Source organism: Juglans microcarpa x Juglans regia, chromosome 1D (assembly GCF_004785595.1).
Source record: "Juglans microcarpa x Juglans regia isolate MS1-56 chromosome 1D, Jm3101_v1.0, whole genome shotgun sequence".
NCBI lineage: Eukaryota > Viridiplantae > Streptophyta > Magnoliopsida > Fagales > Juglandaceae > Juglans > Juglans microcarpa x Juglans regia.
This window is the reverse complement of record NC_054594.1, coordinates 47,969,101-48,038,666: the sequence shown is the minus strand read 5'-3', so window position 1 is coordinate 48,038,666 and position 69,566 is coordinate 47,969,101. Positions and strand designations below refer to the sequence as shown.

At 36.2% G+C, this 69,566-nt stretch overlaps 8 protein-coding genes and 1 pseudogene across 14 annotated transcripts in view; 6 read left to right on the top strand and 3 right to left on the bottom strand.

Moving 5' to 3' along the window:
- The window catches only part of LOC121241353 (L-type lectin-domain containing receptor kinase S.4-like), a 2,582-nt gene extending 20 nt beyond the window's left edge, over positions 1 to 2,562 (top strand). The window contains exon 1 of the mRNA XM_041139089.1: positions 1 to 2,562. This exon is cut by the window's left edge and continues 20 nt beyond it. Coding sequence (XP_040995023.1) covers positions 178 to 2,271 — 2,094 coding nt within the window. The 5' untranslated portion in view covers positions 1 to 177 and the 3' untranslated portion in view covers positions 2,272 to 2,562.
- A 7,665-nt stretch (positions 2,563 to 10,227) lies between these two features.
- Positions 10,228 to 12,764, top strand: LOC121265721 (L-type lectin-domain containing receptor kinase S.4-like). Its single transcript, XM_041169408.1, has one exon. It carries the CDS (start codon positions 10,536 to 10,538, stop codon positions 12,594 to 12,596), a length of 2,061 nt encoding a protein of 686 aa, XP_041025342.1. The 5' UTR covers positions 10,228 to 10,535; the 3' UTR covers positions 12,597 to 12,764.
- Positions 12,765 to 17,484: 4,720 nt separating this feature from the next.
- Positions 17,485 to 18,722, top strand: LOC121265731 (thaumatin-like protein). Its single transcript, XM_041169412.1, has 2 exons — positions 17,485 to 17,720; positions 17,910 to 18,722. Exons 1-2 carry the CDS (start codon positions 17,663 to 17,665, stop codon positions 18,584 to 18,586), a joined length of 735 nt encoding a protein of 244 aa, XP_041025346.1. The 5' UTR covers positions 17,485 to 17,662; the 3' UTR covers positions 18,587 to 18,722.
- A 607-nt stretch (positions 18,723 to 19,329) lies between these two features.
- LOC121248376 lies at positions 19,330 to 22,072 on the bottom strand (annotated as a pseudogene).
- Positions 22,073 to 30,124: 8,052 nt separating this feature from the next.
- On the top strand, positions 30,125 to 32,111 carry LOC121235780 (glycerol-3-phosphate acyltransferase 5-like). Its single transcript, XM_041132226.1, has 2 exons — positions 30,125 to 30,924; positions 31,164 to 32,111. Exons 1-2 carry the CDS (start codon positions 30,352 to 30,354, stop codon positions 32,079 to 32,081), a joined length of 1,491 nt encoding a protein of 496 aa, XP_040988160.1. The 5' UTR covers positions 30,125 to 30,351; the 3' UTR covers positions 32,082 to 32,111.
- Positions 32,112 to 44,834: 12,723 nt separating this feature from the next.
- Positions 44,835 to 46,904, top strand: LOC121240812 (aspartic proteinase PCS1-like). The gene has a single exon (XM_041138343.1). It carries the CDS (start codon positions 45,152 to 45,154, stop codon positions 46,478 to 46,480), a length of 1,329 nt encoding a protein of 442 aa, XP_040994277.1. The 5' UTR covers positions 44,835 to 45,151; the 3' UTR covers positions 46,481 to 46,904.
- Positions 46,905 to 47,229: 325 nt separating this feature from the next.
- Positions 47,230 to 51,110, bottom strand: LOC121250855. Its single transcript, XM_041150088.1, has 4 exons — positions 50,929 to 51,110; positions 49,871 to 50,187; positions 47,502 to 47,807; positions 47,230 to 47,420 (listed from the first exon to the last, which is right to left on the bottom strand). The coding sequence occupies exons 2-4, from the start codon at positions 50,166 to 50,168 to the stop codon at positions 47,407 to 47,409; spliced, it is 618 nt and encodes a 205-aa protein (XP_041006022.1). The 5' UTR covers positions 50,169 to 50,187; positions 50,929 to 51,110; the 3' UTR covers positions 47,230 to 47,406.
- An 877-nt stretch (positions 51,111 to 51,987) lies between these two features.
- On the top strand, positions 51,988 to 57,104 carry LOC121265624 (E3 ubiquitin-protein ligase SDIR1). 7 transcript variants are annotated; one of them, XM_041169318.1, is made up of 9 exons: positions 51,988 to 52,663; positions 53,710 to 53,884; positions 54,022 to 54,076; positions 54,180 to 54,232; positions 54,341 to 54,569; positions 54,781 to 54,895; positions 55,094 to 55,142; positions 55,968 to 56,093; positions 56,773 to 57,104. In XM_041169318.1, the coding sequence occupies exons 2-9, from the start codon at positions 53,807 to 53,809 to the stop codon at positions 56,896 to 56,898; spliced, it is 831 nt and encodes a 276-aa protein (XP_041025252.1). In that variant the 5' UTR covers positions 51,988 to 52,663; positions 53,710 to 53,806; the 3' UTR covers positions 56,899 to 57,104. The 7 variants fall into 7 exon arrangements, with proteins under 7 accessions (XP_041025252.1, XP_041025269.1, XP_041025259.1 ...); XM_041169335.1 differs by having other exon boundaries at positions 53,707 to 53,884; positions 55,097 to 55,142; XM_041169325.1 differs by having other exon boundaries at positions 53,707 to 53,884; positions 55,971 to 56,093.
- A 633-nt stretch (positions 57,105 to 57,737) lies between these two features.
- On the bottom strand, positions 57,738 to 60,917 carry LOC121265661 (peptidyl-prolyl cis-trans isomerase FKBP20-1). The gene is made up of 6 exons (XM_041169351.1): positions 60,749 to 60,917; positions 59,208 to 59,336; positions 58,934 to 59,067; positions 58,776 to 58,855; positions 58,170 to 58,262; positions 57,738 to 58,021 (listed from the first exon to the last, which is right to left on the bottom strand). Exons 2-6 carry the CDS (start codon positions 59,314 to 59,316, stop codon positions 57,871 to 57,873), a joined length of 567 nt encoding a protein of 188 aa, XP_041025285.1. The 5' UTR covers positions 59,317 to 59,336; positions 60,749 to 60,917; the 3' UTR covers positions 57,738 to 57,870.
- Positions 60,918 to 69,566: the final 8,649 nt, after the last annotated feature.

The window sequence follows — 69,566 nt, the reverse complement described above, 5'->3', positions numbered from 1 at the left end:
TACAGAAAATCCTCTACTTTCTTCCACCCTTTCATGTTCGCCCAACAACGACAAAAACAAAAACAAAACTCAGTTCCTCTTCTTCCAAGGATCCCACACCTACCCACCGTTTTAGTATCAATTTAATACCCTCTACTTCCTCTGCTTCTCAACACTCATTTCTCTTTTCCCTCACACATGGCAGAAAAACTAATCTCTCTCTTGGTTTTCCATCTACTTCTTTACCCAGTAATGCCTGATTTAGACAATGGTGCACCCTTGTTGAGAGGATTTAGCGATGGGTTCAAAGCGGCAAGCAACAACGTGAGCTTACACGGCGTTGCTGCAATTGAGAGAAACGGCTTGCTTCGGCTGACAAACGACTCTCTCCATGCTGTCGGCCATGCGTTTTATTCTTATCCAATCCAATTCAAGAACTCCAGCGGCCAAGTAATTTCCTTCTCCACCTCGTTCGCTTTTGCTATAATCGACCAGAGTGGGAAACAAGGCGGCAGTGGCCTCGCTTTCACAATCTCTCCAACAAAAGATCTTCCCGGGACTCTTCCAGGGCCTTATCTTGGCCTATTCAACGCCACCAATGATGGGAACTTCGCAAACCACGTGGTTGCGGTAGAATTTGACACTGTCAAGGACTTGGAGTCCAGAGACGTCGACAACAATCATGTTGGGATCGACATCAACAGCGTAGCATCGATCACGTCTGTTCCCGTCGTGCAATTTAAGGGTAGTGATACCAACAATGTTTCCATCAACTTGAAGAGAGGTCAGGTAATTCAAGCATGGATAGAATACAATTCGCAAATAAATCAACTAGATGTAAAGGTTTCGCTGGAGTCTGCTAAACCCAAGTCAATACTTCTGTCCATTAAAAAGAACCTCTCAGAAATTCTTCAAGAATCTATGTATGTCGGTTTTTCTGCTTCAACTGGTTCATCCGCTAGCCAGCATTATATTTTGGGTTGGAGCTTCAACGTGAATGACGAGGCTAAAAGTCTCTATTTGGATAAACTCCCTAAGCTTCCCACGTTTCCTGGGACCAAAAATAATCACACAAAAATAATAATTGCTGTCTCAGTTTCATGTGCCTTGGCTGTGATTATGGGGACGGCTTTGGCCTTTTACATATTCAAGAAAATCAAGAAGTCTGACGCGGTAGAAGCCTGGGAGCATGATGTTGGTCCGCATAGATTTTCTTACAAGGAGCTGAAGAAAGCAACGAGGAGTTTCAGCGACACAGAGCTACTTGGGTTCGGTGGGTTCGGTCGAGTTTATAAAGGAACTCTGCCAAACTCAGACACCCAAGTTGCTGTTAAGCGTATTTCCCACGATTCAAGACAGGGCTTGCAAGAATTCGTGTCCGAAGTTGGTAGTATTGGCCGTCTACGCCATAGAAACCTGGTTCAGTTATTGGGTTGGTGTCGTCGGGAAGGCGATCTACTGCTTGTTTATGATTTTATGCCTAACGGAAGCTTGGATAAGCATCTCTTTGATGTGCCTAAAACAATCCTCAGTTGGGATCAAAGGTTCCAGATCATCAAAGGAGTGGCTTCAGGGCTTCAATACTTACATGATGAGTGGGAACAGGCTGTGGTTCACAGAGACATCAAGGCAGGAAATGTTTTACTGGATTCTGACTTTAACGGAAAGCTGAGTGATTTCGGTCTTGCAAAACTATACGAGCACGGTTCCAACCCAATCACTACAAGGGTGGTGGGCACGCTGGGTTATTTGGCACCTGAGCTGACGCGCACAGGCAAGCCTACAACCAGCTCGGATGTGTTTGCCTTCGGTGCTTTGTTGCTAGAAGTGGTATGTGGTAGAAGGCCCATGGATTCCAAAGCATCCCCAGAGGAGCTCGTGTTGGTGGAATGGGTGTGGGAGAAGTGGAGGGAAGGAGCAATACTTGATGTTGTAGATTCAAGGTTGGAGGGTAAGTTCGATGAGGTTGAGGCAGTTTTGGTGCTCAAACTGGGATTAATGTGTTCGAATGATAAGCCCGAGGCACGCCCCACGATGCGGTTGTTGGTAAGGTACCTGGAGGGGGAGTTGGCGCTCCAGGAGGAGGTGGCGGTTCCTTATGGGAGAAATGATAGTACTTCTGGTCGTGGCGTTGAGTTTGAGGATTATGTGCGATCTTTACCGACCACGTCTTTTTCGAATTCTCAAAAAGGCAGCACGTGGACTTCGGTCGGTAGTGATGGTGATGCTGATATTGAATCTGGTTTAACCCCACAAATTTCAGTTCACAGTAGAGATCATGATGGTATGTAGAAACGAGGGGGTTGGAAGCAGTGACAATACTTCCCTTCTTCCTTTCTTTGGTTTTGTATTTCTTTGTTCGAATGTAAATATACTGTTAAGAATTGAGAGAACGATATTTCTATTACACTTCATTTACATTCCACAAATGATGAAATAAATAGATATAAAGAATTAGTGGATGCTTGAATTGTGGAAGGATTTGTGGAAGTGATATGTTATTGTGGAAGTTAAAGTGGCTTAATTTGTACAAGGATTTGTGGAAGTGATGTGGAAGACAAAGTTGCTTAATTTGTGGAAGGATTTGTGAAAGACAAAGTGGTTTAATTTGTGGAAGGATTTGTGGAAATGATGTGGAAGACAAAGTGGCTTGATTTGTGGAAGGATTTATGGAAGTGATATGTCAATACTCTCCCTCAAGTTAGCGCATGTAGATTCGTAATGCATGCCCAACTTGCAGAGAAAATGGTGGAAGAGATCCCGACATAATGCTTTAGTGAAAATGTCGACAACTTGCTCATGAGAGGAAGTGTGAATGTCAGTAAGAAGTCCAGACCGAATTTTATCACAAACGATACGACAATCAATCTCAATATGTTTAGTTTTCTCATAAAACACAGGATTGTGAGCGATATGTAAAGCAGATTGATTGTCATAATATAGACTAATAGGTTCAGAGTGAGAGACACCAAGATTAGTGATAAGCTGTTTCAACCAAGTGAGTTCGTAAGTAATAACAACCATGGCGCAGTATTCAACTTCAACGGATGAATGAGCTATTGTGGTCTTTTTTTTATGCGCCAAGAAATAGGACAGATGTCAATCTGAATAAAGTAGCCGAATGTGGATCGACGAGTAGTGGGGCAACTTGCCCAATCGGAATCAGTTTAGGCAATAACATGGAGAGTGTTGGAGGAAAGGAAAAAAATGCCTTGCCCCGGGACTGCCTTTAATGTAGCGAAGAACTCGAGTGGCACAGCCTGTATGGGAAGGGCATGAGGAGTGTGCATAAATTGATTGAGAATGTTCACAGCAAAGACAATATCAGGACGGGTGATAGTAAGATATATGAGATGACCAATAAGTCTTTGATAAGTACAAGGATCGGGAAGGAGAGTGTCGTCATGATTGGTGAGCCTCAGGTTTTGTTCTATGGGAAAGGAAGCAGTTTGAGCATGGAGTTGGCCACTATTAGATAAGATGTCAAGAAAATATTTGCGTTAGTTGAGAAAGATGCCCTGGGGTGAGCGAGCAACTTCTTGACCAAGAAAATATTTGAGAAGAACGAAATTTTTTGTTTTAAAGTGTGTGGAGAGAACAGTTTTGAAGACCTCAATTTGTGAGCAATCATTTCCGGTGACCAAAATATCGTCGACATAAACAAGAACAAGAGTGATACAGAAAGAAGTATCCAAGGTGAATAAAGAATGATCTGCCTGGAATTGAGAAAAACCTGCATCAAGAAGCATAATAGTTAGTTTAAAAAACCAGTTGCGAGAAACTTGTTTGAGACTGTAGAGGGATTTGCGGAGGTGACAGACACGAGTGTCCTCTTTCGAACAATAACTAGAAGGGGGTCATGTAGACTTCCTCATCAAGGTCGCTATATAAGAAGGCGTTATTGACATCAAGTTGGTGGATGAACCGTTGTCGAGAAGCAACGACAGCTAATAAACACCGAGCAATAGTCATTTTAGCAAGAGGAGCAAAAGTTTCATGATAGTCAAGGCCTTCAACTTGAGTATAGCCTTTTAGCGACGAGCCGAGCTTTGTATCTTTCGATAGAGCCATTCGCATTGAGTTTAGTTTTGAACACCTATTTTCAGCCAATGGGTTTCTTGCTAAGAGGGAGAGGCTCAAGTGTCCAAATGGAATTATTTTCAAGAGCACGAAGTTCAATAGACATGGCGTCTCGCCAATGGGCCTGACGAATAACAGTGAAATAACAGGAAGGGTCAACAGAAACAGTGAGAGCATTTAAAAAAATAAGATGAGAGGATGAGAAACGAGAATAAGAAAGAAAAGTAGATCAAAGGTGAGTAGTACCTGAGGTTGATGTAGTGGGCTCGATGTGTATAGTTGAGCATATATAGTCCTGAAGATATGCGGGTTGAGTAGTGGTGCGACAAGGAGGAGAATGAGGAGGCGAGGGGAAAGATTCAGAAATAGTAATAGAAGAAGGAGGTGATGGTAAGATGGGTTTGGGAACAGGGAGAGAAATGATAGGTAGAGATGTGGGTGAAGGATGAGGATTGTCCTAGAAAGGAAACTGATGTTCGTGAAAGGTGACATCACGAAAATAAAAAATGACCTAAGTGTCTAGATTGTAGACTTTGTATGCTTTATGAGTATTAGGATAACCGAGAAAAAAACACTTAGATGCACAGGGAGAAAATTTGTCGCGGGAAGCATGGAGAGTTTGGGCATAACAAAGACAATCAAACACTTGTAGGTGGTCATAGTTTGGTGGGATATCAAAGAGAAGTTCAAAAGGAGATTTATTATGAGATAAGTAGCGGTAAGAACACACTTACCCCAAACTTTTAAAGGTAAGTGAGCCTGAAAACGCAGACTACAAGCGACATTCAGGAGATGCTAATGTTTACGTTCTACAACACCATTTTATTATAGAGTTTCAACACAGGTACGTTCATGAATGATGCCGTTATTGTGGAGATAATGTTGAAATTTGTGAGAAAGAAATTCTTGGCTATTGTCAGTTCGAATAGTTTTAACCGTGGTGTTGAACTAATTTGGGATAAGAGCAAAAAAATACATGAGGTGAGTGTATGCTTCGGATTTATTGTGCATGAGATAGATCCATGTGGTGCAAGAGAAATCATAAAAAAATGGTAAGAAAATAATGTGCACCACAAATAGAAGAAATATGATAACCACCCCATATATCGCAAAAAAAAATTCTATTAAAAGTCATACTTCTTTTATTAGCATGAAGGGAAAAAAGGTAGTCTAATGTGTTTAGAACAAGCACAAATATCACAATCAGAGATAACACAGGAATTATTGAAAATGCTAGGAATAACTAAGCGGAAAGGATGACCTAGGCATTGGTGCCATAAAATCTTATTGGCAGTGGTCTGTGTAGAAAGAGCCATGGTGGGTGGTGACTGGTACATATCAAGTCCATTGCAAAGTTCACCTGCCCCTATCAGCCTCATCGAGTACAGGTCCTAAAAGAAAACAGTAGAATAGGAAAAATAACAATACAAGAAGTAGTATTGGTGAGCTTAGGGACAAAAAGGAGATTAAAAAGAAATTGAGGGACGAAAAGAACATTGTGCAAAGTGAGGTGTTCGGCTATTGTACATGTGCCGACACCCTCGATTTTAATCATGTGGCCATTAGGTAAAGTGACCATTTGGTCATGAGAAGAAGAAACCAAAGAGGAGAAGAGACTTCGGTCATGGCATAGGTGATTAGTGGCACCACTACCCACCACCCAGTCACGGCGATTGTCAAAGAGAGAGGAAGAAGAGACATTACCTACGAAGTTGGCAGTGGTTGGTTTGAGCAAATCAAGAAGCTTTTGATAGAGGTCTGGCATCAAACCAGGGATTGGGGCGGAGGTGGAGGCTTGGTGAGCCATCGGCAGCAAACCAGTGGGAGGGTTTGTCGGAAGGGATGATCACTGTCTGCCGCGAGGTTTGCATCTTGATGGGTATCCGATAATGCGCCAGCAACGGTCACAAGGGTGACCATTTTTGCCACATTCGGTGCAGTACAGGGGGCCTTTCATGTGTCCACCAGAGTGAGCGGCAAACATTTGACAGTGATGGTCTGACATGGAGGAGGCGCTGCTGCTCTTCCTGAAAAAGAATGGAAAACATTTTGGTGATAGGTGGAAGGGACTCCATAGCTAGAATTTGTGTTATGAGTTAGGAAAAATAGTCATTAAGGCCAAGTAAAAACTGGTAAACTCTCTCAGCTTTAGCTTGTTATTGCAATTTTTTAAAGTCATTGGTTCTTTGTAAGTGGCTGAGTTCATCCCAAAATTGCTTGATTTGATTGTAATATTCATGGACAGAGTGATTGTGTTACTGCAGGGAGGATAACTCACGCTTGAGATGGTAAATTCTGGCATTGTTGCCATGACAAAAATGCTATTGAAGATCAAGCCACACTTCTCGGGGATCAGTATAGAATTCAAGGGAGTTGGTTATGGAGGGGCTGATGAAATTAAGGAGCCAAGTAAGAACCATATCTTTTGTTTGGTTCCATTGGGTATAATCGATAAAGGTGGGTTCGGGTGGAGTAAGAGTGCCATAAAAAATAAGTTTGTTTTTGGCATTAAGTGCACGAGTCATGGCTTTTTGCCATTTGGAGAAATTGTCACTAGTGAGAAGATCAGAAACAAGGATGAGGCTAGGAGAGTCGGAGGTATGGGGAGGAAGAAGGGTTTGAGAAAAAGATCATGGGAACCTGAGTTAGAGGATCAGTTTGCTCTGATACCATGTTAAGAATTGAGAGAATGATGTTTCTATTACACTTCATTTACATTCCACAAATGATGAAATAAATAGATACAAAGAATTGGTAGATGCTTAAATTGTGGAAGGATTTGTGGAAGTGATATATTATTGTGGAAGACAAAGTGGCTTAATTTGTGGAAGTGATATGTCGATATATATCAATCAGCATCTATGAACGAACTTGTAGAATTCATAAGGCCGAGTTTGATTATGATGCTGAGTTCAACTTGAGATCGACAAGAAATTAATTCTAGTTGTTGATTGGGTTTGGGCCTGCAAAGCTATGGTTTTGAAGCCGTCCCATTACTATTTTTTTATTATAATTTGGCCCATCACATCATTAAAGAAACAGTAAAAAAAAAAGAAAAAAAAAAGAGCAAAATGGTGAACATGGAGATTAATTATAAAGCAACTACAAACAGTGGCAATTAATGCAACGCTAGAAAGGAGAAAAATTCAATGCATACGGCCTACCACTACCGACCATTTGATCCTCATCTAAGCGGTTTGAGTTCGGGGACATCAAGATTTGCCTCCAGTCGGAATCTGGATATCCATTTGCTCCAAATCAAATACTCGGATTAAAGGAGAGGACAGATACATCGCTTTTAATTCGAGATCATCAATTTTTTTTTTTTTTTTTTAATTATAACCATTTCATCGTTTATTTTTTATTCTACAAAAACCACATTGAACCGTATGTATCTCTCAGCTTATTATATTTGCATATTTTTGTTGTATGTATCATCAGTACTCCATTTGCCCCTGTTTCAGTTCATGAATCAGGTGACAAAGAATCCAAAATGCATGATCATAAGTCATTAACCGTAATAGATGGAGATTAGATTATAGGTATTCCTGAAGTATCAGATTTTAACATTTCCTGCTTATAAAAATAGAGAAAATATATTTACAACCGTAAATTGTACAACTACCGCGTAATCGTTTTTAAAAAAATGAATAAAACATAAGACTCGCATGAAAAAAACTAATTTTTTAATAGTGGATCATATTCTTTTTCAAAGAGATTACGCGACGTTTAAGCACTTTATGATTGTATATAGAATTACTCATAAAAATAAGAGCAATTATAGTTGCAGTTATGAGTACACAAGCGCGCAATGATAATTGCAATCATGAGTGCACAAGCGCCATGTAATCACTTTGAAAAAAGTAAATAAATATATGATTCACATGAAAAAAAAAATTTAATAGTAGACCATATTCTTTTTTAAAACAAATATATAATACTTACATACTTCACGACTGCATATAACATTACTCTAAAGATAATTAACCATTTTCCCCATCCCCTCCCCTCTTGTGGTCAAGAGTTGTGCCAATATATATATATATAATGAGATTAGTATTATATATGCCATCTATGAAAAAAAATTAAAAAAAGGAAGGGGGGGGGCCCACTTTGGCCAGTAAAAATCAATTCGGAAGAACAGAAAACGTGTATTCTTCATTCTACGCAAGTAAATACTATAAAAATTACTAACACGTGATCTTTTTCTATTTAAGGTCGGACGGTGAAGGGGGAGCATATGACATGTTGTAATCGTGGGTAAACTTGTGCCGCTTAAGATTTTTTTTTTTGTCTTTTTTTGTTTAAGAACAGGGTGTATATATCAACTTACCAATTACTAATATTATATTTAGAAGAAGTGTTGTAATTATAAAAAAATTTATAAATTTATATAATTTTATATGATATATTATATTTATTTTATAATAAAAATAATTTTAAGATACTATCAAATTATTAAGCAGCTTTTTTCTGAAGCAACAGTAGTTAAAATGCCAAGAAAGATAAAAATAAGAATAGAAATTAATATCCAATAATAGAAAATAAAGTATCGGAGAATCATTATAAATTTATAAAGAGTTGTGAAATCATACACTTTACATATCATTCAAAAAAATATAATTTTATTTTTTTAAAATATATTATTTTTTATCATTATTTTAAAAATATAATTATATTTTTTTAAATGATATATAAGAATGTGTAACTTATCTGAATTTTTCATTTATAAATGCTTCTAAAATCCAAGGTTCAAACCCGGTGAGTGAGTTTCAAGGAAAATGCTACACCACCGTTATTAGACACAGTCCCGCTTCACGTGTACGCATTTCTTCACTTTTTTAATTGAGTCCTAAAAAAAATACTTCTTTGAAAAACACAAGTCATTAAAAAAAAATACTTCTTTTAATCACTAAAAAAGAAAAATTCGGGATACAGTTTCGGAACCGAACTTAGGTTTAGCATCTCTGTTTTTAATTTTTCACTTCCTTCCCGCGTTTGACTTTCTCCCTCACCTTCTCACTTTCACTTTTTTTTTTTTTTTTTCCCTCTAATCCTTTGCACTTTCATCACTTTTGTATGAATATCCAAATAAATTATAGAATAGTCGAGAAACTTGGTGAACAATCACAGAAAAGGTAACTACTAGACGTTCCTTCTTTTGCGTTGAAAAAATTAGCTGCAAGCAGAGATCAGCATGCAAGGTCGTTGGGAACAATATTACAACTATAAATCAAGAAATCTACCGTGATAAACCTAGACTAGTGATAAACAAGAGTGGTCCACCGAAATAATAGATTCAAAAAAAATTCAAATCAAGAAATCTAGACCAGTAAAGAAATGTTATGATCCTCCATGGAAGAGTGGTTGGAAAAACAAGAGTGCTTGGAAGAACACGGAAAAGGAAAATTATGAACAAATAAAAATAACAAAATGAGATAAATGGTAGAAAATAGACTTCAGATAAATAGGCTACACCTTGGGAAGTTCGAGGCTCCCAATTCCTCCATATAATTCCAGCTTTCAAGCAAAATGTTTAGATGCCCACAATGGATTCTCCTATTTCTCTTATATTCTCAAAGGGATAACAAACTAGACAAATATCCGAGCAACACATGTAAAGTAAAATAACAGACTCTGAAATTAAATTACTACAAGGACTCAAACGATAAGTAAATGAAACACTCAAATGGCAAGTAGATAAGGATTCAAAATGCTGTTGCTTTAGTTGAGCTCCAACAACGTCGTGAAAATTAGGTTCATAACAAGAAATCAATAAATCTAGATGAAATGTGAAAATGGAGAAATCTATCGTGAAGGAGACAAAATGCAGAGGTTTTGTTTTTTGGATTTGAGGTCGAATGAAGAGCGCACGGTGCCGGAAATGGGTCTCTTGTGCTGGTCCGAGGTGGCTCTCTTGTGCGTCAGGGTTTGGGTGAAGTCAATCGGGGGCACTGGTTTGGTCTCTTGTTTGTCGTGATTTGAGTGCAATCGGCATTGGTTTGGGGAAAATGAAATGGGTGAAAGTGAAAGCGTAAAGGATAAGGTAAAAAAAAAAAAAGTGAAAGTGTGAAGGATGTGAGGGAGAAAGTCAAACGCGGGTGACAAGTGAAAAATAAAAAAAGTGAAGAAATGCCATAGTGGCGTACAAGTGAAGCGGGACTCAAAATTGGTGTCTAATAACGGTTGCTATAGCATTTTCCGAGTTTCAATTACTCAAGTGGCCGGTGGACTGAAGTGGTGGTGGGGTGGGCTGCCTTCGATCACAATCTCAAACCCTTTTGTGAAATCAGATTTTCTTCTCACGCCCCCCCTACATACCGCTATCTTTCCCTCTTCCCTTTCCTTACTCTCAAACCAATCGAAGGAAAATGTGAACAAAACAGTTCAAATATTTTTCACAAGAACTCGCCCACCATATAACATAACACGCCTGCACATCCTCAAGTTCACGCAGCTCATTTCTGATTGCAGCCATGGCAGAAAGACTCCTACTTTTCTGGATTTTCTTTGTTCTCTCAACCCCCGCAAGGTCTCAGCTTGACGAATTCTTCTTTAACGGGTTCAAAGGTGCAGACAGCAACATGAGCTTGAATGGCGCCTCAGAGATCCAAGACAATGGCATACTACGGCTAACAAACGAATCGCAGCGAGTGCTTGGCCACGCGTTTTACCCACGTCGAATCCAATTCAAGAACTCCACGAATGGTAAAGCTTTCTCCTTCTCCACCGCCTTTGCTTTCGCCATAGTCCCCCAGTATGCGACTCTTGGCGGCCATGGCCTCGCCTTCACAATCTCTCCCACGAAAGAGTTTCCGGGGGCCCTTCCAAGCAATTATCTTGGCCTACTCAACGCCAGCGACGTTGGCAACTTCTCTAACCACATACTCGCGGTGGAGTTTGACACTGTACAGGACTTTGAGTTCGGGGACATCAAGGATAACCATGTTGGCATCGACATCGACAGCTTAGTATCAAACAAGTCTGTACAGGCGGCTTATTTTGATGGATTAAATATGCAAGATCTTAATTTGCAGAGCGGTCAGGTAATTCAGGCATGGATTAAATATGATGCGCAAAATAATCGATTAGATGTAAAGCTTTCACCTTCATCTGTGAAACCAAGGTATACACTTCTGTCCTTTGAAGTGGACCTCTCATCAATTCTTCAAGAGTCCATGTATGTAGGATTTTCTTCTTCAACTGGTTTGCTCGCCAGCTCGCATTATATCATGGGCTGGAGCTTTCAAATGAATGGAGAGGCTAAAAGCCTCTATTTAGATAAGCTCCCTGCACTCCCAGGGCCTAAAGAGAATCATTTGGGCACGATCATTGGTGTTTCTGTTTCAGGTTCTTTGTTGATGATTTTGGGTATTGGTTTGGTTTTTTACCTCGTTAGAAAAATCAAGAACGCCGATGGAGTTGAAGTCTGGGAGCTTGATGTTGGTCCACACAGATTTTCGTACCAGGAGCTCAAGAAAGCAACAAGGGGTTTCAGAGACAAAGAGCTACTTGGGTTTGGTGGGTTCGGTCGAGTTTATAAAGGAACTCTGTCAAATTCGAACACCCAAGTCGCCGTTAAGAGAATTTCGCATGAATCAAAGCAGGGTTTGCGAGAATTCATGTCTGAGATTGCCAGTATTGGTCGTCTTCGTCATAGGAATTTAGTTCAGTTGTTAGGATGGTGTCGGCGGCGAGGCGATCTGTTGCTTGTCTATGATTTTATGCCCAACGGAAGCTTGGACAAGTGCCTCTTTGATGATCCTGAAACAATTCTGAGCTGGGAGCAAAGGTTCAAAATCATCAAAGGTGCGGCTGCAGGGCTTTTATATTTACATGAAGAGTGGGAACAAACTGTAATTCACAGAGACATCAAGGCAGGGAATGTTTTGGTAGATTCTGAGTTAAATGGACGACTTGGAGACTTTGGTCTTGCTAAACTATATGAGCACGGCTCCAATCCAAGCACTACCACGGTGGTGGGCACGTTGGGTTATCTAGCCCCGGAGCTGACACGCACAGGCAAACCGACAACCAGCTCAGACGTGTATGCGTTTGGCGCTTTGTTGCTTGAAGTGGCATGTGGAAGAAGACCCGTTGAGCCTAAAGCGTTGCCTGAAGAGCTGTTCCTGGTGGACTGGGTATGGGAGAAGTGGAGAGCAGGAGCAATTCTCGAGGTTGTAGATCCAAGGTTTGGGGGTGAGTTCAATGAGCACGAGGCTGTTGTTGTGCTCAAACTAGGCTTGATGTGTTCCTACAATTCACCAAAAGCACGCCCCACCATGAGGCAGGTTGTGAGGTACTTGGAAGGGGAAGTGCCCCTGCCTGAGGCTGTGGAAGCACCAGATGCGTATGATGAAAAAAAAGTTGGTGCTGGTGGCAGTGAGTTAGAGGATTATTTGCATTCTTATCCAACATCGTCCAATTACGGGAAAGTGAGCATGCAGTCATCGGTCGGCGATGATATAGACGCTGATCTTGAAGCTGGTCGTTCAACCTCACCTCTTTCATTACCCAGTAGAGGTGATGCTAGATAGCCATGCATAGCTTCAAGTCTTCTTTTTTGTTTTATCTTTTTTCTATTTTTCTGGGTGGGGGACTTTCAATTATACGGTTAGTAAATTTTTGTTCGTATGTAAATAGTAGTCACCTTTTTTTTTTTTTTCCCTCTGGTTGAAAATAGATTAGTAGAATTTGTTTTGTAATTCAAGAATCTTTTCTTTTTTAATCTTCTCGAAAATATCATAAAAGTATATTAAATTGCGAATATAATTAATATGGTAAAGATTCCCGCATACAAAACAACAATAAAAAATACATAAAAGCTGTCTAAATTGTTCAGTAAAGGCTTTTGTATGACCAAGCGATGAGATTGTAGGAGACGATCTTGATGCAGAGAACAAGAACCACGTGATGCTATGCTTAGTATTTGGATCCAAGTATTGTTGGGGTAGGCCGCTCTCCTTAGGAGATGTTAGCCAGAAGGATGATAGTGGCAAACAGTATAAGTGGAAAGCGGGAATAAAAACTGAGGTGCAACATCGCGAGAGGAGGTGGAACCAGATATATTCTTTGAAGCAAAAAAGGAGGGGGAATAAAAGAATATGCCCAAAAATAAAGAGGGATGGTGAGGGAACACTTAGGGAGGAGGCCAGAGGGGCTCTTCACGGGGAGGAGAATCAGCGAGAGACGAGAAGTAGTTCAAGAACCTATTCAGCATCTCAACCTCGGGAATGTTCCACCTTAATCCTCAAGTCAATGATTATTTCATGTCCTTTTTGGGTATTCCTGCACTACTTCATATATATGGTGCAATATCTATTGACCGAGAGAAACATGAGAGCCATATCTAGGATGGACTTGGTGAGATAGAGATGGAGATGCAGATTAATTAATTAATTAAGGTTTACTGGTTTAGAAGCCAACCTTCCAACAACCGCATCATGCAGACTTTCTCCAGCACAAATTCTTGCTGTGGCAGTTAGATAATGATTCTTTTGAAGGAGAGAAATGGGATCATAAAAGTGTCCTAATCTTCAAGGTTACAAACACTCTTATCCAATTAAATTATACAAACATCTATCAACTGTAAGAGTATCACCATCATTCATCATAGTCATCTAATATTCTTTTGGGATGGCAAAGAATACGTGACAAACATTACTGGACATGCTGCGAGGTGGGTACCTACCACCCAGGTGCTTGCTTTTGCTTTACCAATCGAGAAGAGACCAGCCTAGCTAGCTCCTATCTTTCCATCTCTTTCTATAGTACCTAGCAAAGCATCTTGGCGGGTTCCTCCACCGATCGATGCATGCCTTTTTAACGTGCAAACTGCAAACAACGTGTGTAGAAAGCCCTACAACACATGAATCCAAATGTCCCTGCCGACAATTTTTGCATCTAATATAAGATTAAAGCTGTCACTGATGCATCCTTACGAACAAAGTGAAACTTAAATTGCCTTTTTCTTTTTTTTTTTTTAAATCTTTTCCTTACTGAATTTTTGACTAATTAATTATTTTCAGATCTATACACTACATTAGAATCCACCCATGACAGCAAATATTCAGTCAATCATCTCCGCAATGGTCTTTCAACCCTCCCCCCACTTATCTCAATCCGTTGTTAACTCTACCTCTCTTTATTAATTCCTGTTTTTTTTTTTTTTTTTTTTTTGGGGGGGGGGGGGGGAAGGGGGGGGATATGTAAATAGGCAAAACCTGTGAAAAAAAGTACCATATGCATATGCAGTTTCTTAATCAGTTCGTGACATAATCATGGAAAATGAATGTGAAGAAAAAAATGCATAGCATATTCTAAACATAATAATGTGTAGTTCGGAGTTATTTAGCATGTGAAATTCAAGCTACGTGCAGTTTTCATATATGCATGAAGTCTTGCATGCGAGAGAGTAAGCGTGCAGCGGTGTCCCACTTCATAAAGGTACAGAGGATCTACAATTTGACCAAAACTAAGAAGAATATTGCTGGCTAGTCTTGAACTTACCTCGTTTCTTCACTCCACTCTGACCGTGGAATTCCAGAATCTCTATGGTATACCAATGGCATGTCTATCAACTGTGTGGCAGTATGCAATTAGCAAGCAGTAGCTCTCTAAAAGTTGACTGAGAAAATATTTGAATATAACTCCGTTACCTTTGTCTTCAAACTCAGCTCCTCAATTCTGTTGTTATTTATGCGTTGATTAAGCTCCCAGATGGATCTAAAAGGACATGGAGATAGTTTGGGGGTTTAGAAAATTGCAGGGAATCGATGGTGAATATGAATATTTAGCCTGCAGGTGTGCCAAGGCATTACAGACAAGGACAATATCCTGATGAGGAAGAAGAAGTGAATTCAGAGTGTAAAATTTACCATCATCATTCATCATTATCCAAAGAAAAGGAGAGAAATCAAAACAAGCAATAATGACCTACACTAATAGCCCTCTCAATGGATTAGCAGACATTTTTTATAAATGTAAAATAAATTTGACTTTTAACTATTCTATTCATATAAATCTTCACATTAGAATAGCTATTTTTTCATTATATAACAATAAAATAATATAAGATAAATTTGATTTTAGTTATTCACATCAAATCTCTACATTAGATTATCTATTTATTCATTATATAATAATGAATAGCTAAGAATTTCAAAAATATTTAATTTTTTTAATTATTAATTTATTTTATTTTATCATGTTTTACTATTCTACCTATTATATATTAATTAATAATCATATTCTTATTAAATTAATCTATGACTAACTCAAATTAATATACCAATTGTGATAAAATATGTGATAGAAAGAAAAAGAGAGAAAAATAATTAATAAAATATATATTTGATGTATGTACAGTAACCTTCAAATTTAGAAAAAAAAATTTAAAGTCACTGTAACTAAATTCTAAATATAGCTAATCTATTGTGAGCATATTTTTCTCTCTAATAGCTAAATACTCAATAGATGTAACTTTTAGCTAATTCATTAAGGATGCTCATTGGATTGGTCAAATGCATATTTAAATTTTAGCTAATATCACATAAATTTACGTTTGCATAATCCATTTAAATTCAATCCCCATATTGGATTATCCATTTACTATATATATAATAATAAAATATTATTATTTTAATAATTAATTAATTATTTTTATTTTTATCACATTTTGTAGTTCTACTAATTAAATATTAATAATAATTATATTATAATTAAATTAATATTAAAAAAAGTATTATTAAATGTTAATAATAATTATATTCTAAATGTTAAATATTAATTATATTCTAATTAATTTAATTTTTTTTGCTTAGAGTGAGAACTAATATTTTAATTTTTGATAAAGTAATTGTAGTTAAGTATATTTAATGAAGCACTATAGTTGAAATTCAAATTATTTTAGAGATGTTCAATCTAATATGAAATTTTTTTTACATAAATTATCTAAATTTTAGTCATCTTTTAACTTTGACTAAATCAATAATGACTTCCACTGAGATCTGTCCTTTTATGTCCAAGAATCCTGTTAAAAAAAAGTTAAAATGATGGAAGTGGGGTATGAATATAGATGCTTGATGACTCCTTGAAAGATTATAAAAGAGAGAATCTTGTATTAGATTCGCCCAGGATGCATGCCGTTGAAGCAATCCTTTCGAATTTATCACCCGTTTGTCGCTCCCGTTTAGCCAAGGTCTCCAATACGGTATTTTTAGGAGTTCGACTTTGGGAGTAATGCCTCAGTCCGTGTAAAATGCCCGTACGTGTTAATGTCAAAACCCTTTCAAATCTCTGTTTTGATCATGTACATAAGCGCGTGTGCTATTCTGTTGCACTAGACGCATCCTACAGAAAAAGAAAAAAAGTACAAAAAAATTTAATTTTTGTCTGTAATTATAATTAGAGTGGCATGCAAATGGTCTTTTGGGAAGTAAAAATCAAAGGGTCTTTTCATTTTTCAAAATTGAAAATCGAAATTGTCTTTTATGCAAAAAATGGTCAATTAAATAGTAGAAGTGTGTAAGACATGGATAAGTGGATGATTACAAAAGGTGAAGGCGAAATGTCGGTATTGTAATTAAGAGAATTCCAATAAAGTAGTAAAAAAAGTCGTGTCTCCGTAGAGGAAAGGAAATGTTTAAGGTAGATTTGGATTTTAAATCTATCTCCATCTGATCATTTATGAAATTTATTATTTTTCTAAATTTTTAAAAAAAATTAAATTCATTAAATTCATCTCAACTTATTATATCACAACTTATTTACATTCAAACACATTCTAATAGAATTTATAAAATATTATTATTTACAAATCAATTTAAATCATCTAAAATCATCTCAATATCCAGACGCAACCTTAAAGTTACATAATAATAATGGCCGCTTGTGCCCCTAATGCAAATTGCACTTGCTATTTCTATTTCTTTTTCTTTTAATATTTTTTAAACATTTAAAAAATTACAAATTCTCTAATAATCAGTTTTTTAACCATTAAAATAAAAATAAATAAATAAATAAATAAAATACACCAAAACGATGGAGTAAACCATGGGGTAAGTTGGCATTTTCCAATAATAAATAGATAAGGGGTTTTCCCAGCAATTTGTGCCTTTATTTTTCACTTGAGGAAGAGGGACACACAGAAACAGTTGCACAACTTGAACCCAACTCAAACAGCCAGAAAGTGAACATTGAACAGAGGTGATTTAAGCTGAAAACAAAATTCTAGCTATAGAAGCACCGTAAATAAGGAAGTAATGCTAGAAATATGACAATATTCACATATTTGACATCTTCCCAAATGAGTAGCAACAACGTAAATTGCCAAAGTGCACATTCAGTCAGTTTTCTTTTCTGTTATCTTTTTCTTTCTCCTTCACTATCATCGTTTTTTTTTTTTGAACAGAAACTAAGCCTTCACTATCATCGTTGGCAAACCGTTTATACTGGGGAAGTTTCTTTGCGGTTAAAGTTCTTTCGTGGCTGCGAAAGACTAGGAAACGTCGCTCCCCTCCCTCTCCCTTTTAGGGTCGCACTCCCTCTCTCAACACATACAGAGGACGAACAATTACTTCCGCATCCCAGAATCCTTAAAAAAATGGCAAATGCCTTACTTCCCTTCTTCCTCTGTATTCTCTACTCCCTCTTCTTCGCAGGTGCTCTCTCTCTCTCTCTCTCTCTGTGTATGTGTGTGCGCGTATGAAAACTGTGGAAGCCTTTCAAACGTAGCCTTTTCTTCACCAAAACATCTACAAGACTCTTCTCTCTCGCATCTCGATCTGCATCTAGTGTAAAATATAACAGCTTTGATCGTACATTACCGCCTGTTTATGTTTTGTTTGCAGATGGGATTCAACTCATAATAGTGAACAACTGCAAGGAGAGCATATGGCCTGGAGTTCTTGGCACTTCAGGCCAACCAAATCCCAAAGATGGCGGCTTCCATCTCTATAGCGGCGAGGAAGTAGTCCTCGAAGTCGGGGAGGGATGGTCTGGGAGAATATGGGGCAGACAAGGCTGCTGCTTCGAAAAACAAACTGGCAAGAGGTCATGCCAAACTGGGGACTGCGCGGGGCTTTTACATTGCCAAGGCATTGGCGGCGTCCCTCCGGCCACTTTGGTCGAAATGACACTTGGAACCCCCAAGTCCGCCTTACATTACTATGATGTGAGTTTGGTCGACGGGTTTAATCTTCCTGTGTCAATGGTTCCTGTAGGCGGTGGTGTGGGATGTGGAGTAGCCGCGTGCGAAGCTGACTTGAATGTTTGCTGTCCGTCTGCCTTGGAGATAAAGCGCCAAGGGAAGGTGGTGGGATGCAAAAGCGCCTGTTTGGCCGCAAAGTCGGATAGGTATTGCTGTACTGGGGATTTTGCCAATCCAAAGAGTTGCAAGCCAACGGTGTTTGCTCATATTTTTAAGGCCATCTGCCCCCGGGCTTACAGCTACGCATACGATGATTCTACAGCTCTAAAGACATGCAGGGCTCCTCGGTATGTCATCACGTTTTGCCCTCCTGTTTGATGGATGACTTAAACAATAAAGTTAAAAGCAAGTCTACTCTGCTGTTTTGTTATCAATGATGTCCGTGATATTTGTAATCACTATTGTTCTAGTTTTTTGACTTTTTCAATCGTGTGGGTGAATTATTGTCTGGAAACCCGGATTTGATTATCTCAGCCCACGGATTAGACACCCTAATTCTATTTCCACCACTGGGCAGTGGGTAGTGCCAATGCCACGTCAAATTCAATTTGCAGTTTGCATTTTCAAAGCCAACTTGGTTTAGGGTAATCATTATCACCCACTACCTTTGGTAATTTATGATAGAGATCATTGGAAAGGAATCTGAATGCAAGTTGGGATTTAGCACGCCATAAGTTCCGTTCTGTAGCTCGTGAATGCAAGTAGGAATGCCTTAAAAATTAAATTTCGTTGCTACAAAGTGTCTTCAAAATGCATCTCATGGATTTTAAATTTTGACCGTCGCTTCCAATTAAGTTTTGCTAATCCTGTTAGGGGTGCAAAGTACTAGCATCTAAGAACCGAACATGTAAAGATTGAGTTGTAAATTTTGACTTCTCATGTACATTATAGAATATAGAAAGCCCAAAACATCACTCACATGAGCATTTGAGTGAGTGCACAGAACCATTAAGCAAGTTTAAGTACTGTGTCGAAAAGCAAGTATTTTGCCCAACTTCTTACTCAGATTGGGCAAGCCATGATCACTCACCATATTCGCTCCCCCACCCACCAAATAATTGCTACAAATTACAACGTTCGTCCAAAGCATAACAATCAACATACGAAGCAGCACCAAAGTTATATGCCAGCCATATTGAGTACTTGGGGAAAAGGTTCTTTAAATAAAACAAAATAATCAAATTTCTGCTCATGATAACATTAGAGGCAAATTTCTGCTGGCTCATTTGGACAATCTGACCAGTTAATTTATTTATTATAGCTGAACGTTCATGATGAGGCTTTCCATGCTCCAGCACATGCTGTAAAAATGGATGGAAGCAATCAAAACACTTGATACAACAACTGAGTTGAAGTGTTGAGCAAAGAAAAAACATACATATGTCATGATAAATGGACATCCATGAATCCAATAAAGAGTCAAAACCATTTGTGAAGTAATACAAGTCAAAATGTACTATTCATGAAATAATAAGAGGGCTTTAACAGCTAAATAATGCAGGTCAAAATGTACTGCATGGTAAACTTAGGGATGCCCAAAATCAAATTTCAATAATATCTAAAATATACCATGTGGTCCATGTGATAAAGAAATAATTACATCACAGGATAAAAGTGACTGTAATTTGGCACTGGTAGTGAGTTTGAAGTAGTGTTGGAACTACCAATTCTCGTGGAGTATATGACTGTTACCTGAGGCAACTATAAATTATGAGTTCGATACCAATTAAGTTTCCGTCGAAGTGGAGACTGGTAACATATACAAACTATATAATAAAAAAATAAGCTCCGATATGATTTTATTTCTCAGCTGTTTAGAGTCCCTCCAACTCTTGGAGGAGTTGAATTTAAGTCGGCATATATAATTTATCAACAGAACAGAAGAATCTCTACTACTACTTATTTCAAATTGAAATACAATGGTCAGCACAAACAATGAACAACTGGGAAAGAATGCCATAACAAATAATCAACATAAGTGGTCCTGTATGAGTCCAAATAGCAGTAGCAAACACGATCGAAGCTTCCAAGATGTACAACATAATTCCCATACTGGTCTTGTGCCAACATGCAAACAGACTGCAAAATCTCATCCGTCATTATTTGCTGTGTTTTAGGGTCATCACAGTGCTCCAGGATTCTGTGTCATATTAAATTTATATCACTTTAGCCATAATCCTTCAATTTCAGACACCACACAGACGTGCACATACAAAAACACAGATTTTTACCTGAATGACACGACAGCCATATGGTTGAGTAGACATAGTCGTCAGAACTTGATCATATATAAAAGGTTGAAACAATAAACTAGATGGCATCTTCAGGTACACATTCAATACATTTCTGGATCATGACATGGTTCCCATTTTGATCGCGTACGCAACGCATAACATGACCATCGAGCTCCTTGACCATTTTAGTCTGCTGGTCCAAATCAACGACTTCTATAGCCTGAAGAGTACAAATCCAGCTCCGTAATTTCAGTTCTAATGCAAGGTCAATGCACCGGTACTTATTCAATTGGCATTAGGATATAATTAGAGGCATGCCGGCTCTGAAATCCTAAATCCTTAACAAGATTAGAAAAAACTGCATTTGTCTAAATACGTAGGAACAGTATGAGTTAATGCGCTTCCATGTCCTCTACCATTTGGAAAGCAAAGAAGCTGGCATACTGACTCATCCAGTTCAATATACTCAAACCTAAAAGTATTGGTTCTCGTTAGTGCAATGAGCTGCTTCGAAGTTATTAGGGTTTAGATGATTCCCAGATAGTGTTTAAAACTCCTCAAAATCAATGCCTTATTCACCATTCTCAAAGGGCAGATTTATCATGGTCCCCACCACTTAAGCAGGTGAATGTCAGTATGATCTCGGCTGGAACTCTTTAAGGATTTCAATGTCTTTATCCACCAATCTCAAAGACCAGCTTTATCATGGTTCCCACCACTTAAATGGGTGAATGTCAGCATGAACTCAGCTGGGACTCTTTAAGGATTTCGCAAATAAATTATGTTATATAGCAGCATTAAGCCAGTATCTTCAACGCGTATCGATACAAGGTAGAACCGTAGAAGATACCACTGTTGAAACTCAAGCAAAAAATTCTAGAAAAGAAAATATAAAGAATGTACTGACATGATGTAAAGCTTGCATATGTCGGGTCAAGTGGATGACCATGGTCCATACCTTCTGGATAACTTGACAGCCATACATTTGAAGGCTAGGGGTCAGCATGCACGTGATCATTGAGCCAGTTCTCTTATTTGGGGCGCAGTTCCATATGCTCAAAGAACTGAATACAAAATCATAAATGCTAGGCATAAAGACAGCATTCGAGTACTCAACTTACGATTACATTTTAAAAAATAAGGGCAGAAACAAATTAATAGACAAAATTACCTTCTGAATCACATAATTACCAAAAACATCAGTCATTAATGAAAGTGCTTGGGGCATAATTTCATAGAAAACCATGTTTTTCTCTTCTGCTGCGGCAGTCTCAAGTTTCTGTTGAATAAATCGACTCCCATACTGATCAGCACTGTTGAAGGTATTCAATCAGGGAATTAAAACCTGGAGGTCTCCAATAAGTGACAGCACAGAAAGTTTAACAAGCAGAATATACCTGAACTCAACGACTTGGCCTGCAATTTCAGAAAGTTCAAAGGATATAGACTTATTGCTCTTAAACTCATCTAGTAAAGTGGATGCAAAAGTTTCATCCAAGCTACCAAAAACTTCTGACTGTCAAGCTCCCATGACACCCCCAGATAAATTTCTCATACCAGAAAAACGCATGTTTCGCTCACTGTGCCGGATAGGACTACCTGATCCAACGGGGGAGTTAGGAAGAAAGGGGTTCTTAAGAAAAGCACAACACCACTTAAACTTGACACCACCTAATTACTAGAGTTTCTGAAATGTTAAATAATATATTTTTAAAAAATAATGTTATACATCAGTCACTATTCAGTACCACATACTCATAACTTTTGTTTTTATAGAATGTAAAATATTTTTCATAAGATATGAAATGTGAAGTAGATAATAGTAACAGATGAAAATAACCTTTTATAAATAAATAGTTAAGATCTTGTTGAGTGAATTGACTTTCTTTTAAAATAGTTGTTATTGCAAGTAAAAAGTTTCAAAACAAAATTAAAAGAATATTTAGTTAAAAACAAAAACAATCAATCGCCCAAAATTGGGGTTGGAGGGGGTTGATCACCCAACCAATCTTGTATTGATTCACTATCTCATTAAGCCAATTATTTTTAAGATAAAAATTCTTCTTATTAATTACTATTTACTACTCTATATTCTACATTCTATAAAAAATACATTCATATCCTATGAAAAGCATACTCATATTTTATTAAAAACATCACACATTTTATGAAAAAGTTATAAGTGTAGAGTGTGAGAGTGAATAATGATTGATACATAATAAAATTCTTTTAGAATAATTAAGTTCAATCAAGTATTAAAGATAGTTGAATATCTATGAGATGGATATTATATATCACCCCACACAAAATGATTCATTGATATTTTTTAGAATGATAAAGACTCTCAAAATATACGTTCGGTTGTCATAAAAGTTAGAAAAATGTTATTTTGTTCATTCAATTTGTCTCTCATTTTTACACCTTATCTATTTTAAATTTTTTTATTTTTTTCTTTATTTAATAATAAAGAAAGTGATTATTAGTGTATTAATATATTTTTATATTTTTTAAAAATATTTTAAAATATAAATAAGAATAAATAAAATAATTGAAAAAAAAATGAAAAGTGGTCCCTTAGCGGTGATACTCAGGCATTCGCTCTAAGACTGCGTTTGGATGTTGAACTGAGTTAAATTGAGTTGAGTTGAGATGATAAAATATTGTTAGAATATTATTTTTTAATATTATTATTATTTTAAAAATTAAAAAAGTTGAATTGTTTATTATATTTTATATTAAAATTTAAAAAATTATAATAATAATTAATAAATTGAGATGAATTGAGTTTAGTTTAATTTTCAAAAGTATCCTAAAAGTTAATGGTGTGCAGAGAAAACACCAAATTAACTCTAGATCAGGATAAAAGGACGAGTAACTCTTCTTCTTTATTTTTTTAATAGAATTTTTATATAAACTGGTTTATTCTAACCATTTAAAAGATTGACACGTATATATGACACTTTTTCAACTTCAAATTTTAAAATAATATTTCGTCACATGTGTATCACACGTCATTTTTATAGATAAATTGGAAGAATAAACTAAAAAAGATTTTACCTATAATTTTTTTTATGAGTAATAATATATGCACAATTATTTTTATAATATTTTTTTTATAATGGAGATATTTCTGTAAGATTAATGATATATTTATAATTATTTTTATACAACTATATGTTAATTTAAAAGTATTTATGTAAAATGATATTATTTTTATAAATTATTTAAAAAAATATCTTTCATTCAACACGTAATTGTATAAAAGTTATAAAAATAGTTATAATTATATCATTTTGTTTTTGGAGTTGTTGGGTTGTTGGAAGAAGATGCAAGGTTGTCAACAAGTGGCAACGGTGTAGAAGATAATTCCGTTGTGTATCATGTGATGTATATGGACGGAAAGAAATGCACACTATTTTGAAAATAAAGAACGTACATTGGCTAAGTTGAAGAATTTTCTGTTCCATACTTTATTGTCTTCGCTTTCCGCTATTGTATTGCAAGGGCAATGTTCATATTTCTTATCTTTAAATTATCGCGTGTAGATTGTATGCAAGTGTTGTTCTGTATACATCACGTGTATATGTGATATGTCTATTTCATTCATATATATATATATATAATATTTATCTCTTATTTATCAAAAACAATTATATCATTTTTTTATATAAAATTATGTTATTTTATAAAAATATCTCTCATTTAAAAATAACTATATAAATAATTTTAAAATAAGTTGTATATTATCATTTTTCTTACTCTCAAACTTTGTAAACTTTGTTTTTGAATTAATCTTATAATTCAATGACTGATGAAGATTATAGAACGTTAAACTCTCGCGTTTCCCGATCCGTATGCAGCGTGCTGGCCTGTCACGTCATCACGTGGAGGAAAGTGACAGTCTACCCTCTCAAGTCCTCATCCCAATAGGAAGGTGACAAGTGGCTTCTGTGTGACGCTTGAAAAACTCCCCCACCCCACTTTCACGCTTTTACTGCCAGGTGTGAACCAAAAGAGCCCGCGGAGAGTGGCAACATAATTTTGTGGTCGTATAAGGTGTCAATATTGAGATAGAAAGTGATAGCTGTTAGTACACATTTATTATTTATAGTTGATTTTAATTTTTTAATTTTTTTATCATTATTTTTAAAATACTTTTTTAACATCTTTAATTATTAAAAAAAATAAAAAAATTAATAATTTTATTAATAATTACTTCTTTAATCATTAAATAAAATTAAAAATTAAAAAATTAAATGTAAAATAAATAGTAAATAAGCAGTAATCATATTATTTTCCTTTGATTGAGATAACCGTATAGTTTGGAAGTAACAAAAAAGATATGATATTTATTACGCGTAATGTTACCAACAGTTATATGTAGTGTTTAAGTATTGCTTAATTTTGTTTTAAAAATAATGAAATTTATTATTAAAAAATTAATTTGAAATAGCAAGTCTAGCGTATATGGTATTACAAGGAGAATTAACATTTCAAAAAGATACATTTACAAAAGACCTGTGCACTTCCAAATATTTGTACATGGTATTCGTGTGTTATGGATCTCAACAGCAAAATATTTGAGATTGAGAGGGGAAAAAAGAAGTTATTATCCGATGTTCACTGTCTTGTCTTCTAATTAGTAGGAGCAAATAAAAGTTTTAAATATGATGTAGACGTTATCACCCCAGTGATCAATCTAATACGATTACATGCATAGAGGACACACTCTTCTTTATAAAGGACACTTATCTCGTACACTAAAGATGTCGATCATCAAATGTAATCAAGTGCTAGTTTAATTGCATATAAACACATACAATCTCATGACTTTAGTTAATTGTAACTAGTAATTTTATTTTATTTATGCATTCTTTATACCCATTATCTGTTCTATATTTATCACTATATTATTTTATTTTTAAATCTTCATGAAAAATAGCTGACAAATTAACATAATTTGATATAATACATAAAATTTATAGACAATAAATTTTACAGTTTGACGTGTTACATCAATGTATTAATGTGTCCGATATACAGTATTGCTTTAAGCTTTTTTTTAACCAAATCACTTCAATATTAGTTAATGTCTGATGTTTATTTTCTTGCTTATCAAAGTGTTTCAATCTTGCCTACAGTAGAAGAACTTTATGAATTCAAATTTGTTATAGTTGGATTAAAATGAAAAATGGCAAATATATAAAACTGGCTTCTTAGTATTTATATTTGTTTGACTATTATATTTTTATGATAAGATTAAATACTTTTAGAATATTATAAACTTACTTTATATATATATATATATCACTTAAACTGTTTGACATGAATACCTAATTCAAAGATAATGTAATTAAATATGGCTACAAAATGAAGCATATCAGATATCGGCATTCACTGCGGTGGTTCGGCATTCGAGCGGCAAGAAAGAAATCTGAAAGACGCTTTTGCAGTCTTTTTATTATTATTTTATTTTAAAAGAAAAGCATCTTATCTACCATTAAAATTTGTGATTATGTCAGCCTTAGTTTACATCTTTATAGCCCAAGGAGTAGGAATGGTATTGCAGACATGTGAGATAAATTGACCCTCTCTCTCTCCCTCTCTCTGATATAAATAAATAAATCAGATACAAGATTCAAAGATAAATTGAATGGACAAGTACTGATAAATAAAATAAAATAATCGTCCTCTGTTTTTTTGGGGGCTAGGAATAATGTAAGTTAACACCAAATTCATAAATTTCTATTTTATATTAGTAGTTGTGAGTGTTAAATGTTGTTCACCTTACATTCGGCATATTAATTATTTGCTGAGTGGGTAGGCACTAAGCAGTCAAAAATAACGACTAAACTTTTAATATTTCGTCTGCCTTATTTACACCTATTTTTTATACCTGTAATAGCAAAAGTCAAGTTCTAAAAACAGAACCATTAAATACGAATGCAACTCAAATAAAGTCCAGTACGTGGGAGTGATTTAGGAGATTTGGCTATGATTTCATTTTTTATGTTTCCATGATATAAGAATAAATGATATATACCATACTACTACCATCTTACTTTCATATTATTTTTATAAATGTGACATATTCTATCATTTTTAGATGGTCTCTTATTTTATTGTTTAAATTTAAAAGTTAATGTGTAATGCAACCTTATTATAAGTTGGGAACAAAAACGAGATGTAAGTGTAATTGGTACAACTTTTTTATTTACAATATCGCAATTGAAGAACTCGAGTTTCGTTTGTTTTCGAGATTAAAATTTAAAATTTTGAAAATTTTGAAAACGTTTAATCTCATTATTATAATTTTTTAAAATTTTTATATAAAATAAAATTAACAATTCAACTTTTTAAATCTTAAAATAAAAATAATATTAAAAAAATATATTTTAACGATATTTTATTTAACTTTTTAATTTTAATTTCAACCCACCTCATCTTAAAAACAAACTAAACGTGATTATGTAGGTAAGGGATTAGACGTTTGGAACTGGTGTCCAAGAATTTTAGGAATCAATCTTTTCAATGCATGGGTAGGCTGGACATCATCACATGATTGAAAAAGAAACGCAGAGACTAATAGCATTAGCAACACGGGAATTTTGTGACAATTAATTAAGGTGCATGCATCTTATAAGTGGGCAAAAATTAATTAGTGTTTGAAAACCCAAAACCTTTAACCATCTGCCTAACTAGTTCAAGTTCCATTACTCCTTGGTCTAGCCATGTAATTAACGTATCACGATCTCTCTGACGTTCGACCTCACGTTATAATTAATTCGTCTTCGTCTATCCAAACAATATCTCCTCATCTTCTTCTTCTTCTTTTTAATGGTATTATAAGGCTTATTTAGCTTTTTACGGGCAAACTCTTCCGATCCTCAGTTTCTATCGCTTGACAATAGAAAAATGAGAGAAAAACGAGACCTAAATCAGTAGAGATTGGGTAATGAACCTATCTGTTTATTAATTTACTAAACGCACAACTAATATATAATTAGCATAAAAATATTATTTTAATAATTATAACGAATACCATGATTGGTGATGCATGTAAATCGGTACATGTACACCAATTTGTAGGCATATTATATATCTTTGAAAACTATTATAGATATAAAGAGATTACATAAAAATAAAATTATAAATTAACGTGACTTTATGAGATCTATTAGATTTATTTTACAGTAAAAATAAATTTACAATCTGACATACTATATCAAATTACATCAATTTATGAGTTTACTTTCAAGTAATTACTTTATAGTTTATATTTTATCTGATCTAACGGAAATGGATTAGGCTGCATAAAGAGATACATCGGACGGGGCTCACACGGGTTTGCCTTTCTCTTTCTCTATCATTTTCCTCGTTGGGTTGACCCAGTTTCATGTGCTGATCCCCAAGCAGGGTTGGAGGATGGGATCTGAAATGGGTGGTCCAAAGAGGAGCTTCCGCCTCTTGGGCCATTAGCGAGGCAGGGATTAGAAATTAATGGGTTGAAATTAGATAAAATCCTCCATATAGACTTGTATAATCATAACTGTTCATTCAGGCCGAATTTTTTTCCAGTTCAATTCAAAACATGGATTAAAAAATCCGGATTGACCCAATCCGGGATACCGGATTATAAATCTGGAACCCAGGTTTACAACCCAGAACCCCTTTTTTTAATAAAAAAAAAAAATATCAAGATAGTCAGCACATTCTTCTTCTAAAAAATCTAGACTAAGAAGATGCCCTTTCATCTTTCCACCTTATAACAAATCCGACAACAGTTTACGTTTTGTAACATCAGGGTGTTTACCCCGGCTTATTGAGTATATCTGCATCATGTACATATGATTTGATTTTTATGGATTGGTTAAGTGGTTGGGTCCGGTCCATTTAAAAAAAAAAACACAAAAAGAAAAACTTGGGCCACATTTTTGTTTTAAAAAACCGTATGTAGACCACTTAAGTTATTGTTCGTGAGGTGGGTTCCAGATCGGATGCTCAACTTCATTTTCCATCATTTCATCTCATTACCAAACTCAACTTTCAGCTAAAATCTTCCAGTTTCCTGTTACTGAACCGAGAAGGAAAATATCCCAAAATCTACACGAAACACCATAACTTAAAGTTGAAAGTGTAAAGTAATAACATCATAACTATCAAACTCGTGAACACAGATCACTTGGGAAAAAAATGAAAAAAGAAAAAAAGACCGCCTTCTGGCCCAGGCCGTATTTGAAACCCGAGTTCTAGTCCGGGTATACCCGGATTCCCGGGCCAGAATCTGGATGATTAGTCCTATGTATAATTGTATTGTTCAGAAAATAGATATATATTCAGCCAACATCATTAAACACAAATATATAATTCCCCACATCGAACTCAATGGCCACGTATATATTATGGTGTGCATTTAGGATTAATTTATGGAATTATAAGAACATGATAAATACCCGTATTAAGCAGAATCAGTTAACTTACTTAATGTAGCTTGATCTTCATTAAATCAAGGAAGGAGTGTGATAAATCAACGGTCATAATCACTAAGTACGTTCAACCTAATTAATTATTGACATTGATCATATACACATGCCCAATTGTTCTTTAAGTTGCTAACGTGCAATTTTGGTATATGATTTCGTTAATATCAAAGCAAATCCTTATAATTATTGTAAGATATAATGGTAGTACTGCAAAAAAAATATATTAATTGACCAATTTATCAATAGCTTCAACGAATATATATATATATATATATATATATAGGCAATGCAATTAATAATTAGTACCCAGTTACACGCATGATCAATTGCACCATGCATGGATTTAGTATTTTTCAGACCATTTTCTGAATCTCTAATGCATCATCATGTGCATGCATGTTAAGTAACTTATTGAATAACAAAAACAGTCTACCTCGAAAAACACTTAAATCGTCAAACCGAACTTACCTACCTAGAGAAAATTCTGGTGTTTGAGCAGATCAAGAAGTTTTATTACCTAGCTAAGAGCAGGGTGAGTAATAACCAGGCATGCATGCGCGCATATTCGATCCTCGGAGAAAACCGGCGCAAGGGCAAACAAGTTTCTAACCTACTTTACTGCTCCTATATATATAATTAATGCAAGCATCATGCCAATATGACATGCAGCCACACACACACACATATAATATATATATGCATCTTGAAACTTTAAGAATTCAAATACCTGGAGTACTAGAGCTTTCTTAAGCGACAAAAGGGAACTTCAATTAGCTGGACTAGAGCTTTCTTAAGCTATATATACTTTGAATATGAAAATCTCGCAAAATGAAAACTTTTTTCATGCACGGGAACGTACGCCAAATTGCATCCCATGCAACAACGTGGGGATGACCATTATCACGAACTTTTTGAAATATACACTTTATATATTCACAGTTGAATAACATCACCTACGGCTCAAGTTGCCACAATTAAGTAAGAAACCTAAAGTCTCAAGTTAGCTAGGCGTATATTTAGGTGTACATGTTATTCGGCCTAAGTTGTTGGAGCCAAATAATCTATTTTTGTATAAAAAAGTGGCGTGTGATGCTTTATTCTTTGCAGATATACCCACCCAAAGAGAAACAGCGAGCAAGAGAGAGATCAGAGAGCGGGGGGAGTTCTAGCTACAAAAAGTATAAGAACGGGTAGTTGTAAACTGATGAACTGCCCAATTCCCACGTTAGAGACCAGTCAAAAAACACCAGTAACACCAATACTGTAAAGCTAAAAACCATTAACGCATTGTCACCCTTATCCAAGAACCGGACATTCTTAACACAGGAACGTCCTTGCATAGGGAAAAAATACTAGATCACGAGAAATGAAAAATGCCCCAGTGGAGTCGGTGGTTGCGGAGCTCGAAGGCACCCTTCTGAAGGACCAAGACCCCTTCTCCTACTTCATGCTAGTGGCATTCGAAGCCTCGGGTTTGATTAGGTTTGCGTTGTTGCTGATGTTATGGCCCGTGATTCGCTTGCTGGACATGATGGGCATGGCGGACGCCGGGCTCAAGCTTATGATCTTTGTTGCAGTCATGGGTGTTCGTGAATCCGAGATCGAATCAGTGTCGAGGGCAGTTTTGCCGAAGTTTTACATGGATGGCATTGATACGGAGGCATGGAAAGTCTTTAGCTCGTATGACAAGAGAGTTGTAGTGACCAAGACACCGAGGATTATGGTGGAGAGGTTTGTGAAAAAGCATTTGCGAGCTGATGAGGTTCTCGGAAGCGAACTTGTTCTGAACCGCTTTGGTTTTGCAACGGGTTTTGTAGAGGAATATGATATTCGTCCTCTCTCTGATCGGGTGGCAAAGCTTTTTGTAGATGAACCGCTAAGTTTAGGATTAGGAAGGCCTACATCAGCTGCTGGTTCTTCGTTCTTGTCGCTATGCAAGGTAATTAGTAGCTAGATAGATAATTTCACCAAAGAAAACAATATTAAAGTATACATACATGATAATTTAATAGACTAATATTTCTGGAGGTAAACTTTATCTTTAGATTTGTAAACTTTTTTGAGCACACATCAAATTAAATCCTATAGATTCTCATACCGTTGTACGTACGTGCGGCCTTATATACATGAACAAATTTATTAAATCCATTTAATACCGAGATAATCTGTGATATACAGGAACAAGTACACCCATCAATGACCAGCAACCAAAAGCAGGACCGCCAGGCCCTCCGCCCGCTACCTGTAATCTTCCATGATGGCCGCCTAGTCAAGAGGCCAACACCATTGACTGCCCTCCTGATCCTCTTATGGATGCCCTTAGGCATCTTGCTTGCAATAATCCGCATTGTTGTGAGCTTGATGGTACCGATTTGGGCTATTCCCTACTTGTCTCGGCTATTCGGTGGTGAGGTAATTGTCAAAGGCAAACCACCCCCGCCTGTGTCTGATGGCAACACCGGGGTACTATTTGTGTGTACCCATCGAACCCTATTGGACCCCGTGGTCCTTTCCACCGTACTCAGACGTAAAATCCCAGCTGTGACATACTCCATCTCTCGATTAACAGAGATCCTATCACCAATCCCCACCATCAGGTTAACGCGAATACGTGAAGTGGATGCAGAGAAAATCAAGCAACAATTGACCAAAGGAGACCTAGTGGTTTGTCCTGAAGGAACAACATGCAGGGAGCCCTTCCTTTTAAGGTTTAGCGCACTATTTGCTGAACTAACAGATCGAATTGTACCGGTGGCTATGAACTATCGTGTTGGGTTCTTCCATGCAACAACGGCTGGGGGTTGGAAAGCACTGGACCCCATTTTCTTCTTCATGAACCCTAGGCCTGTCTATGAGGTCACGTTCTTGAACCAATTACCAGTCGAAGCAACATGTTCCTCTGGGAAAAGCCCGCATGAAGTTGCAAACTACGTGCAAAGGATCTTGGCTGCTACGCTAGGGTTTGAGTGCACGAACTTTACTAGGAAGGACAAGTACAGAGTGCTGGCTGGAAATGATGGAACTGTATCTTATAATTCAATCATTGATCAGATTAAAAGGGTGGTGAGCACCTTCAAGCCGTTTATTGATCACTAAGTTAATATTAGACTAGGACTGATTTCTTTAATTTTCTGTCTGCTAGATGATTTTTTTATGGTAGTAATTTTCTTTATTTTTTAAATTATGAAGTCTTAATTTGTGATCTCGAAATTATTAGCTGTTACTGTCATGAATTACCCTTTTGGGACTAGATTAAAGAAATAAAAATTTTTTATTTGCAGTCAATTTTGTATATTCTTTATGCACTCTACTAATGTGATTGGTTGCATTACTTTTTTAAATATAAAATAATTGCTTTGACCAATCATATCAGTAGAATGTATAAGAAACATGCAAAAGTAATTGTATGGAACAAAACTCTTAAAGAAAAATACGATTTAGACCAATTGATTATCTATAAGTTCATCTATGGATGCAACTCTTGTAGAAGAAGTAGAATTACGGGCTCAGGCAAGAAGAACATAACCAGAGTGATCTCTAAGTTCAACATCCTTATTAAGGCCAGTCGTTTGTGGAACGCTAAGCCCAATATAAGCTCACCTAGCCTCAACCTATTAAATTCAAACCGTCCAGTAAACCAAAAGTCCTACAAATTAAATTCTTAAGGTCGTGTCCTCGGTATGGGCTAATTTAGGCATTACAACAGAGAAAAATGAATATTTACAATGAGTTTTTTTTTTACAAGAATGATTATTTGTGATAATAAATTCATTTTAATAAAAAATAATAATTTTTGTAAAAAATAACTAACAGTAAATAAACAATTTTTTTGTACTACATGCAACTTGTATTGGGACACGAGTGACATGTGCCTCATGCGGCGAGAGTGTCACATGATTATGGTATGTTTAGTGGGAGGAATTTATAATAGAATAAAAATTTATTGGTTGAGGTTCATGACAAATAATGCAATATTGAATAGTTCATTAATTTCTTAAAATAAGAGAAATAACTATGTATATAAGACATTGTTATTTGAATTGTTATAGTTTTAGAAACTTCTTTGTTTTATTTTTATTTTTGAAAGCTTAATTAATTTGGTTGGCCAATGAACCCCGTCCCCACATACTCATGGGGTGGTGGAAAACTCCCGAAAATCATTCTTATCTTTCAATTCCTAATTATTATGTTTCTTCCAATTCCTAATTCTTTATATCATGTTAAGGAAATTAATGGAGTGTCCATTCAGGTACCTAACGTACCCTTAATAATATGTTTTTGACATCCCAAATGAGAAGAACCGATTAGACAGAGAGAGAGAGTTTTGTAACATATATATTTCTTTATACTTAAAAGTATCTATTGCCCACTAAACAATATGAACAGTAATGATGAATAGTACTCTTATTTTACGCTTTTATTCTTCGTCCCTCTCTACGTCCTCAAACCAATATTCTTCACAAAATCACCATAACAGATCACAAAATCAACATACAAAATCATCACAAAATCGTAACAACAGATCATAAAATCACAACAAGTATAGACCAAACTCACTGAAATCATCTCAAAATCACCATAGGATGATCACAAACTCACTGTAAATCATTCTAATTCTACAAAATCACAAAATATACAAATTTACAAAATACAAAATGGGAGAGGTAGAGGGTTGGGCATGGTTGAGCAGGGAAGGTGTCGTGGAAGGCTGGTGGTGGCGTCGTGGGCTGTAGGTGGCAAATCTAGGCCGTCGTGGTGGTGCGGTGGCGTGGGCTTGGCTAACGGCGGTGCTACGGGGAGAAACCCGTGCGTGTAGAGGTGCTGCGTGGTGGGGCTAGGGAGGAGTTACGGGTGGTGAGTTCCATAGAAGTGGTCCACAGCGTGAGGGGAACTCGGTAGTGGTGCTTGGTGGAGCAGGGGCTGAGCGTGGTGGTGCAAGGGTGGAGAACCCGTGCGTTGAGACCCATTTTGGGTTGTTCGCATGCGGCTAAAGGAGGAGCTGTCAAGGGGCTTCGATGGTGGGGTTTGGTCACCGACGTGAGGGGAAGTTGGTGACGTGGTCGGTGACACCACACGGTGGCGCACTACTACTTAAGAGAGGAGATCGGGTGAGAGAGAGGGAGAAAGGGAAAGTGAGGGGAAATGAAAGTTTTTGGGATTTAAATCCAACCCTTCAATAAGTCTCCAAATTTGATCCAATGGTGAAAATTTAAATACTGATTTAAATTAATTTAAAATAGATAATCAACATATAAATATCATATCATAAATAAATTATCAAATTTAATTTATAAAATACTAATCTTTCATCATTAAATAAATGATGAAATTTTGTTAAATATTTTTAAAAAAGTAAAACTATATAAATAATTAGAGTTTTAATATTATTTAAATATAATAATATTCTTAATTAACTAAATTAGGCAAACGTCCCACTAGTGTGTATATATATATCTATATATAGCGTACTTGACAGTATCAATACGTACCCTTGAATTAAGTACAAGACATGTGCATCATCCGTACGTTTTTTAATTTATTTTTAGCTTATATCTTAAGCCATTATTTGTTACTTTAATCTACACTTTGCATGAAAGTATATCAAAAAATTGAGAAAAATATATGCTCAATCAATTAAATTACTAAATAATATCGTGTAAAAGTAGTTTTCAACGGTTTATTCAGGCTCAATTGTCCGCCATACTCTCAGGGTGGCGCATGTCCCTCACGCGCCATCACAATCTCTGTGTTTGTTTTTTTTTTTTATTTCCTCTAAAATTGAAAATACGGATCTACAACTTTTCAAACTGTATTTCGCTATTTTCTCATGTATAATTTACTTTTATGTCATTTCCTTTGTTTTAAGTTAATAATAAAAAAGAAATAGTCTCTTGGACATTTTGTCCATAGAGTGAAAGTCATTCCCTTCTCTGTAGGGTAGGGTTTGAAATATTTGCTTTAGGCAAAATGTGGTCTCTTAGACATACCTTCTGACATCTTCAGATTGAATAATTTCTTCATCATGTGCACTTTGTTATTCGCCAACGGCTTTTCATGCATACCTGACAAAGTTGTTATGAGATTCATTGTGGTTCTCTCCTTACTTACATTGTGTGCCGCTGTTCTAGACAAGATCAGCCGAACAATCCCCAAAAATTGTTGATCTAACAAGATCCACTCAGTATCATCCATGCTTTCTAGTTTTTTTTCCAACAGTGGAAGGTGGAGCCTCTTCCCATAGAGATAGTCCTTGATCTGCATTTTCCAATATCCAAAATCAGTGTCGTCGAACTTCTTGATCTTGGGTGCTTTCACTTTATCTCTAATCATCGTTCTCATTTAGATCCGACATTGACTCATTGATACTAGTTGTTGTGCAAAAACTCACACACCAACGATGACAAACTAAAGTAAAAGCAAGCATGATCAAGCACACGACACACAATATACGTGATTTGACAAATTACCTACATACACAAAGCTGCAGTAATCTTATTAATCATAGGAGATTACAATCACTCAATCTCAACTCACGCTCTCTAAGATTGTTTTTCTCTCACACACAATATGCACTCCCTGGACAATTGTTTTTACTCAAGAAATATGCTGAAAGTCGTACAAAAGAAGTCAAATATAACATATTTATAATAAACGACGTTAAAAATCATAATCTGCCAAAAATTACGTTATTCGCTCGAGTGGCATGTTGATGGTGGCTCGAGCAAACATCCAATGAACATTGGCTGGAGCGAGGTGTCGAGCATGGCTTGAGCGAACACTAGGGTTTGTGTCTCACTCGAACCCAATGTCGAGCACATCTCGAGCGAACTCTCTGTTTCTCGATTTTATGCTCACAGACCAGTCTCCACATGCATGCACCCCAACAATGAGATGATGTAGATTGATAAAGAATACGCTAGCATATTGCAGAAAAAGAAAAGCTTGCAGTTTCCCTGTTTAGAACTTAAGATCAAGCTACCGATATGACGAGTTACACTATTGACAGCGGAGGTCTCTTGCCAAACCCCATTGGGAGGGTTGATGCCAGCTTGGAAAGTCACAGCAGCAACGAGTGCCATCACCACTAAAAGTGCATTTCTAACATAACCGGCGGAGTCTCGTTCTGGCTTAAACTGGAAATATGCGGCCCAATCCTTCTGGGAAATTTTAGGCTGGGTAGGCAGGATGGGCTGGGCATGATCTATCTCAAACGAGGAAGCAGCTGGTTGGTTGGGCTAACCAGCAGACATTTATAAGCAGCAATTAAGCTTCTTTGGCTTGCTATTAATGTTGAGGAAATTTAATAATTTGCACGTGGGTTGTCCTAGTCTTTAGGATTGTCAGTAAGTTTGTTTGTGTTGTCCTAGTCTTTAGTGAGTTTGTTTACCTAGTGATAGGAGTTTGTTTTTAACATGGGATAGTGCCTATTTTTCATGTTGCTTTTAGTTGTTTATCAATGAAAAGCAGGAAATTTATCCTCTGCTTTCTCTAAAAAAAAAAAGTGTTATTAGTTTCTGTTTATATCAGTGGTACTAGAGCAGGTTCCGAGGAGAGTAAAAGTGAAATTGATGGCTTCCAAAAGTTTTGTACAGCCAGTCATTCCATGCTTTGATGGTCACTATGACCATTGGAGCATGCTCATGGAGAACTTCTTGAGGTCCAAAGAATATTGGACGGTTATTGTTTCTGGAGTAGCAGAACCAGCAGAAGGTGTTGTGCTGATAGATGCGAAAAAGACAGCGCTTGAAGGGCTGAAGTTAAAGGATCTTAAAGCAAAGACTTATCTCTTCCAAGCTATTGATCGCTCAATCTTGGAAACCATTCTTTGCAAGGACACTGCCAAGTATATTTGGGATTCCATGAAGAAGAAGTACCAAGGTATAACAAAGGCTAAGAGGCAGCAGCTTCAAGCACTTCTTTCCGAGTTCAAAATGCTTCGAATGAAGTCAAGAGAATCAGTTACAGACTATTTCTCAAGAACGATGGCAATCATTAACAAGATGCGGATCCATGACGACAAGATAGAGGATGTTCTCATTGTTGAGAAGATTCTTCGATCCTTGACACCAAAATTTAATTTTGTTGTATGTTCTATAAAAGAAGCTAATGATGTTGGTTTATTGTCAATTGATGAATTACAAAGTTCTTTGTCGGTTCATGAGCAAAAAATTATCCAGCAGGAAAAAGAAGAACAAGCATTGAAGGCCTTAACAGAAAATCACTCTACACCCAGTAGAGCTGATAGAGGACGAGGAAGAGGCAGATGTCGAGGTAGAGGAGGCAAAAACAATAATGATTGTGGGAATTAACAACAAAATCATCATCATCAAGAGAGTCAATTTCAAGGAAAAGGAAGAGGACGTGGATGCCACCACTCAACAACTTATAGATCAAAGTCAGCAAACAAGTCCAATGTTTAATGTTACAGATGTCATAGGTATGGCCATTGTAAATCAGAATGTCAAACTCATTTGAATAAACAAAGTAGAGATCAAACTAACTTTGCAGAAAAGGAAGAAGAGGTGTCTCTTTTGATGGTGTGTCACGTGAAGGAAGAAACTCAACAATACATGTGGTATCTAGACACTGGCTGCAACAACCACATGTGTGGAGAGAAGGAGGTAGTCTCTGACTTGGATGAATCCTTTTGCAACTCTATTAAGTTTGGTGACAACTCCAAAATTTCTATTATGGGAAAAAGAAAGGTAACAATCCAAACCAAAGGAAATTCCACCCACACTATCGCTAATGTTCTTTTTGTGCTAGATTTAAAGACCAACTTGCTTAGTATGGGTCAGTTACAAGAAAAATGATATGAGATTTTTATCAAAGATGGAGTATGTCAAATTCTAGATGCAAAGTTGGGCTTAATTGCTCAAGTTAACATGACGGCAAATTGTATGTTCCCATTTTATCTCCACAACACTCCTCATTCGTGCTTCTCAGCAAAATTAAAAGATGAGGCATGGCTATGGCACTTTCGCTATGGGCATCTGAATTTTGGCAGATTGAAAACACTAAAACAGAAGAACATGGTGACAGGGCTTCCTCAAGTTACAGCTTCTTCTCAAGTTTGTGAAGAATGTGTTGTTAGCAAACAACACCGTAATCAATTCCCACAAGGAAAATCTTGGAGAGCGAAGAAGGCATTGGAGCTTGTTCATTTCGACATTTGTGGGCCAATAACACCACATTTTAATGGAGGTAAAAAATATATAATTACCTTTATTGATGATTATAGTCGTAAGATATGGGTACATTTTTTGCAAGAAAAATCTGAAGCCTTTGCAGCTTTTAAAAGCTATAAAACGCTTGTTGAGAAAGAAGTTGACAACCCAATAAAAATTCTTCGCACGGATCGCAGTCGAGAATATAACTCACATGAATTTACATTTTTTTGTGAGAATCATGGAATCAAGAGACAACTTACAACAGCTTATACACCCTAACAAAATGGTGTATGCCAGAGGAAGAACCACACTATTATGAATATCGGCGAAGCCTTTTGACAACAAGTGACATTCCAAAAAGTTTTTGGCTTGAAGCAATTAATTAGAGCATTCATATATTGAACAGAAGTCCCACACTTGCAGTTCAAAATATGACACCGGATGAAGCACGGAACGAAAGGAAACTTGCTGTAGATCATTTCTGGATTTTTGGGTGTATTGCCTATGCTCATATTCTAGATGAAAAGAGGAGGAAGCTAGATAACAAGGGAGAAAAATGCATGAAATTAGTCAAAAGCTTATAAACTATACAATACTAGCACCATGAAAATTGTCATCAACCGTGATGTGGTATTTGATGAAAAAGGCACCTGGTCATGGAATCAAAATGGTGTTAAAGAAAATATTCCAGTAAATTTTGATGATGATGAGAAAGGGTAGCAGCCTATGGAGAATAAGCAAAAAGAGGAAGTCACTCAAAGTGTTCCAATAGTTTATCTAAGCCCACTTGCAGTTGAATCACAAAGGCCTCAACGTGTTCGAAGAAGACCAGCATGGATGACTAATTATGAGGTAACTAGAGTTGACCAAGGTGATGACCCACTTACACATTTTGCTCTATTTTCTGATTGTGATCCTACCATTTTTGAAGCGGCTGTCAAAGAACCAAAATGGAGAAAGGCTATGGATGCTAAAATGACAGCCATTGAAAGAAATGACACATGAGAGCTATGTGATCTTCCAAAATGGCAGAAAACAATTGGTGTAAAGTGGGTTTACAAGACAGCTGAAGGATATTGGTGAGGTTGACAAACACAAGGCACGCTTGGTAGCTAAGAGCTACAAGCAGGAGTTTGGTGTTGATTATAAAGAAGTCTTTGCTCTAGTTGCAACACATGATACAATCAGATTGGTGATTACGATTGCAGCTCAAAATTCATGGTCTATCTTCAAGTTGGACGTGAAATCAGCATTCCTCCATGTAGATTTGAAAGAAGAGGTATTTATTGATCAAGCTCCTGGTTATGTAAAACTTGGCAATGAGCATAAAGTGTATAAGTTAAAGAAAGCTCTATATGGATTAAAATAAGCTCCACAAGATTGGTATAATTGTACAGAAACTTATTTTTTGAAGGAAGGATTTCAAAAATGTCCTTATAAACATACACTTTTTTTATAAAAATTGAAGATGGAGAAAAAATGCTCATTGTTTGCTTATATATAGATGATTTAATCTACATTGAAAATAATACAGCCATGCTTGGAAGTTTTAAGAAATCCATGATGGCTGAATTTGAGATATTTGATCTTGGCATGATGCATTATTTTCTTGGCATTGAAGTGGTGCAGTCTTCTACTAGAATTTTTATTTCTCAAAAGAAGTATGTGCGAGAAATCTTGGACAGGTTTCAGATGAAAGATTGTAATCCTGTAAATACTCTATCTGAGTTTGGTATGAAGCTAAAAAAAGATAATGGAGGAAAGAAGGTTGACGACACTCTTTGCAAACAAATTGTGGGGAGTTTAATGTATTTGTCAACAAGAAGACGTGATATAATGCATGTTGTAAGTGTGATTAACAGGTACATGGAATGTCCTACAGAGATTCATCTCTTGGCTGCAAAAAGAATTTTCCGGTACTTGCAAGGTACTAAGGAGTTTGGGTTGTTCTACAAAAATGGAGAAAAATCAGATCTCTTTGGCTTTATAGATAGTGATTATGCAGGAGATTCAGATGATCGAAAAAGCACATCTAGGTATGTTTTCATGATGGGGACATGAGCTATTTCATGGTCATCAAAGAAGCAACCTATTGTCACATTATCATCCACTGAAGATGAATTTGTTGCTGCAACAGCTTGTACTTGTCAAGCTATTTGGCTAAAGAAAATCCTTAAAAAGTTGCATTTCAAGGAGGATGGACCTAGTCAGATTTATTGTGACAACAGTTCAGTAATAAAACTTTCAAAAAATCTAGTTTTACATGATCGAAGCAAACATATAGATGTGAAATATAATTTCTTGAGGGATCTCACGAATGATGGAGTCATTAATCTTATTTATTGCATAAGTAAAGACCAGATCACTGATATTCTAACTAAGCCTCTCAAGTTTCCTGCATTTCAGAAGCTCAGGAAGCTACTTGGTGCTTGTACTTCAAATGTTTCAATTTGAGGGATGGAGCTTCAAAGTTTAGCTCTTATTAAACTGGATGTTATGTCTGAATATCAGTTTAAGGGAGGGATTGTTGAGGAAATTTAATAATTTGCATATGGGTTGTCCTAGTCTTTAGTGAGTTTGTTTACCTAGTGCCTATTTTTAACGTGGGATAGTGCCTATTTTTCATGTTACTTTCAGTTATGTATTAGTCTATTTATGGGCTGTTTGTTTATCAATGAAAAGCAAGAAGTTTATCCTCTGCTTTCTCTATATCCTCTGCTTCCTACTGTTGTTGTGCAAAACGTGTTATTAGTTTTCTGTTTATATCAATTAAAAGCCTCCACTTTTCTACAGATTTATAGAAACCAAGCTAGCCAGGCGACGCTTTCCTTTTTAACTAAATTAGTTGCTGCAAAGCCCATCACAAGTTGTAATAAATATCCAAGCCTAACTAAATGCCTTCAAACAAGTGTTTACACTTTACCCCCATCGTATCGTTTCAATTAGTAAAACCTTGGTTGCAAGTATTGGGCTTTTCTTCAAATGAAAAGGAAACACGATGGAGGGAGGAACTTTCATGAACATGAAATTCACCAGATGTCACTGTCGATCAAGTTGACGCGTTGGTTCTTTATTAAAACCGGGGAAAGCATTGCCACAGATCAAACCCAGATGAATAAACTTTCTGAAAAGGCGACTTTGAGTGCGAAAGCACAACCATTTATGCAAATATGTAAAACTTTTTATATATCTTTCTAGCAAACACTCTAAAATGTAAAGGCAATTTTACAATCCAGCATGGGTCGATCTTTATGATTGTCAAAAAGGCAAAAACGTCACGATCGAGCTTGAAACATTTTCTCTCCGGCCCCCCAATGGCATTCTATACACATATATATTTTTAATATTAATAAATGCCTCTCGTGTCACAACATGTACACCTTTTTCTCTCTTCAGTCTCTCCGAAAGTGATCTCTTGCAACAAATAAAAATAAAGCAAAGAACGTTACCTCTTTTTTGTCCATTTATATCTGTTTTTCTCCTCCCCCGCTCATAATACCAAAGTACAATTTTTCTTAGTACGAGAGATAAGAAAGCACAAAATTGTGCCATTTATTTGGCTTGATTTCTCAATTATTTTTTTAGTGCGTCGTCGTTTTGGATATAGTGCATGTAATACAATTAGTTCATACATACACTTTCTCTTTATTTCTTTTCCACTCAAGTACTAAGATAAAACTGATTAAAAAAAATTGAAATTACCCAAACATCTCTATATCATAATACAACATTCTATCAGTTTATTCAATAAATTGATTAGTCGTCAATCATGCAATTATATAATAAAAAAACATTAATATTAAATAAACCAATTGCATAACACCAATATTAGTAACGAAGGGAAACTGTTTCAAAAACTCTTTAAAGATAAAATCTTACAAGACAGCCAAATCCAGAAAATTCAATTTTATTATTTGAAAATCAATTATAAGTAAGTTTCAATTATAAAACATTTGTTAATTGACATTCTTACTTAATGAGACAAATGAGACTCTACCACAGTAGCAGCAGGACCTTTGACATTCTTCAAATATTAGCTTTTCGCCTAGAACTCTAGTGGCTGAATCACGATCATTCAATTTTAATTTTAGATCAACAATCACACTCTTTGAAAGAAACAATTTTCTTATCAAAATATGCACTGAAAAGTGTTCTAAAAAATATTCATAACTGCATCTCTGCAGTTCCTAGCTAGTAGGACAATTTAAATAGATTTCTGGAAGCAGTTTCTAAATCACAGTAAAACTCTGCTGACGGACTCTACTGACGGCTTGCTAGCATCTTATACTTATTTTTTCAGCATTGACAATTTCACATTCAAACTCTTTTCTGAATAAGATCTATCTCTTGAAACTCAATTTCTACGTTTTTAACTTATCTAAAATATTTCGTAACAACCTCTAAATAAAATCAAAAAAACTTTAGATAAATTCAAATTATTTTACATTCATCTAAAATATAAATTTCAAAAAAAGATAAAATTTATCATTTTAGTCACTTAATCATATCCAAATTTATCATCTTATAATCACCTAATCTTAACCAAACTTTTGAATCTACAATAATTAACATGAAATGCAAGTCTTTTGCCCAATATTGAGCAAAAATAGACTGTTAAAAACATAAAATAATTTGTAGGTGTTCCAACCTGCTACACTGGCATATTGATTCAATCATTTAGACTGTCCCTATCTGATTATAGCTGTAGGTAACTAATGGACAATATTAGCATGCATTACCATATGGATGAATATCAGAGAGTCGTGGTTGGACCCGATTGCTTGACGACGACAAGTAAAATCATAAGTGATACAGCTACACTGGCACTGCTTCACCGCCGGTGCCTTCAAAGCCTATACGCTTTCTGCATAGTGCCATCAGTATTGGATCGCGACGTATATTGAAACATTACGTAGGTGGATTATTATTGTTTTAAAAGGAAAATATTTTAGCCGAATTATATAAAAATAATTTTATAAATTAATGTAATTTAATATATTTCGTTAAATTATAAAATTATTTTTATTATAAATAAATCTAACAAAGTATATAAATAAATGCCAGTTTGTGAGATATTTATATATATATATATATATATTATAGATTTAGCTGTACTATTTTAAAATAGACAAAAAAAAAAAAAAAAACTAGTAATTGGCAAGAATACATGGATCACTTGCATACTTCGGCTAACAAACTTGGTAAATACACCAAAATAGACAAGTAAATAAACAAACAAACTAGTGCAAAGTTTTACGTCTCAAAATACCAAAGAAGATGCCAATCAATTATTACACTAAATGGATTTAAGACATTTTCACGGGGAAATTGTGAAATTAATCCACTCGTACGTGCCTCACATCAACAGATTAATTAATAGGTGATTTATGCATACTATATATATATAAATATGTGAGAAGTCAAATTAAACCGTGTGAAAAGGGTTAATGCATGGATAGCTCGGGACAGATCAACATATGCTGGGTATACCCGAGGTTGAGGTGAAATTAGAATAAAAGAAAGTGATAGACTAACGACTCATTCATAATTTATAGACGATTTTAAATATAATAATATTTTTTATTATATTTATACACATCAAATAAAAAATAAAAGTGAAAATTAAATTTAAATTTAAAATAATATTATTTTATCAAATTGTTATTTAACAATAACCTTATCATTTTTCTAGAACAAAAGGTATTATCTCTAATTGATAAAAAAAATAAAAAATAAAAAATTATTGATTTATTAGAAAGTGGAAAATGCTAGACACTTAGGATCACATTGAAAGCAAGGTTTGGAAAGTCTAAAATTATGATGGATTGACAGATTGGAGCAGGCACTGGAGGTGGACCGGGTGGCAGAGGGGGCGGCTCCCACATAACAGGACAGAGTCGATCCTTTGTGTGTTTTGCGGAAAGTTCAAGTCTCTATTTAATTAGGCGTCACAGTCACCAACTAATCTGATTTTAAAAGTCAAATTATCTATAATTTTCCAAGAGTCCAGACATAAACATGAGTCCCTCGTCTCCGAACCATGCAATTTTGGTGGTCGCCTTCCATTGCTGTGTTCCTCCCGACTTTCGTAAAAGTATCAACTTTTTGTTCCCAGTTGTACCTTCAAGACAAGACCTTTTTTGCCCTTTTGTGTTTTATAAGGTCGCGTCTTGGGTAATTTTGAGAAACCATGTCTAGTGTCTACAGAACATGCACTCAGACTCATCTTAGTTGATAATATGGATTCTGGAGCATAATTGATAATATTCACAAGCGAAGCATCTTAGTGCCGACTAGCCGACTAGACAAGTGAATTGCAATAACAACTGTTGTGTGTGAAATCAATCCAAATGAAGGCAAGCAGCCAGTATATGCCAGAAACAAAATAACTTCTTCTAGAGCTTGGCAAGAATATATCTGTTCAAACATTAATTAATTATATATTTAAATTTTGATATTTTCATTATATTAAATTTAATATCCAAATAAATATTTTAAATTCTTTTCATTAGCTTAAGCTGTTAAAAACTTAAAATTAGCAATTGAGTTAAATATATATATATATATATATATATATATATAAATTTGTAGTTAAAAAGTGTCATGGACCACATTGGTTGTTGATTGGCTGCCTCAAAAACAAGACCCTCATGGCACTTTGATTAACTTTAGAAACATGCATGCACGCATCTAACGAGCACATAGGAGTGGGTGATTGGTCATGGTTCTAAGATCCAAAAATTCAGAGGCAAAGCATCACGTACGCCCTCTAATGCATGTCAGCCAACCAACCATATATTTAAGGAAACGAAGAGGTACCTCTTGCCCATAAACATCCTTCTTCAAGTGTCCCAAACCAACACTCACGCACACCTTTATCTGATATTTCAACCTCTCTCTCCCCGAAGCTTTTAAAGCAAATTAAAACGCACCAAACCTGAAACACATCGTTAGGTCACACTTCCTTATTTTTATGCTTCAATATCTTCTTTCTCAATGGCCTGCCTTCAAACTCCCCATCCACCTCCTCCTCTTGTTCTTATTCTTCAGCTAACTTTCTTCTTCATAATAAATCAATTTCAATCCTCTCTCTCTGCAACTCAGAAATCGCTCATATTGCCCCTCAAAGCCCAGACAGTACTCCCACGTGGATCAGCATCAAAACCTTCAGACAAACTCTCTTTCCACCACAACGTGACCTTAACAGTCTCCCTCACCGTGGGTTCGCCCCCGCAGAGCGTTACCATGGTCCTCGATACAGGTAGCGAACTCTCTTGGCTCCACTGCAAGAAAACCCCAAACATCAGCTCCATATTCAACCCACTTCTCTCTTCCTCGTACTCTCCGATCCCATGCTCCTCCCCCTTATGCACAACCCGGACCCGGACCTTACTCGTACCCGCTTCCTGCGACCCGAATAAGCTCTGCCACGTGACTGTCTCCTACGCTGACGCCACCTCCATTGAAGGCAACCTCGCGTCCGAAACTCTCTACCTCGGAAACTCTTCCCGACCCGGTACGATATTTGGATGCATGGATTCCGGTTTCAGTTCCAACTCCGAAGAGGACTCCAAGACCACCGGGTTGATGGGTCTTAACCGCGGGTCTTTGTCGTTTATAACCCAAATGGGTTTCCCTCAATTCTCGTACTGCATATCGGGGAGTGACTCGTCCGGTGTTTTGCTTTTTGGCCAAGAGAGTCTCACTTGGCTCCAACCATTGAACTACACTCCTCTGGTTCAGATTTCAGACCCGTTACCTTATTTTGATCGGGTAGCCTATACAGTTCGGCTCGAGGGGATTAAAGTTTCGGGTAAGATTTTGGCGCTTCCGAAATCCGTGCTCGTACCAGATCATACGGGGGCGGGTCAGACCATGGTCGACTCCGGCACCCAGTTCACGTTCTTACTCGGCCCAGCCTACACCGCATTGAAAAACGAGTTCATTCAACAAACAAAGGGAATACTGAATCTTTTGGAAGACACCAACTTTGTTTTTCAGGGAGCCATGGACTTGTGCTACAGAGTCCCCTCGAGTCGGCCTACTTTGCCACAGTTACCCGCAGTGACCTTGATGTTTGAGGGGGCCGAGATGGTGGTATCTGGTGAGAGGTTAATGTATCGGGTACCAGGAATGATGAGGGGTGGGGATTGTGTGTATTGTTTCACATTTGGGAACTCGGACTTGTTGGGTATAGAGGCATTCTTGATTGGCCATCATCATCAGCAGAACTTGTGGATGGAATTTGATTTAGCAAAGTCTAGGGTTGGACTTGCAGAGGTTAGGTGTGATCTGGCAAGTCAAAGGCTTGGCTTGGTAGATTAAGCCTTGAGGCAACACTTTTTAGGCCAAGTTTTTCTAGTCTTTTTTTTTTTCTTTGCGCAGATTGGAACAGGAGGCATGCATTCATATAATATCCAATCTATGGAGGTGGATTTTGCTAAGAGAATCGGCACTTCGACAGGGCTCAACAATTTTTATGAGTGTTTGCAGAATTAGGTTTTGCCATTACCTACTCCAGGACTGTACCAGAGGGGGTCAATTAATTGGGCTGTCCATGGCCTACACAAATCAATTATTTTTATTTTAAATGTATATTTATTGTTTGATCTGTAGATTCTATGTATCTCTAGGATTTGATGTAGTCGTGAGAGGGAGTTATTGGGGGGCAGGTGGCTTCTGGGTTCACCTAGTACATTTTATATTAGAAATTTGCTTTATCCACTAAAAAATTTTGTAAATTTTACTTTATTGGCTGTGTTTAATAATTTTATTACAACTGAATTTAATATATTATATAAAATTATGTCAGTTTAAATTTTTTATTTATTTTATCTGACAGTAGCATTTTCCTTTATATTTTGGGGCTACAAAGTTTGTTAGTGAACGGTGTGAGTAATTTTTGGACTAGTTACCATCTATCATGGTTTTTGTTTTGTGGGTAACCAGAAATTCGAGCTTCATAATCGTAGAACGATTATCAAATCCTAATTCTGAAGTGTTTAGATCTTATAACTGATGTAAGGTCGGCCACTATTATTATTTTCAAAAGGGGACCGCACCCCTAGATTTTATTCAAACCCTCATTTAAGGTTGAAGAAAATCAACAACTACATAAATCAAAGAATGCCAAACAACCATAAAAACCAATACCCTAATAACAAAAAAACAATAACACATAACGTGGAAAAAACCAGCTAAAACGTTCAATACAAGACATAGCCAATTCATCTAATTTGAGATAAATCGAGTCAGTTAGTACGAAAAATACCTCTCAATAAATGAGGTATCGATGCCAAGGACTCTCAGCTATTAGTAACCCCCTAAGATCCCAACCGTGCATGAAGATCAGCAGCTGAATTTCCTTGCCTGTAAATATGCCGCAAACTAAAGGTAACTTGCTGTAAAAGAACCATAAGCTCCTCACATAATTCATCAAGATACCAAACACCACAAGATGATGAGTTGATCCAATTAATAATCACATGAGAATCCATCTTTATCTCCCCTTTAGTAATATGTTTTTTGCCGAATAACTCCAAGACCATGTAAAAGAGATAAAACTCAACAACTATGTTTGTGCCGTGTCCAATGGAAACTGTAAACGTTGAAATCATCCTCCTCGATTCATTTCTAACCACCCCTCCAACACCTGCCATACCAAGATTACCTCGATTGCACTCGTCAACATTTAATTTACACCAACCTATACGTGGTCTCTGCTAAACAACAAACATAACAAGTTTCACCTTTGGAGCCTTATATGGAATATTTTGATCTGCAAGAATTTCTTTAATCCCTGAACTCAACGGTTTTACATCCTTGAGTTTTTCACTTAATTTCACAATCTAGTATTTTATATTTCTCCATATTTCCTTGTATTTATACATCTTCCTTCCATTCATACATTGAATCTTCTAAGCCACAACTACCAAGTGACTATAGATGAGATTATACCGAGTAATTGACCCTTCGCAGTGGACTTGGAAGCTATAATAAACCAAGCTTGCATCACTTCATACCAGCTTTGAAACTGTCTCCAAGGCATGTTTAACCCATCTTTCACATAGTGCCTTGGCCACCTCGCCCATAGCCAATACATGATTAAAACCCTCGTATCCTCATTTTTTACAATAGTTACACTTTGATGCAATAGGGATACCTGTGCATCGAATGCGATCATCCACACTTAAAGCATTGTTAACACTTTTCCACATAGTTATAGCAATATTTTTGGGAAGACTTGGATGTCAAATCCATTGAGCCCAATTAATCTTAGGAGATTTGTCACTTACCACCTCCCAAGCACTTTTTGTTGTAAAGATTTCATCCTCCTTAGCAATCCAAACAAGCAGGTCCGCTCCTTCTTTTGGTGACTCAAGAATTGAAAATTTTCACCAGCCTTTTGATGTCCAACAAGACTAATCAGAAGATCTATGTTCCAACCACCATTCAGTCTACATTCTTTCAATTTTAAACCCAGACAACCAATAATCAGCATCACCTCCCCAAGAGCCTCTTCTCCCATTCACTTATCAAACCAAAAGAATACCAAACCCTCATTTGTTCACCACTTTGAATTCTTTAAAATGGACATAACCCTTCTTAACACATATTTCCAAAATCGACTTCCTTTGTTCGGATTAATTAAGGAAACATGATCATTTTTCACATATTTTGCCTTAAAAAACCTGGACCATAAAGAATTTTCTGTTAATAACTTTCACACAAATTTTATTTGTAGAGCTTTTTGACTATCCTGTAGAACTCGTACCCCGATACCACCTTCCTCTACCGGCTTACACATTTCATCCCAAGTTCTCTAATGTGTTTTTGGCTTCCCATCCTTAAAATCCCAGAAAAAAATCACTAAAGCATTTAGTGATGGTTGCAATTTAGAAACTTGCAAGATGGAAAGAAGATGCATAGGAGTACTACTAGGGGTGAAAATTGAAGGTTCGATTTCGGTTTTGGTTTCAGTCCAAAACCGAAAACAACACCTATATCTTGAAATTGTATGAATCTCAACCGAAATCGGCCGGCGAAGGGGAGAAAACCGTCTACATCAGTTTCAGCGTAACTCCGATCTGTTTGTCGGCATCTTTGATGGCGACGGAGGTGGCTGCGATTTGAGATAAATGAAGCCGCGAGGTGCGATTTGAGAGAGAGAGAGAGAGAGAGAGAGAGAGAGAGAGAGATAGATGGCAATAGAGGTGGTTGCGACTGGGTGCGCCATGAGACACTGAGAGAGAGACGACTGTGTGCACTGTGATCTGTGTGTGAGAGAGAGAGAGAGAGAGAGAGAGAGAGAGAGAGAGAAAGGTGGGGCGGCGCTGTGAACTGATGTGAAATCAGAAATGAGAAGAAAGAAATGAGGAAGAAGAAGGGTGAGTGCGTGTCTTTAAACTCTAGAGGGAAACGACGCCATTTCCTTTATATTTTTTTCAAACATTAAGTCCTAGAACGATGTCATTTCACTCACTTAAGTGAAATGAAGTCGTTTCATATATGTATAATTTTTTTTTAAAAAAAAAACATTTCAAGTATCAGTCGGTTCGACGGTCTTGTCTAGGCTCAAATCGAGACCGAACTGCTGGACATCGGTTTTGGCCAAATTCAACCGCCGACCGACCGGTTCTATGCCGATTTCGGCAGGTTCCGAGCTCACGCGACCAGTCTGAGTCAGTCCATTTCTTGTACAGCCCTAAATACTACTAAGCACATGCGGAATAAGCAGTAATCTTGCTCCACTAGACAACAATCGAGCTGACCAACCTCCAAATTTCTCCCGGACCTTCCCAACCAAATCCTCAAAATGAGCAGCCGCTAATCTATTAACAATGATAGGTACCCCCAGATACTTGAAAGGCAGAGAACCCCATGAAAAACCCATGATTCCCAAGAGCTCCCTACGCCTTGAAGAGGAAATATAATTAGAAAAAATCATTGAAGATTTTTCTTTACTCACTATTTGTCCAGACCAAGCTTTATATACCGAAAGCGTCTCAGACATGGCTCGAAGAGAACCTTTACTACCTTCGAAAAGATCACATTGTCATTCGCATACAATAGATGAGAGATAAAAGGAGACTCTCTAGAATGATAAAATATCCTTATTCTACCTTCTTGAAATTTTTTCTTCAACCTTGAAAAAATTTCTTCCACAACAATAAAAAGATAAGGGGAGATAGGATTACCTTGTCTCAGACCATGACCCCTTTGGAAAAAATCTTTCGAAGTACCATTCACTACCACAGAAAACCAAGGGGTGGAAATGCAATGCTGAACAATACTACAAACCTACTCAGAAAAATCGAAAGCTGACTAGACATGAATTAGGAATTTCCAGTCAACATTATTATATGCCTTAGCCATGTCAATATTCAGAACAACATTCCTACCTCTAACAGGCTTATTAGTAGACTAGACCATGGGTCGAAATTTATCAAAATCTTTCGATTCTCAATCTTTGGAATCAAAACCAAATAAAAAGAAGAGAGCACTCTGGAAAGAGGGTTACCTCTAAAGAAATCGTGAACAACAGTTGCCACATCTGCAACAACAATCTCCAAGTAGGATTTATAGAATCCCGAGCCAAACCAATCCAGGCCTGACTACTCTCAATAGGAATTGAAAAAACAGTTGCTTTTATCTCTTGGATTTGCCACTATTATACATTTGAGTTTTTTTAACAATGTTTATTGCATAACCAAACCATATAACAGACGCCCAAAGATCCTGTCCATTACAGAGTTCTTACAGAGAGAGAATACCAGGCAGGAGAGGTTAGGATCCGATACTGTGTCGATCGAAGAATTTGATCAGTTCACTCATATTCTAGGAGATAAGACAGGGGATGGAAGTGAAGTGATAGCTAGAAGGACTGGGGAGCTAATTTATTCTAAGCTAATCTGTGCGTTCTGGATGAGCATTTACATACAGTATGGAAAGATGTTAATTGCTTTGCTTTTCAAGCATATTCAATGTCCTATTTGTGATCACTTTCCTCCTATTCAAGCGACTGAAAGTTGTTGAGGCTGAAAAGGTTGAACACAGTTTTGGCATTTCGAACTTTACAAAATTCCAAGTGAAGAAAATATAGAGCAGAACAAGATCTGGGCATGCACGTGTACTGTAGTTTAGTTACATCACAAGAGTTGTTCTCCGTATAAATTCACCATATCGACATATGTCTTTGTGTTTGTTTGGCGAAGTCTGAAAGTGATATACCACAAAATCTTTGTATTTATCGGACAGCAAAGTCGACAGGCACATATGCTACTGCCTCGTTTATCATAAAGGGCCCTCCCAAATTTAATGGCTTTTTGGATACAGTAATATTTAGATACAGTCTAGGGTTTACAGATATTCAATTTGAAAAAAAGTAAAGTCTATAATTAAAAAAATGATTTTTTTTTTTTATACAGAATTTATACATTCTAATATGTCAAATATTATTTCTCTTATTATAATAATAAAAAAATATCAACTTTAACGGCCCACACACACTATTCCGTGTAGTGGTTTATCCAAAAAAAAAAAAATTATACGAAAAAAAAAAATCACATGAACATGTGTGTAGTATAAGATTGTCAAGCAGAAGAACTCGTCCAAAATATAAAATGACTAGGTGTATAAGATAACTGTCCGAGATTAAGACGTGGCTATTATTAATGACTAGGATTATGTCTAATACAGGTTTTCTTTGATTGGAAAAGGATACTAATTAATGGATATAATGGATAGCTACGAGAGGCGACAGGTACTGTGACTTTTTTTGAAGCTGTCTTGATTAATACTAAACCCTAAAGAGTTTGGTTTGACGACAGATTTGTATTTTCCAGAGGTTTCTTGATGACTATCTGAGCGTTTCAAGGGTTAAGGACTTCCCTCTTGCAAATCAGAGTTTCGGTGCAGTTACCTACCTCGGATTGTTCAGCTCTGTGACGCAGAGATGGAAATATTCCTGATCCATCTCTCTCAAGAATTAAGACGTAGGTAACAACTAGAGTTTGTGGCGCAGACTGGATAGGGCCGAGGTTGTTTTTGTTTGATTAGGAATACTTTAATAGCAGATCTTGAGGGCGGCACGACAGCTTTGGTTTCCTTGTATGTTTTGAAGCCGTTGCTGTTTTTTTTTATTTCATTTTATTATTTTTTCTTGTGTTTAAAAGAGGCAAAACCTTGTAGAACCGACCATGTCGATATACGCCAACCAGACGCATTAAAGTCCACGTGAGTATTAATGCGACGTCGTTAGATTCGATTTCTCCATTTATTGTAATAATTGTAAAACGAATAATCAAACCAACAACTCCAACAAAAGCTTACGAGGAAAAGCTCTTTGATCAAACAATCGGCACGCCGAGTCCGAGTCGGGACTCGCTGATCTGTCTCCCTGCTCTTACACAGTCCCCTATCATTCGACGGAGATCGGAACGTTGCATTTGATCAAAACGCTGTTTCTAAGTTACGATGCTATAATTTCTGCCGTGTCGATCTGATTCCGTAAGTCACACTTTCGCTTTTTCAATCCCTCGTTGCCTTTCGAGTTCCATCTTTCCAAATGGAAGATCACTAAGCTTTAATATTATTTATTTTATACACTTTGTATGCCATGGTGTTGATTGCTTAATTTTGTTTAGTGTGTGATATGTGGAATGTGATTTTGGGATTAGGTTTTTGGTTGATCTCAAATTTCATAAATGTAAATGGCTTTTGGTTTTTGCTTGCTCTCCCTGTTGTTCTAGAGAGTTTGATGCATGACTAATATGATTTAACAAAAATAAATTTGTACGATTCATTTATCTTTTTCTGTGCCCCCCATGTGATATAGGCATTGCTTATTTTGCTAAACACGCATATGCGCCCCCAAATTTAATGATTCGGATTGAGCCATTAGAGGGAGTGGCTGTCTTGCTTCTATCACTGAAAGCATAGAGAAAGTATTGGGATGATGGGGAAAATGCACTTTCCACTATCAAACTAATAGCGTTTTACACTTTCTACCCCAAACTACCAACACTTGATAGTTTTGGGTGCAAAATGTAAAATGTCTCTTAGTTGAAGGCTGAAATCCCCCAGTATAATACTATTTTTATTAATTACAAGAGCTTGTTTTATACTGTCAACTGCTTAAATGACTATAACACCTCATCGCAGCCCATTGGGACGTCATGTTGTGGTATGAAACAAGAGTCAAGTAACAATTTTGTGTTAAAACATGATGATCTATATTATTCATTTTTTTAAATAAGTAATAATCTATATTGTTCTTACTTGCGTTAGAAAACTTGAGAACTTCATGTTTTTTGATATAAAGTCTTTAGTTTTCACCGATAAAGTGAAGGCATTTTATTGGTCATGCAGTTCAGATTAATTGACAATTAATAGGGGATGGCCCCTAATTGGGCTTGTGTATGAAACAGAATTTCTAAATTTATAATTTATTTTTGGTGCTTGTTAATGTTTCCGATTGCATTGAACTCCTTATTTTCTAGCACACATTACATTATATCTCTTAATGCGTGGTTTATAATTTTGCATATCAGAAGTGTATTTTGTTAGGTGCTTTCTATTTCCGGTGGGCCTGGTAAGAAGTCACATTATAAGCTTGTGAAGCCTTCAGCCTTCAGCCTTCAGCCTACAGCTATGAGTTTTGTATTTCGGGGGACGAGAGGAGATATAGAAAGTGGATTTCCAGGATTTATACCTGAGCGGCGTGCAATGGTACATTTCTTTTTAATTTATACGTTGGGCCAGAATCTACTTTTGTCCCAAAGCCTGGATGATTATGCCATTCCCATTTGGTTTCCTTTCTGAATTCTCAATCACTGTGTTCTGATGTTGATTCTGCTCTCCATCAGCGTGTTCACGCAGCACGTCCTGTTAATTCTAACTCACTGGCTTTTCTTGTCACAGGTATTTCATAGTTTATTTTTATATTTGGCATTTATTTTTTCAATCAACATGGATTTTCTAGAAATGGGTTTTCTTATCAACATAACTTGTTAAAATGTGTCAGTTCTCTTGCTATTCATGATACTAAACTCGCACCAGATGTCGCCTAATTTTCTGGTATGTCCATTTACTGATTTTTATATGAGGACTTTTGTATTTTTAATGAACGAGTATGTGATTTTTAATTTTTTCAATAAACTACTTTATGTGTCCTTTTCTGTGTAGCTTTGGCTAGTCCTTGGTGTCTTCTTGATGGCTACAACGCTAAGGATGTATGCAACTTGCCAACAACTTCAAGCTCAGGCCCAAGCTCATGCTGTGGCAGCCAGTGGGCTTCTTGGTCATACTGAGTTGCGTTTGCATATGCCACCATCCATAGCACTTGCAACAAGAGGCCGACTACAAGGCCTCCGACTTCAGCTTGCACTCCTTGATAGGGAATTTGATGATCTAGGTGTGTTTGTTATGATGCATTTGTGTCTAACATTATTAATTTGGTGTTTAAATTTTTTTTTTGATCAGTAGGTGTTTAAAGCTGAAACTCAATAAATGCTATTATAGCTTGAGATTCAAAACTATAACTAGTGATTATTATGAGCTCTTTTGGCACTTATATTCTTAGGATCTTCAGATTATTATTGAGCTCTTTTGACACTTAATTTCAGATTATGAAACCCTGAGAGCACTGGATGCCGACAACGTTCCCGCAGTTCCTTCTATGACTGAGGAAGAGATAAATGCACTTCCTGTTCACAAGTACAAGGTTGCAGGTCCTCAAAAGTATGTTCCTCTGGCTGAATCTGATATTTGGAGTTGGGGTTTGAATGAACTATGTTGATTGTAGCTGTTCAATATCTTGGTTTGAAACCCAGTTATCTTTAACATTATTTTTTATCAGTGGGTTATCTTTAAAATTAATATAATATTTGTGCACTGATGTACGCCAATAATATGACTAGGAATTTTTCTTCTTTGCAGCAGTAGCCTATCAATGCAACAGGCTTCGTCTTCAGGATCTGCAGCAGAGGTAGTATGTGTATTTAAGTCCTTTTCTTCTTGTCTCTCTCTCCCCTTCTATTGTTGTTTGGAGACTTTTGATGTATTGTTAAAAAAGAAATATCCACTTGCTATCCAAGCCAAAGTTTTGTGCTGCAGTATATGCATATGAACTTGCATATGCTAGTGTTTTTCTCCCGTTTGGATTATTCTTGTTTCTGAAATGTCTTAAGTTTAAGGCATTATTTTTTTATGACATGGAACTCACCCAGGTAGGGTCCTTCAGACCCACCCCCAGGAAGTAATTTCTAGATATACACGACCACACCCATCAAAACTGTCCTCAGGTCAAGGCATCTTGCTGGACATACCTATGTTATACTCCGCCTCGTCTAAGGAGCTGTAAACAAGTCATGCTTTCCATTGCTAATTGTGATGTGCAGAATGTTTTTTGCTGAAAATATTCGGGAAAGTTTTGGGGAAAATTGTGTCCAGTTAGGCATTTGTCTCCCAGAAGCCCCTAAGATCATATAGAGGATTTTTGGACTTTTGAAATGTGCTTTCTATATGTACCTCTGAAGATCAAATGGGGCTGGTCTATATTCTATTGTCATAATAGGAGAAAGGTATGATTAGTGTTAAGTTTGTTTTTTTCAGTCTGAATTTGTGTAGCGTACAGGAAATTAAATCATCTTTGCTTTCGTGTAGTTTAAAATTATGTGAACACTTTTATTTTTTTTACAAGTATCATACTACACTTCTATCCCCGTGGATGAATCTTTCTTTCCATTCTCAGATTTTTTTTTTTTTTGAACATTATTGAGAGTGACATCAGTTTTACACTTCTCTCTTAAAGCAGAAGCAAGACAATCCCAATAAGATTGTGAGCACTAAGGCCTCAGAAGATGAATTAACTTGCAGTGTTTGCTTGGAGCAAGTTAATGTGGGAGAACTTATCCGTAGCTTGCCATGTTTGCATCAGGTTCCTTGTCCTCTTGCTCTGACTGTACTTTCTTAGCACATCGTTGAATTATAAATTATTTTTTCAGTTCTCAAAATGTTGGAACTTTTTAAACAGATTCCTTCAAATTGTTTTAGTATTTATGCAAAATCTGTCCAGGGGAAGTACTCATCTCTGTCAAAAGTTATGAGTGGGTGTACACGTCTCTTGCGTCTTCACGTTTCTGGATACTTTTGACAGTCATAGCACACTGTTGGACTGTCCTTTCACACTGAAAATTATTAGGTCCCTCCTCCCATGGGGGACAAGGCATTACAATGATGTTTTAATCATGGGACCTAAAACCTCCCTTCTTTGAGTTTCTGCCTTTAGATGCCAGGTAAAGAGCTGAATGCCACAATTCCTGTGTAAATTCTGTGGTACATTAACAAGACTCTTGGAGATCCCATTTCTGGGACATACAGAAAACTGGGTTTTCTTCATAGTTATGTTTATTACAACGAGTTAGATTCATCTGGATATGAATCTGATTTATGAACCAGTGGTCTTTGTACATTTTTGTGATTTTATTAAGTATAGAGAGCTTTTCTCGTATCCAACCAAGCATTGTCCTAGGCGGTTATTCTGAATGACCAAGCTGCAATTCTACTAATATGAGCTTATGCAAAAAATGTACTAACATTTTTTTATCATCTTGCAGTTCCATGCTAATTGCATCGACCCTTGGCTGGGACAGCAGGGAACATGTCCTGTTTGTAAATTTAGAGTAGGATCTGGGTGGCAGGAAAATGGACATGGTGGCATGGATGCTGCTTACATGGTTTGATTACATGGATGCATAAAGCTTTTGGATATTTTCACATATATGAATATGGCCATAGATTGGGCAAAAATAGGAGGTTCCTTCTTGTAACTTATGGCCAGCATTGGTGTAATTATCTCTGACATAGGTACCATAGAATACCATGTCGGTCATATAACAGGTTGGTTGTAATTGTACTCTTGGAAGATCTCAGTGGAATTAAATATGTTTTGAAATTATCTGACGAGAGAATTCAGGTAGCATTTTCTGTTTTGGTATTTGTTGTTCCGTCGCTGTGATGCAGAGCATTATAAGCCATACTTTCCTCTGGGTTTTTATTTTATCTTATTAATCTCCTTTAAAGCAGGGGTAACCCATTTGACTTAAAACCGTTTTGATTTTGAGAAGACCTAAATTCTTGGCAAGGTGTTCGAACGTGGGTAGTGTAAACTGTAAACCCTAAGCTGTCCTGATCGCTTTTCTATATATCTCATGGCCGATTTGAGTTTGATCATAATATTCGATGATGAATGGTAAAGACTAGCTTTATACATCATTTGCATCACCGACATTAATATCAAGAGATCCCATTTCCGAAAATGGCCTTCGCCTTGTAGCATTGCAGCATCGGTAATAATGCGATACCGTCAGATAAAAAGGGATAAATATGTAGGCGAGAGAATTTGATATTGATAATCAACAGTGACGCCTATGTCAGATTTGGTTTTTGTTTGTATCTTGCCACGAAATTGATTTCTGTTGCCTTCTTGAGTAGTGTTCATACAAGACCAACAGATTTCCCACTCCAACAAGGCATATAGAGATGGCCCCGGTGTCTGATGTTGCTAATGTGACACAATTTATAGGCTTAACACATTTCAAATATTGTTTATACGTCTCAATAATAGTATACTTAACCCATCTGGAATGAAATCAGTTTGATACAACGTTAGTTATCAGAACACATATTACGTGAATGAAACTTGCGATATGCCACTATTTTGCTTTGCCCTTCCCCTTCCCTTGACCTTTCTTGGATTCCAGCTTGGCTTGAATTCGGGCAGCAGCAGCCGCTTTAGCATCTTCTCTCTTCTTCTTCTCTTCTTCTTTGGTTGCGGCAGCAAGCTCCCTCTGCCTTTTCAGCTCTCTGGTTTGAAGTTTAACACCAAAAATAAACCATTAAATATTTCTCAAAGTAGGTAGATCTCAATAAAAAATAAAAAAAATGATAATGCAATGACTTGGTCTGATATTTCGAGAGAGAATAATACATGGAAATACTAAAGACGACTTACTCTAGCCTAGTCCTCTCCTCTGAAGCGCTGCCCAAACTCGAACCCTTGCGTGGCCTGCAAGCCACTAATTGCACCTCAAAGATAAGCGTCGCACTGCATGGGACACAAATAATTGAATTAAATTTGAAGAAACTCAGATGATCTATTAACAACGAACCAACAGCAGGCAAAGGCAATTAACCAAGCAAATAAAACACTTTCCTGGATAACAACACTAAACAAAGTATTCAACTCTAGGGCATTGCCATAATAGGATTGACCCTCATGTAATCCTAACCATCTGTTTCCCTAACTTTATTCTTCGAGCTTGTTTACCTTGAGTATCGTGTTCTCTTTTTCTTTGGTAAGTAATTTAACTTTTTTTTTAGAAGTAATTTAACTCAAGCACATTGTGGGAGTACCAAATACATATTGTTCCCACTTTGAATGAAATATGTCATGGTAAGGTAAGTACCTACGTTCCAACCCATGAGCAGGATTACTCTCATGCGTGCAAGACACATTGCTATGTGGTTTCATGGGGGAGTTTATGCGTGCATGTTTACATAGCAACTAGCTCTTTAATGTGTTTCCAACTATGTAAGATAATAAGTATAATGAGATTACTTTGGTGGGATATCTGGCGGAGAACCCGCACTGCCATAGGCATATTCTGGCTTGCACGTGATTTTTGCAACTTCCCCAACCTGGTAAAATAAAAACAGAGAATGTCACAAAAAGACAACCTAAATGCCCAAAAATATTCCGTCAAGAGACATTTTGACCTTCATAGTTCTCAATGCAATGTCCCAAGCCTTGATTACAGTGCCCTTTCCAAGCTCAAAAGAGAATACAGTATTATCTTCGTGTGTAGTATCAAAAACTTCACCATTTTCAGCAAGAACACCTTCATAATGAACTGCTCAACACAATAAATAAATTGTGATGATTGTAGATTTAATGAACTGCTCAACACAATAAATAAATTGTGATGATTGTAGATTTAATGAACAAACACTTTAATCCATCAGGAAGTAAATTTTAGCAAAAAGCAGATACCATCAACAAGAGGAAGGTCTTCTGTTGGAGTAATAGCATCAGCTTTGGCTTGGCTTACAATTGTCTTTATAACACCTCCATCGCCGGTTAAATCAATTGCATCACCCATGGTTCCAAACTGTCAACGGCCTGGTCAGGCACAACCAACATCAGGACTTGGGAAAAAACTAAATACTACTTGGAGTTTAAATAATTGCAGAAAGAATGCTGCTAAAGCAAACTAGACCAAGAAATGCTAAGGCTAAGGCCCTTTACTATGTTTGCATGGTGCTACCAAACTGCTAAAGTATCCCCAATTAAACATATGCTAAGAAGTATCAGTAAACACACGTTAAGAACTTAATTATTCCTATTTGCTCCACTTGCCATTACCATCCTTGTAGTTGTCAATATATTTGTTTAAATAGATGAAAAAGTAAAACCCAAGAAAATCATGCTCCTTTCAGTGGATTAAATAAGGGGGTGCATGGATAAACAAGCTCAAGATAAGACAAAAATTGGTCAAACGCTTTTATAAACAAATGGAAAGAACCAACATGATGTTTACTGAAGTTCTTGTCCAGAAAGTTTTCCTTTTCCAAAAATTTTTTGGTCATGGAATGGGCTTAAGATTAACGGGAAGCATGCCTAAAATATATCCCAAAGCAGTGACTTGAGATTTATAGCGGGCATTGGAATAATCATCCAGAATAAAACTCAGACCCCGACATTTCTGCAGTAGTGAAAGGTAAAGGGAGGCATGGAGGAGAAATAAAATAGATCATATCAACTGTAGTCTGTTGTAAGGCAATATCACATGATATTGACTAAAAAGCGTAATAATGCACACATTTCAAAGTTTAGATCTATTGTAGTGTCTTGACACCACGCAGAAGGCAAGTATCCATTTAAACTATAATTGCTTTCTTATTAGTGACTACAGGAGCAGTGTTATGTTGGGGTAGATTGGCAGTCAGATGGAAATAGAGAATATTAACAAGACAAGCCCACCACAAGAACTAGATTACACTGTTGACTGACTCAAAGAGCAACCTACGCAGGCTAAGGGAAGCAACCCTCCACAAATTACAATTGTATTCAAGGCTTTAAGCCAAAACTCTCCGTAGAGAGGAAAAAAAAATGGTCCAAAAATCCTAACAGACAAAACAACTCGAAAAAATAAATTGAGATAATTCCCAAATATTCCTCAAATGGGTGCATGATATAATTCGACCCAAATAGGTATCTTGTTGAGGAACAGCGTAAAGTTTGGTTCTTTATGTCAAACTTCTGAATGTACAGGAAAATAAACAAGTATCTGGATAAAGAACAAAATTAGGGTTTAGTATCTGTTGAACACCACTAATTACAGTTCACCACATCCATCTCTGTATTACTTTTAACCAAAAATGAATAACCAAAACGAAAAATAAAATAACTGCAATCATACATGTATACATAATTGGAAAATCGGAATAAAAAAGTAACACGAAAAAAAAAAGACAATTTCTGAGAATCTAGGGTTTGTGACAGAGAACACAACAGCTGTACGAACTACGAACCCGTTCCTAAGCGAGGGGAGAGCTGAAGAAACGAAACGGAGAGATCGGCTATTGGATTGATTCGGGGACAATGAATCGTGACGAATTCCGGACAGATCGGTGGCCATAAGCGTCTCGATGAAGTTCGCAGTACCACTGCAAAGAAGCTAGCTTTTGTATATCTGAGGGGGATAGTAAGTCCACGCGCATAGCGCGTGTACAATGTTGCGGTGATTTTTTCTTCTTCTTAAATTATATGTATATTTAGATTGGTTTAAACGTTTGTATCATCTTATCTTATCTTATCTCATCTTATAATTATAATTATTTTAAATTTTTATATGAAATATAATAAATAATTTAATTTTATTAAATTTTAATTTTTTAAATATTAAAATAATAATATTATTAAAAAATAATTTTTTAATAATTTTTTTTATTTTTATTCTTTATTTAAAACCATTTCATATCATCTCATCTTACCTCTAAATCTAAATCAGCCCTTAAACAACTAATGCAATTACCAAACAATTTATATTTGACAAGCAAATGCATTTTTTGAAGTTTTAAGTTAAAACATTCTCTCTCTTCAAAAAAAAAAAGTTAAAACATTCTCGCGCTCATTCAATAATTTTTTACATGATCAACGAATACGTAATAATGTTTTAAAATAAATTAAAGAAAATCATACGAAAGACTTCTCTATCTAAAAAAAATTCTTGGAATTTAGAATACTGCGTAACAAAAATAAAATTCAATATATAGACTTCATTCAATTTTAAATCCTTTTGGATTAAAAAGTTATAAACATATATAGTTCATTAAAAATCTCGTATAAATAAATTAACAAATTTAACTATATCCATTTATGAATTTTTTTTTTTTATTTTTATAAAAACTATTAACAGTAATTCTCTTAAACTCTGAGTGTGTTTAAAAAGTGAAATAAATCCGCAGTATTTGCAGTGTCCGAAACAATTCAAAATAGTCAAGAGTATTGTCACAGTCGCAGAGTCTTTAATGTGAGAACTTGAAATAAAAATAGAGTGAGGTGATGAGTGAGATGGCATACATGTTATAAATGCATGCATTCGTCTGTGTAGACACATCATCATCTGCCTCACAAATTGAGTTTTTGCTGTCCAGGAAGGAATACATATCCATGCGTGGGTCAAAATGAATCATCAAAATCCTCAATTCCATGATTTTGATGTTTCTAAATCTGGTTTCTCGATTGGAATTCATTACTGCAAAAGCTCTATCCATCCCTTTGTCCTCACTCTGGCTAGCTGGTTTTGAACCTCTTCTCATTCATGAAATGATTACAAGATATTATTACTTTACACATGACTCATGTGTGGTAGTGAAAAACAGAGTACATTAGGAGGCCAAGCATGTGGTCTGGACTTTGGATGGGAAAAGGAAGGACAGTGTTCATCAAAACTATGATTAAGTTGTCCTACGGGAAGAACAAATCTCACGTGTTGACATGAATGCAAGTCCATGTGCAATGTATGGTAGAGAGAGGAGTTCAAAGGATTTAAGGGGAGTGGTCCAAGGTCCCCCAAAAACCAAGCATGTCACGTTGTGTTTGAGTCACCACCTTTAATGTTATTTGTGGGAGTGCCATAAAGGATCATACATATGTAATATATATATATATACGATGCCCTTGGAGAAGACCAACTTCCGGGGTCCCTACCCCATTTACTAACGATGGGCCCAAGCTTGTACCTTTAATTTGGGGATACCCCTCAACCCGACCGCCCTTACCTATATGCACTAAAAGCCCACTAAAAAAAAACAATAAACCCCATGTCACACTTTGGAGGTGCTTGGGACCCACTCTAAAATTTGAACTCTCTCGTGCTTGATGGGCCCCCTTCTACACCAAGTACAAGATTACCCTAAGGACAAGCATGGGCCCACATAAGAGAAGGCTTAGCGCTTGGACGGAATTTTCTTTAGAGTTAGGTTTAGGGTTGGCCCACAAAGATGAAAACAAGCTTGGTATTTTGTAAACCAAAACAATAAGAAGCGGTGGGCCCACAAATTGTAGCGATACTGACGTTTTAAGAATCACGTACGCCCTTGTTCGGCCCTTTGCATGCCTATGCCTCTATTTGAGATTAGATTAATCTCACCCATTGGCGTCTCAAGTAATTTTATCTGTTTTTTTTTTCTTTTACATATTCAGTTGTGATTACAAAAGTTGTCAAGTTTTTCTGATCGAAAAGACGATAATTCGCATTAAGATTTTCAATCATCGAAACTAATAGTGGGTTCGGATAACGCGGGGTGACACTTTTCCACTCGTGCCAACCCCATCATTAAAGATCTTAAATATGCAATAATTTCACCCTTTTTCTTCTGGGGTCCCTTGGCAGTTGCCACCCCGAGCTAAATCCAATGATTTATGTTCAAAACCAAGGTTGGGTTTGATCAGTGAGATAAAACCAGATAATTTTATATAAGTATTGAAAATTAAATAAAATATTATTAAAATATATTTTTTAATACTATTCTTATTTTTCAATTTAAAAAAAATTAAATTATATATTATATTTTATGTAAAAATTTAATAAAATTGTAATGATGTGATGAAATAAGATGAAATACTTTGATTATCCAAACGAGACTAAGGTTGCATTTAGATAATGAGGTGTTCTTAGATATTATGTAAATAATAATGATGAAATATTAAATAGTAGTAAATAATAATAAAAAAATAAGTAAAAAATAATAAATATTAATAAGATATTTTGAAAATATACTCAAAGTAGGCCTAAATCTCATAAGGACTTATGTTTGTCTATTGCATACAAAAGTGCATGGAAACAGAAGAAATATCCAGGAAAGCAAAGTTTATCGTTTGACCGTTGACCTCAAAAGTAGAGGATAACAAATAGAAAAGCAAAAAACAAAACGAGTTAACCCATAAGATTAATTATGCTTATCCCAACAGAGAGAGGCTAAACATGAATTGCATCGACTTTATCTTCCAGCCTGAAAATATTTTTCGAGGACATAAAATCCCCGATTGTAATATGTGGGTATTGAAATGAAAATGAAGGTGTTGTTTGAATGGTAAATTGAGATAAAAGTTAAAAATTGAATAAAATATTATTAGAATATTATTATTATTTTAAAATTTAAAAAAATTAAATTATTTAATATATTTTATAATGATAAAATAAGTTGGGACCGCTTCTCATTTCAAATTTACCGATTTGTATTACCATGCATAGAAAGCACAGGAAAGTGCCATGCAGGCATCAAACCACGGGCTCATTGGTGGATCAAGCCATTAGATATATGTATAATATATATATATATATATATATATATATTTAAGGCAATTAGTCAGAGAATTTATACGAATAATATACTAGTTATATAAATTGGTCGACTGTCAATGCAAGCAATGTTTGAGAAAACAAAGGGCTTCGACCCATGTGTAGTTCTCGTGCTGCAATGTCAGCAAACGTGCCCTACTTGCCATTCCCAAAGCTATAGTCTTTCACATTCTTATACCATACCATATATATTCATCCTCTCCTTCGAAATAAAATCATATACTCGATTTGAATTTCCCATTCTGCATCACCATTACACGCCAAAAATAAACAAATATATTTTATTCTCTTTCTGCTCTTTTTTTTTTTTTTTCTTTTTTTTTTGCGTAAGTAATAAGTCATGATTCATTGTAGTACCGAAGCTTTATGATTTCCAAAGGCTTTCCATTTTTTTAAAAAGAATAGTCAGATCCATGACGGTACTACACCCTCATCCACAGTATAAACTACAGGAAAACCCAGCTGTAAAATTTTCAGGGACGAAAAAACCCACATAAATACACTTTAATTACCTTTCACATAATTCGACTCTGCTAATGCGCATGCGCTACCTTTCAGTACATTATTCGACTCTGATAACATTAGCATTTAGCAATCACTTTCGTTCACAAAACAGGGTGGTGATGGTGAAACCCCACGACTGCCCTTAAATATGAAACAAGGGCTCAGAGTGGTCCAAAATGGTCAAAGAACTCGAGAGTCTAGGACAAGATGATCGTTCGATTTACCGTACATATTATTATGTCTAACCCAATTAGACTTATGTTAAAAAATGAGGATTTTTCTTTCGTAAGCAAATTAAATCGACAGATGAAAGGATTTAATTAGGATTTGAAAATATCATATGTTAGGGATACGTGCAGATTGTTCCCAGTCCCACGCAAACATAATGCATGATCACGGTGCATTCAAAGGTATCATCGGAATATGGTTTCCATGCCTTAAGAGTTGAGATCTCTCAATATACTTGCAGAAAAGTTGGTTTTGTATCAAAACGAGTCTCTAACTGCAAAACTCATTTATACGAAATACAATGGAGTTAAGGGGGCATCTAATCATGGTTGCCTCTTTCGGCATCCAAAGAGTCTCTCTCCCACGTTGAATCCATCTTCTACCGGGGATATCACCTTTTTGTTTATTAATTTTTGACATCCATGATTCATTATAAAATTTGGGAAAATAAGATAAAATAATAATCTTTTGTCAGCCGAGCAAGCCAGATCCACACAGAGCTCAAGCTGCAATGGTGGAATCTCCATCTGACCAGAGAGAGAGAGAGAGAGAGAGAGAGATATGAGATCTCAGAGTCAGAGCCACATATCACTTCAATCATCAAGAAAAGCCAGATGAGAGCCAAGAACTGAATTACGGTCTCCACCAAAACAAAGAAATTTAAAAGAACGCAGAATTTAGAGTAGGGTAAATGATACTGGGATGCTGAAGCTTTGAATCATGCTCTTTCTCTTTCAATTTCAACCTCTATTTTCAGACGGATATCATGACGAATGCAACAGCAACAGCAACATCAAGAACACGTCTCCAGTAAAGGAGATTCAGACAAAACAATCTAACCCAAAAACCATTAAATAAGGGGAAAAAAACATGTACAAGTATACGACTTCCTCTTCCTCTTCCTCGTTGGACGCCAAGAAAAGCCTAAACTGGGGGTTTTGTCCAAACCCAAGAACGATCTCGTAGAAAGACAAAGAAAAAAAGAGAGAACTTTATCCTTCTAACCCTCTATCTTTCCCTCAACTCTTTTAGGAATCGCTGTAGTCTCTCCAACAGATGAGCATGGTGACGCAGCGCCTCATGATGTAGAACCTAGCCCTCTGCTCCTTCACAAGCCTAGCACACTTTCTTGTAAAAGCACACCTTCTATGCGAGGAAGTCTTCATGAGAGGAGTACTCGAGGAGCGGCTTCTCGATGACCCTTCTTTCTTTGAAAGTTTCCACTTCTCATCAAAGTAAAAGGGTGGTGGTGGTGGAGCACTGGGGTTTGTACTAGAGGAAATGGAAGCCATGGATGTAAACAAACTTTCTGAGGAGATATTCTCTTTCCCTTCAATTACTTTTGCTGTGCTTTTGCAACACAGAGAAAGAGAGATAAAAGAAAGCAACAAGAAGTGAAAAAACTGCAGGCAGTGAGTAACGGGACTGAGTCAGTGAGGAAGAGGAAACGGAGTGTTAGGGTTACTATTTATAATGGGTTTAGGGAGGAAAAGAGGTTGCAGATGGTTGTGGCAGTGGGTATCACCTGGGTCTTGTTTGCCTCGAGAGCCCCACCTAGTATTTTGCTAGTATATTATTTTATAATATCATGTTTTTTCAATGGAAAATAATTTTATTATAATGAGGTGGGTTCCCAAAGCACACGTCATGGGCTACTCAATTCGGTGAAATGGAGGTGATGGGAATTTAATGCTAGAAATCTCACTCGGCTGGATGTGGTGCTGAGGCTGTAAAATTTCTAGGGTTTGCACGAAAGTTTGTATAGAACAGTTTGAAAGCTGCATTTAGATTTGAAAAGTAAAATATTACTGCATTCTGATTCTGCTATCAAACCAGTTGGAAAGTATAGGAAAAAAAAAAAAAGAAAAAAAGAAAAGGCTTGTCACGTAAAAAAAGTCTGTGACATCACGCGCGCGCTTGAGGTTTATGTGGCCAGGAATGTAAACTGCACTGAGTATAATTTCTAAGAGGAGTGACTGTGAATGATGTGGAAACCCACTTGTGCCGAATAGAGGTCACTTGTTGTTTTCAAAGGTGGCCAGGAATGTTAACACGCCTTTTTCTTTTCTCGGACAGTAAAAAAGTTTTTTTGGCACGTAATCACCATGTACTCATTGGCTTGTGCTTTATTTAGCCGAATGAAAGCTCAAAATTACCGCAACTCAAAATTACCGCAAAGATAATTCACAAGATGACGATAATACTGCTGAGACATAATTGAACTTAAAAAAAAAAAAAAAATGTTTTCTTAAAAAGAATAATAACAAAATCAACTTTGAATTGTTAAACCTTCAAGTTCGTGTTCTTCATCTCGCAGGCAACGTGGATTCTTGTGAAATGATTACTTATTTCAATAATTTAAATCGGTAGAAAAATATAAATATTATTATTTATTTTACATATTAACACTCTTTATATATGAATCAGATTCTCATTTAATAAATGATTCAATATGTGAAATATATAATTAAATAAAATAAAATGTAGAATCAGGATTTGAATTCAATATCTCTATTGTAATACCACGTAAAATTATTACTTGTCTCAAAAATTTAAATTGATAAAAAAAAATAAATTTTATTATTTATTTTATATCTTATCAACACACAGACAATATTCTACCAAGGGCAAGAAATCGCTTATTATTAGAAGCAAAATTATATCAAATTTTACAGTTTGTGGAGCTAAGCATTATATATGTTCGGCTATATTAATTTTCACTTTTAAATACCCATTATTAGGAGTTCTAGCGAGAGATCAGTAGAAGAAATAAAATGAATTTGAGCTATAAAATGAAATAATACCATTTTCTATCGTTTTGTTTTTTTGTTTTTGAAAATAGTTTTGTTGATCTTTTAAAAGAAGTGATCATGTACTTTAATTGCAAAACCTTTCACTAGGTACTATTTAATTTGCAAACTTGGTTAAGCTTTCATTTTATGATCCGAGGTGTATCAAGACTTTTTCAAATTAATAATGCTATATATATTTTTTGAGCACTTTATTAGTATGATAGAATTCAACATTTATTTTATATTATAAAATATGATACCGTCAATTATATTAATAGAATACCCAAGAAATATATAAAAATCACAGGAAAGTTTTTGTTTTCTCAAATATACGTGGTCGCTTCGCTATTTCAACACTTGTATGGCTACGATTTCGTGACTAAAATGGATTTAAAAGTAATTAAACAAAAAGGCGATTCGAATCTATATATGCCTGTTTCAAAGGAGTATTTTAATCTATCTCCTTGATTTTGCCAATAATCCCACCAATTAGCAGGTGTCAAGACCTGGGTAGAAAACAGTCGTAGCGGTGTCCACTAGAAATAGGGGGAGTGACCACCTTTTTCAGCTATGCCTTGGAAATAAATATGGGCCAAATCTAAAAATAATAATAATAATAATAATATTGCCTCTGAACTCACGCCCTCCCATCCCTTTACGCGGTGCACGAACGCACCGACCACCAGATCCCGATGGGATACCCTCCAAGAACCTGTCGTTCATGTTTGCATTGCATGGTTCAGCTCGAACTAGGAAAAAAAAAAAAAAAAAAAAATGAGAAAGGGATGCGTTTTGCTTCGTTTTGTTTCCTTGTCGTAAAAGATTGTATAATATGGGAAGCTAGGTAGCGTTTATGCAGTTTGGAAAGAAAGAAAGAAAGAAAGAAAGAGGATCAGGTGGATGTGACGGTACGAGAAAGGGGGAGGCCAATGGTGGGCTCTGGGCGGGGCCGGCTTGATGATCAATCTGATGCCTACCTCAGATTTCCCACAGTGACATATCGTATTGCATGTTCAATCAGTCCTGTCATTTTGAGCTCGAAGACGTGTTCTACTGGAGGTACACCCACCTATACATATACACACGTATATTATTTTTGTAAAATGATGTTAATTTTAGAAGAGAATTTATAAAAATATCATTTTTATTAAAATATTATTATATAAAATGTTTAATGTTGTATAAAATATTGTATATTTACTATTTTTCTATATATATATATATATATATTCTTTATCAGTACTCATGCGTTCTTTATCATTTTCATCGTACGTGTTGCAGAGAGTCATCGAATCTAAAGGTTTCCGAGGCAGTGAAGAGAAATGTACATCAGTTTCATTTCTTATCTCGCATGTCGCAATCCAATAAACGCCCCAATTAATTAAATGATGATCAATTCTATATAAGCCTCAAGTCCTGATCTGATTGACCAGCCATTTGAGGACTCGTCTGTTTATAAATTTAAATAAATAAAGAGTGGACTACTATGCCGGCCACTCTTATCATTGGACTATAGTGTTTTTTAAAATATTTTTTAAAATATTTAAATATTTTTAAAATAATAATAATAAATATATTAATATATTTAAAATCACTTCTTTAATCATTAAGTAAAAAAATAATTTTTAACCAGTGATCAAGTAGAACGGTTAAAGTAGAGTGACAAAATAATCTTTCTCATAAATAAATACATGCAAAAAAAACAAACAAACTGCAAGGCCACAAGTTTGCGTATGCATATATTAGTTCTGTTTTTATTAGATAATATGTTAGATTTTTTTAAGCTTTCATGATCAAGGTTTAAATGAAAATACTCTCCAATTTTTCTGTCAAGGTTTAAATGAATTAACTACCACTACATAAGAAGAAAGAAAAAATCACAGCACCTCCTTATCCATCTCCCTCTAGTAAAAAATTAAGGGTTTGGGATTTTATTTTTGTCGAAAGGAGAGGGACATC

Coding starts and splice junctions, on each gene's coding strand:
- LOC121235780 (XM_041132226.1), top strand. CDS start 30,352: ATGAAAAATGCCCCAGTGGAGTCGGTGGTTGCGGAGCTCGAAGGCACC. Junction 30,925..31,163: donor CGTTCTTGTCGCTATGCAAG/GTAATTAGTAGC, acceptor TGTGATATACAG/GAACAAGTACACCCATCAAT.
- LOC121265624 (XM_041169318.1), top strand. CDS start 53,807: ATGAGTTTTGTATTTCGGGGGACGAGAGGAGATATAGAAAGTGGATTT. Junction 53,885..54,021: donor TACCTGAGCGGCGTGCAATG/GTACATTTCTTT, acceptor GCTCTCCATCAG/CGTGTTCACGCAGCACGTCC. Junction 54,896..55,093: donor AAGGTTGCAGGTCCTCAAAA/GTATGTTCCTCT, acceptor TCTTCTTTGCAG/CAGTAGCCTATCAATGCAAC.
- LOC121265661 (XM_041169351.1), bottom strand. CDS start 59,316: ATGGGTGATGCAATTGATTTAACCGGCGATGGAGGTGTTATAAAGACA. Junction 59,068..59,207: donor AGACCTTCCTCTTGTTGATG/GTATCTGCTTTT, acceptor TGTGTTGAGCAG/TTCATTATGAAGGTGTTCTT. Junction 58,022..58,169: donor GAGGAGAGGACTAGGCTAGA/GTAAGTCGTCTT, acceptor ACTTCAAACCAG/AGAGCTGAAAAGGCAGAGGG.
- LOC121240812 (XM_041138343.1), top strand. CDS start 45,152: ATGGCCTGCCTTCAAACTCCCCATCCACCTCCTCCTCTTGTTCTTATT.
- LOC121265721 (XM_041169408.1), top strand. CDS start 10,536: ATGGCAGAAAGACTCCTACTTTTCTGGATTTTCTTTGTTCTCTCAACC.
- LOC121265731 (XM_041169412.1), top strand. CDS start 17,663: ATGGCAAATGCCTTACTTCCCTTCTTCCTCTGTATTCTCTACTCCCTC. Junction 17,721..17,909: donor CTACTCCCTCTTCTTCGCAG/GTGCTCTCTCTC, acceptor TTTTGTTTGCAG/ATGGGATTCAACTCATAATA.
- LOC121250855 (XM_041150088.1), bottom strand. CDS start 50,168: ATGTCTGAGACGCTTTCGGTATATAAAGCTTGGTCTGGACAAATAGTG. Junction 47,808..49,870: donor GCTTATTCCGCATGTGCTTA/GTAGTATTTAGG, acceptor TTGGTATGGCAG/GTGTTGGAGGGGTGGTTAGA.